The sequence below is a fragment of the Phasianus colchicus genome, chromosome 1 (genome assembly GCF_987193195.1).
Source record: "Phasianus colchicus chromosome 1, bPhaCol1.hap1.1, whole genome shotgun sequence".
Taxonomy (NCBI): Eukaryota; Metazoa; Chordata; class Aves; order Galliformes; family Phasianidae; genus Phasianus; species Phasianus colchicus.
In genome coordinates this window covers 22,822,775-22,874,210 of record NC_143436.1, presented here as the reverse complement: position 1 = coordinate 22,874,210, position 51,436 = coordinate 22,822,775, and the positions used below count along the sequence as shown (strand labels likewise).

Sequence of the window (51,436 nt, the reverse complement as noted above, 5' to 3'; positions counted from 1 at the left end):
TTCAGTATAATGAACTCTTTCCAGCCATTAACCAGCCACTGTACAGCTCAAGAACCTCCACAGTCAAAAAAAAAAAAAAAAAAAAAAAAGGAAAATGTGTTCTTTTCTTTCCTTACTGTTGTACAGTCATGCTGTACATTTCCTTAACAACAGAAATCTTGGTCTGGCTTTGAAATGTCAGCTTGTTTGCAGCGTGACTGACCTTCCACCCTGACCAGCATGGCAGTGCTCAGGAAGACTCATCCTTACTGAGCTGAGGGTAGAACAAGACAAGTACATTTGAAATCCATCCTTTTTACTGGCACTGACAGTGCTAAATATGTTCATATTTGCCCTCTGATAGCTAGCTCGAGATCAGTGCTCTACACCCAGTATGTCACTGAACCACTGTGAAGTATGCAATGCAACTCAGCAACAGTTGCAATTTGTATCCTGGTGGATGCTTTATTTGCTTTTAGTAGATTTTCAATTTTAATTGCTTTAATTCTGTATCCTGCACTGAATAGCCCTACAAAATAGGCGTGAACTTTACCTTGGTTCCTTATGGTGTTGTATTTAGCCTTACAAAATCAGATCCTCACTGCAGCTCTTGGATATGCTGTGTTAATTCTTCTGCTGCCCTCCAGCATGGTCAAAGAGCCAGATCCCATCAAGGATCAGCCTTCATGTGGCGGAAGGATTCAGTCCTAGGGTTTCACTGCTGCTTCAAACTGTCTCTTATGTGTTAGAGCTTCTCTAATCATATTATCTGTGTGGTTTTGCTAGTTAATGCAAATGCTGAAAGGGGAAAAAAGAAAAAGAAAAAAAAAAGCAGCAGTCTTTACGTATTATCATTTTTGAAGGCTTGTTGCTCCACCTCATAAAGCAAAACTGAGAACATGCATATCTTGATCAGCCTGATTTTTTTGTTCAAGGTTATTTATGTCAGCTCCAGGCTAACTGCAGCCTCTGGTGTGGTGACCCAAATGGTTTTTAGAGGAAAAAGAGAACACACTTAACAGACAGAGAAGCTTAACAATATATAAGCAAAATGAAATAGAAAGTATAGCAAACTGTCATGAGAAGATGGATGAAAATCATCAAATTGTTTTTCAAAACTATGTGCAATTGACTGCTGCTTATGTATAATTGATGCACCAGGAAGACAACCTGCAGTCTGCCCAGTTTTTCACCACAGAAGTAAAAAGTCTAAAAATCTTTATGTTTGAATGCATCCTGGTAAGTAAAGCTAATCAAATTTCTATAACAACTAAGGAATATCTAGAATTTAGCATAGGCAGACAAGTTACTCTGATTGGTATTTTTCCATCTACCCTATTGTTACATTCAATTAAGGACTCTTTCCATGCTATATTAAGATGGTACATAAACATGGTATCAGCACATCACATGAATATCTGCCACTTTATTCATGCGTGCCTACAAAGTTGTGCTCCTTGCAAAGAGGCAGAAGTTGCTAGTTTGTTTGATGAGAACTACTCATTTTTTTCTTTCTGTGAGTACTATCTAAAATATTGCTGTAGCACAGTAGTGCCTGAATCCTTGCTCTGGTCTGGTGCCTTGCAAATACCTATGAGAACCCAGAGGCTGTGTCAAGGGAGGAAGCATTAAATTTTGAGGGGAACATCTGCATCTTGCCTCTTAAAACTAACCACCGTGGATAAATGCCTTCTCTGTAGGCTATAAACTGAAATAGAGACATTTATTTAAGTTCCTTTAATTGATTTTTTTTTTTCTATACTTGTTTGCAACAAATGCGTTTTGGAAGATATGTATGTACCACTTTTTTTTTTTTTTTTTTTTGCAGGCACCACAGTGCTTCAAGCCAACCTTCAGTTTTGTTAAAAAATATCTGTCTGTTTCAGACTTGTAATTTTTCATCGGATTAGGTATTTTTTTTTGGATTTTAAGAAGGCTAGAACTGCATGTGTTAGAAATTGTAACTTTGGACCTACTTTTCAGTGTTTGCTCAAACTGCATAACGTGCAATGCTGGCCTGCTCTGTCCAGTCAGGTTTCTTGGCCTCGAATTCTCTTCTATCAATTTAAAAATGCAACCAAGTATCTTCATTTAAAACACTTCCACAATAATTGCAATAAGACCAAGAACTATTTGAGAGCTAGAAGCTGGTGTATAATCATAAGAAATAAGAACACTTTCTTTTCTAGATTCATCATTACAACCGCAGCATTACTCACTTGGGTCAGTTTTGTGGTGCTCTATCACCCACAGTTAATGAGGCTTTCTGGGAAAATACTTGCTACTGCTGTAGCAGCTCTTTTACAGAGGTCATGGCGTGGAGCCAGGGGAGGTTGGTAGACAACTAGGCAACCAGAAAAGAACAAGTGTGTCAGCATGTACAGCTGATTACTGTGAGAATAATTTTCCATAAGCATAGCCTGCACAGTGTTTGTTTCAGAAGGGTTTAATTTTGCTCTCAACTTGCTAGCAACTGAGTTCTTTTTAGCTGTGGTAGAAAGTCATTTGTTCAAATTAGAAGGAATAAGTCAGTATCATTTCTAATAAAATCACATTGCAGTCAGCTTTTGTTTTGATTTCTGTTAGCTACACTGATTGTTTCTAAATTGTCTCCAAACTAGAACATATGAGAAATCTTACCCTAAGTGTGAGAGGAGAGGGCAGCCTTTAGCCACGACATTTTCCTGCTTGTGAATGCCAGCTGGGTTCCTGTGTATAATCATAAGAAATAAGAACACTTTCTTTTCTAGATTTATCATTACAACCACAGCATAACTCACTTGGGTCAGTTTTGTGGTGCTCTATCACCCATAATGTCTAACCAAGTATTCCTGTCCGAAGCAGGTGTGTGTTTGGCTGCTGCACTGTGTCTGTGCTTCTTTCTCTGGCTACATTTGCATGCAAGGTCAAGGTTGAAAGAGTGCATTGCACATATCTCTATTGTGTGGAGGTGTTTTTCACGCTATCTCCTGTTAGCTGGTTGCCTAGGGTATGGTATAAAGTAGACTGACTGGAATAAATGCATGAACCTTCAAAAGAAAAGACAAAATCAATTCATATCTACACTGAAAAATATTTTTGACGAAATAATGACGCACTCAGTTTTTAATATTGTTTTTGAATATATAGAATGTTTGCCAAAATCTCTATAATCACATGTCTTTTATTTCAGAAGTGCTGCAATCCATATCCTGAAGCCTTTTTAATTTTGCAACATGAGCTGTCTTTATCTATTATTTATTGTCTTCATGTATGAGGAGAATCTGAACATCAGACAGAAAGAACACCTTGGCTTTGAGGATGAGTCATAGGAGCAAGATGAAATTTGGTAGGAAGAAATGCTGTGGTTAAGTGTTTCAGCTGAGAAAAGTGAGCATGGTGCAGAGCTGTCAGCATGGAGACTTGGGTGGGCAAATGCAAACCACGTGGACTTCAAAGGGAGAAATTGCTGCTAAAGCCAGGGAGGTGTTATTACAGTTGTAAAGGCCCTGATGTAGCTGATGGGAAATAATGCATATGATTCTGTCTGCCCATTTTCAAGAAGATGAATTTTGTAGCTGAGAATGTGCTCTATCAAATAGTCTTATCATACTCTTTGTAGCTGTTGTAGTTTCCATGGGTATAAATAGGAGGCATTACTTTTGGAGTGATCTACTCATGTATCCACTCTATGGATACATGTAATTATTAGATGATCCACACTGACTGCATGCTTTTATATTAGATGAAAGACTTTATGAAAAATATCAGGGAAGAAATGCCTTCTTGAAAGAAAAGGCAGCATTGGTTCAAAAGAAAATGTTTAGAAATTAATACTGAATACATTTAGACAGAAATGTACAGATTCCTAATTGTGAGGACAGTCTGTACCATTTCTCCAGCAGGGTTAAGTGAGTGCAAAAGAATGAAACCACCTTTTACCTGGAGCTTGAGACATTTATCAAAGGGATTCTATAGACTTGCTTTTAGCACCGTAGGATGGGACTCAATAATTCAGAAAATCTCTTTACATTTTCTGTTCTTATGAGTTTTGCAGGCATCTAAGAAGTAATAATAAATAAAAGCAGTCACTGGATGAATTCACAATCCCCAATCTTAAGTTGTATAAAAGTAATAAAAGATTCGGTGTCTGTTGGAGAGCAGTGGACAGTAGCTGCTAAACAAGTCTGCCCAATATTAATTTAAGTCTTTGTTTAGTCTGCAGTGGTTAAATGGCTCTGAATAGAAAACGGATGACAAAATACATCTAACAAATACTCGACAAAAAGTTTTTTCATTCTATTTAGCACTTTCCAATAACAGACAATCTCTACTGCATTTCGTAAAAGGTAAGAAGATTGTTGCAGCCAGGTTAGCTTAAAAAAATTATAACCTCTCTTTAGTGTTCTGCTCACACTCTGTATCTGCAGGTCAATGGTTAAATGAAGTCTTTCTCAGAGGAATTTTCCACTCTGAGTCATAAGCGTTGGATTGACAACCTTTATAGAAATTTAAATGTAATCCTATTAAACAATACACTTCTGTAAATGCTGAAGGGCAGATTTCTTCTACTGGCTGTGGGGGTAGTAAGCTGCAGTATCTCAGAGGACAGCTGGTAAAGAATTCGTGTAGCTGTGCAAATGGAATAAGGCTGGGGATTGCTAGGCTAGGACTTCCAGCATCTCGTCAGAAAGACAGGATATCTAATGGTACAGAACCCACCAGCCAGAGCAATTATCTGCATGGTGTTTGCCCACAGGAATAGAGCAACTGTTACATCAGTAAAAAAACCGTGGCGTTTGGTTTTTTCAATATCCCATTTGAGTAAGATACTTTTCTTGCAAGCTTCATTTAAAATCAGAGTATCAGTAAAATGCAAATAACTATCACAATACTGCCTGGTGTTTATTTTAAACATACAAAAGTTAGAAAAACCATTTCTTCTAAATTAACTTTGTGGATTCATTAACATTTGCTATATCTCCTGTAGCTATAAATTTGGATTTATGCTGAGTTTACTCTCACGGAACTGCAGAATTTGGCCATATATACCCTTATAACCTCTGGCTAACTTATAAGTGAAAAATGCAAATGTACTAAAAATGATTTAAAAATGCAGACACCCATCTTGTCACAGAAAAATAAGGCACATATATTGGAAAATGCTTTTTCCAATATTAGAAATAATAATTTGGCATATGTAAGGGCCAGCCATCCAACTCAGCATACATACAGAGGAGAAAATTAGGGAGATCACAGATGATGTTGTAATGATTCAGAGGAGGAATGCTGAAAAAATGGGGGATGTGGAGGTGATGGACAGGGTGCTGGAGCAGCAGAGAGCTGAGCACCAGCCATCTGGGGGCATTCAAGTCCTGATGCTCTGCTACACTCCTGTGTATGTGCCCTGGGCACTGTGTGGGCTGGGCTTTTGGTGAGCTCGCTGGACACCTCGGTGGTGGGCAACTCTCAGTGCAGCTCTCAAGGCATTCAGCTATTTGATCATAAAGCTCCATTCCTGGTGTAATCCTTCTGCCCATGGCTGCCCATGCACAAGAAGTCATTTTTTGTTTTCACCCTTCCACTATCACGACCTCTAGATTGCTTCAGATGGGGCACTATTGTTAGCTGCCTGGGGGAGGGCATCTGGCATCTCAAGGTGACTGTGAGCTGTACTTGTGGGCACAAAACCTGTACAGTTCGGAGTGCCACCTATCAGGATAGAGGAGAGCATGAGGAAAAGTGAACTGAGGCTGTACCACCATTAGAAAATACTGCTATTGGAATTCTGTATCTTAAGTGCACACTTCCTAATATCGTCAATCAACAATGACTTTGTTCACAGTTTCCATTTCTGCATGTGATTTGTTCTGTGTTAGTTTAGAGCACTGGCTGCTTACTGTGTGTTGTTGGCTGCTCTGACTTTCCCTTCTACCTCAAAGGCGCAGTCGCTAAGAAAAGCACAAAGTTTGTGTTTTGCTGAACTTCCTCTGCACTGAGTGCAACTGCCTTGCTAAAATTATGCCAAAAGTTATGACAAGCAAATGATCAAAAAACAATGAATGTTCTACACAAGTGAATTGCATTTCAACACGTGCTTCTGAGCAAGCAATGAGAGATTTAAAATATTTGGAAACAGAACCTGCCCATAGCCAACGCAGACCTTAAGTTAATCAGCCATGATAACCTTTACAGAACTAAGACTCCAACTGGACTTCTCTGAATGAAGCTGTACTCTCTGGGTCTGCTATTATTGCCTGAGGACAGTTAGGACTTCCAAGAGGTATGGCTTTTTCTTAGAAAGTTTTGAATAACTTTGCTTTCTCACATGAATTTTTGAAGTTGCTGCTAGTCATACAAGATGAGTTGAATCTAAAACCATGTGGAAAAACATCCTGCTCTTAAAGTGCAGCTGGCATACAATCTCCTCCCATGGTAAACATTTACAATACATCAAATAGATCTGTAGTGGGTGCAAGGTGAATTCAGTAGACCTATGATAATTGAAAGGCATTCAGTACCTGACTGGTTCTCCAGTATGTAATCTCATCTGCAGTGTTATCTTCATATTATATTTTTACTAATGAGTGGTATGGGAACAGTTTTGCATGCCCAAACAGCTATGTTATGGTTCAGCGCTCAACAGTACCTCTCATTTCAGTTTCACTCTGAATTTTCTTCAAATTTTAAAGTTGAAATGATTTTCCATGCTCTCTGGAAGTTGCAGGCTGCAGCTGGCACAAGGAGAGGTTCAGGGAGAGGTTCCAATTGCACCATGCTCACTGTTGGGCCTGGGGAGCCACAGGAACAGCTTCTGCTCTCTGTGTTGTTCTCAACTCAGAAACACAGCAGGAGATAGAAAGCTGGATGGGGTGGCTAGCACCTGAATGAGACAGACTGAAGAACAGACCAAAGGGTCAGCCAGATTCTTGCTTTGCCTAAGGCAGTATTTCTGTAATTATTTTGGTCTATTCAAATGTTTCCTACAAATACATTGTAGGATGTATTTGAGCCAGGGAGCCTAGGCAAAGCCCTATATTTGCCAAGAGCTTTGTGTTGGAGAAGGGATTGTTCTTTCCTTGCACACTGGACGTTTAACTTCTAGACAGTGCATCTTACCCAAATTATGCTGTGATTCTCATTGATGTTCTCAGTTTATAGCAAAAAATCTGGTGTCTTTCCACACTGAGTGAATAACTGGGTTGCAGTCAATATACACATTTACTATGACTTGCTTAATCTCATGAAACTCACAGGTGGCTAATTACTGCCTTGCTAAGTAACATTTTGAGGAACCATTTTTTAATATATGGCCCTCACAATTTTTCATATATTTCAATTTTTGGTATATCTTTATATTTGTTCTTGATTAAATGCTGCCGTTATTTTACAACATGCATCCATTCAGTGCCTTGTAATAACCCCTCTGAAGAGAAGATAATGGGAAGCAGACCTTAAGAAAACAGACCTCATCAAAAATCCCTGGAGATGTTTCTTGAGTCAACATTTCTGAAATGGAGACCTTATCTCCATGAAGGTGAAGTGCAGCATAAAACCCAGATGAACAACTCCCCTAGCAGTATAACCTGTCTGAATAACATCCCTGGCAGTTTAACCTTCAAGAATGGGGAGATCCAAGAGCTGTGTCCAGGAACATGCGGGTGCCAGCTGCATCCAGCCAGACTCCTGTCTCCATCAGGAAAGAGAAGCAGAACCTGTGACAACAGGATGAAGGTCTTAGGCCTCTGAGTGCTGTGGCAGAGTTGGAAGGAAGAGATGAGTCCCACGGGCACTGAGAAATTCATCCTTCTGCTCACTGATGAGGAAACAGTCTCTGAGCTTTTCTTGCAAGGGAAGACACCAACTCTTTGTAGAACTGTCTGATTTTGGAAGGAGAAAGCTCTCATGCTAGGTTTGGCTTTACAGCCTAGCTTCTATTCTGGGACTTAAATTGAGGTTGCAATTAACAACAAATATCTGAGGGCTAACTACTATTTCAGTGATTAAATAGAACAGTTATTGTTACTTTGCACATAGTTAATGTCACTTTGTACATACACTTACAAAGGCAAGAAATGAAAAAGCCTCTGAATGAAAACCAACTAGTGCTATAATATACAGTTCCTCTCACAGGCTCACCACGAAGGATCATGCCAACCTCTTGATGCAGCATGCATAGTCCTATATTAAGCCATTTCAATTACTCTTTATTCAGTTTTAATCTTTAGAACTCACTCTTGAAATCCATATTTAAGAGATTTTTTATTAAGTCATTTGGACTACTAAATTAAATATCATCCACAGGTCTCAGAAAATCTAGATAATTAGACACAAGGGGTGGGACTCATTTGACTGTATGCAGATTGCTCCAGGAGCTATCTGCGTCTGCTCTAATCACATCATGTTCTCTTTATAACCAAAGAGAAATAAGCGCTTCAAGGGTCTGAGTCAGCTGATCTATTTCAGATATTTGGTCTTTTATGAACTGCACTCTATAAGCAACTATTTCTCCTTAGTCACTGAAAAAGAGCCTTGGTGACCAGTTTAGACATCTCCACTGGTGGTGCTGTAGAGTGATAACCCCACTGAGATAAGTGACTGTGATAATGGGCATGCCTTTAAGTAAGTGAGCCCAAGCAACACACAGTTACTATTAGCCCTACAGCTATCTGCATACTAAATCCATACAGGCAGCCTACAATACTCTATCATCAACAACCTTCTTAGTCTTTTCTTTTTTTACCTCCTCAGTAAGTTTCTAACAAGTTTGATCAGTCCTTTAAAAGTGGAAGAAATCAAGGTATTGAAAAGAAAAGGAAAGGGTAGGGAAAGGATAGGGAAGTTAAGGGAAGTGAAAAGGGAAGAGAAGGGAAGGGAATGGGTAAAATGAGAACCCAAAATGGCTGGAGCTGCTTCCACACTGGGCTTGTTCTGCTTGGGGCCAGGGCAGGGGACTTGGGTCTGACTCAGAATTTCCACCTGTGAGCTCTGCTTGCTTCTTTCCATGTGGCCACAACACAAGGGCCATGTTCTTCTCTCTGAGTTTTGGTCGTGGCCACCATTCCAATTCACAGAAGACCGCATAGCATGCCAGATCTTGATATTCTCAGGAGGCATTCCACTCCATTGTTTAGCCAACTGAAATGCTCTATGTATATGGACTCGAATAATTTAGAGTTACTTTTGGGAGAAAGACAATGCAACAGCAAACATAGCCATTATTTCTTTGACAGCTATACTTCAGGTTTTTTTAATAAAGGATTTCATAATTTTTATTTCTGGAAAGTTTGGGGCCAACCTTAACATAGATTTTCAAAAGTCGCTCATAGATACTGCCTGATGTCTCAGAAATCTGTGCAGCATGGTAAGTTATCAAAATATTGTGCTCTTGTTGCATAAATCAGCAGGGCTCTGCTCTACAGTCAAGTATCCAAAATGGTTATTTTCTGGACTCAAGAGGCTTCTCTGCAGAGTTATGGGAACAAAAAAGAGAAATAAATGAGGGAAAAGTGGAAAAGCCTGTTACATCTACCAGAGAAAAACATTTTCATTTCCACCCACAAGATGGTGCCACTTGCTCAATTTAAAGCCCAATTTTCCCTTGAAAACGACATTAAAAAATTACATTTACAAAATTAATCCCAGTGAAAAATGTGAAGGAGTGAAATAGTCCTACCAGTGCCTTTAAAATGGGATTTCATTGGGATTTCAATGACATATGGTCCTTATGCTGGTCCTCTGCACAACTTATATCCTGTTTGGGGATTTGTTTGCCAATCTGAGTGACAGAAATAACCTTCTAGAGCATATTATCCCTGCTAGTTCTTCAGAGTCATGCAACTCACTCTGAGTGGGTTTCTGTTTCATTCTGTGCATCATGAAAATAAATGTTTACCAAATTTAAAAGCATTATAGCTAAGGAAATGTACCAAAGATAGGCAATCTGCACAGATCTGAGTGTACAATGTGAAAAGAATGGGGTTGCCAATGTGTGACTGAGGCACATCTGAGAGTGTTCATTGCTGGGGATGATTAATTGGGTGGAAAGCTACCAGCTTTCCTTTAGGTTGCTGTCTCATTTATCAATCTGGCAATTAGGAAAGAAAAAAAAAACACACACTTTTTTCTTTTAAATTAAACGCATAAAAAGAGTAAAAAAGTAGAACACTCATAACCAGTTAAAAGATCTTTTGGGATGACAGCTGCTTAATATTATTGTCACCTGATGAAAGCTGAAAACCTGAAAGACTGAGAAACAAATGTAGGGTTTTACACAAAAATTCATCTGTAAAAATATCTTCAAATCAAATACTGAAAGGATAGGGGATGGTAAAGGAGGCAGGGAGGCAGACTCTTGGCAGCTCTGTGTCTCCTCACTCAGTTCCCCTGTGGGTGTCCCCCTCTGGCCACCCTCCCACCCACACTGCAACAGCTCTCCTCCAGGTCTGCTCATTTCTCTGTGGGGCACCCAGAGGAGTGAAGGGGAGTAAAACCACATAGAGGGGCTACCTGCATTTATTTGAGTTTTAAATACCCCTAAAATTGTGTCTCATGATAGGAAAAAATTGGGCAGCCTAGATTACATGCATCACTCCTATGACAATGCATGGTGAGAATGTATTTCAGTAAGCATAGAGGAGAGCTTTTGTGTTTTATGATAGCAATCCTTATCAGTATTTAAACCAAGAGGAAGAAAAATCAGCCTTTTTTTCAGATGACTTGCTGAAAGGCAAAACACAGCTACAGGAGCTCCTACATCTCTCATACAGTCTCAAGTATTTTATTTGAGAGTACAGTCCAAAGCTGCTTCCATTCACATGGTTAGGACAGCAGTGCAAATGACTAACATGGTTTCGGTCTTTTTATTGCCCAATTAATTCTTCTTAACTGTAGAAACCTCAATATAAGCAGCTGACAACAAAACACGCACACGCCTCCAAGCCATGGAGCCAGTCATCGTCTCAGGGTAATTCCCCCTCTCAACATCCTGGTGTCTTCTGGCCCTGGTAACCCTGTCATCCATTTGGTAACCTCTAATTCCAGATAAAACAGCCGAAACATGTTACCATCCTGGGTGTCATAGATTACTTCATATTGCGTAAGTATGAGATCTTGTGTGACTCATGGAGTTATGACAGCTCCATACCTGTTTTTTCAGGTTAGCTGCAGGCCAAACAATGTCACCCAGCCCAAGTCACACAGTGTGTTTCTCAGATGCCTGAGTAATCCAGTTCCTTATGAGGGCTGCCCATATGCATGTGCTGCCTCCTGTTGAAAAAGAAAAATTAGTTTAGACATCAGACACAAACTCTTGTGGAAAATGATTCCTTGATTGGCACAAAAATCTGGATTTGAAATTATGTTGCAAGGCCCTTGGTTTTTACTGGCTGTATAAGAAGGAAAGTTATATTTCATTCTTTTTAAGTGCCAAAAGAAAGGAAGAAGAATAGAGAGAAGGGAAACTAAATCTTCAAAATGAGGGTAATATTTTCAAAGAAGATGATATTATTTGAGTTATATTTATTAGCAACCTCAATGCATCACATTTCTAAATTGTCCCCCCTACATTCAACCATATACATTTTTAGAGGAAAAAATGCTCTCATTTTTCTCTCAAATGCTCTCATAGTCTTTAAAGTTATAATAACTCTCCTGTGAAGAAAGGTGCTGATTTCAGTGGCTTTTGTGTTTCGAAGTTAAAACTGAATCATATTTCCTTCTAAAGAAAAACAAAGCACTCTGGTAGGAAGAGGAAGGAGGAAGGAATAGCAAAAGCAGGAAAATATAGCTTCTGTATCTGGGTAGCTTTTGGAGCACATGATCCTGACTGTGCTCTTCAGGCCAGGAAAAACATTTGCCTTTTTGCTCTTATTTTCCTCTCTACAATTCATGGAAAACTTTTTTTTAGAACTAGATGTGACCGTGTGGGACCAGTTTTCAGCTTGCTGAGTTGAACCAAGTGTATAGCAGGGTGAGAGCAGTCTGCCTTGCTAAGATGGGCTCTTACACAGACAGAAGACAGAAATGATTGAGAAAAAGTAATGCGGAGGGGAAAGAAGGTATAGGGGAAGTTTGTGCATTAGAAGGATGGTTATTAAGAATGGCTTGTGTCAGATGTGTGATGGCTGCCCCCACCACCACTGATGGCAGCTCCCAGGGCTGCTGAGCATGACATGCCCTGCAGCACAGCACCTTAGAGACTGTGAGCTCCAAGCAGTGCTGGTTTGCTCTGTTTCAGTGTTTGCTCCGTGTCTTAAGAGTTTGCTGTGTGCTTCAGTGCGGCATCATGGAGTTGTGCAGTGATGATGACTTCTGGGTTTGAAAGTGTCTCTGTTCTGCTGGTTATGTCAACAACTTCTGGGCAAAACTTTGTGAATCTGAGTGTTGATGAGGAAAAGGGATGAAAAATTTCAGGAAAACAAAACAAAACAGAGCAAAACAAAAAGAAATATCTTGGTTTTATCAGTAGCTTACTGATAGCCTCCTCTCTCACCCAAGATCTGTTTTACAGCACTAACTTTAGATAATGAGTGTAACGTATGATGGAGGTTTTGTGAGCAGTAGGTTTCTGACTGTGAGTTCTACATATGGCAAGATAGTTTTTAGATAAGCAAAGATTTATTTCTCACAAAAAAGTGTTTTCTCAGGTGTTGCCTAATTTTCATTTAGCATCCAGAAAATGAATTTTTATTGTGGAAATGAAAAATATTCTTTTTCATCAGACAGTTACAATTCGATCTCATGAGTTTTCTACAGTCCTCTGTTGTCAGATGGTGATAGAACACCTACAGAAATCACAGAGATACAATTTATCCACAGGACCCAGCATCTTTTTTCTGGCTCTACACTAGAAACAGAAGAGAGCTGCTATGCAGAAGTCTGTGGGAAGTCATGGCAGTTCTTAAGCTTTCTCTTCAGTAAGCATACACTGACATTATTTTCTCTTTATTCATTTATCTCCTGCTGTTGTTTAAAAGTACCATCAGCCAGCCTGGCCTGTGAGTCAGCACCCTCCCTGCATGAAGCTGAAAAATAAATTCCATTTCTTCCTCCTTACACTTTAGATATAACTTCATTTCCCTGCTCAGCTAGGAGCGAGGTCTGTTAGTTATTCTCTTCTCATGTGATGAGATTACCAACCTTCTCTGGTATGCCAACAAACACTCATCTAAGTTCAGAAAAATAGTGAAGACACCTCATTTTTTTCTAAAGGAGTGCTGCAATTATGACAGTATCACAGGAAAAGTAGAAAAAGGTCTTTGAGTAAAGCTTCTCAGACCTGGAGACTCTTCAGAGAAATATACTCAGTGAGCCAGCCCAACTTGTCTCTATTTGACAGACATACCAAGAGCTGGGAAGCCACAGACCTGAATTTGTAAGAGTGGCTGCAAAAGAACTTCTCTCTCCAAAATTATGTTCTGAGTATGACAAGCTTACAAACGTTTGCAGATTTTGAGCTTTAAACATACTTTCCATCTCCATATTGTAAACATAACCACCAGCAGAGCAAGATTTCTGCCATCTCAGTGCAAAGGCTTGGTATGCATAGTGCATTGTCTTGCAAGACTACCTAAAACTTAAGATCAGCCAAGCCACTGGATACTTTCAGAGAATGTTAGTGAAGTGCATAATTTTTGCATCCACAGAATTAAATATTTACAGAAATACTGAGGCTTTGTTAGAAATTAAGGTTTCTAAAATGGATTTTCAGGCTTTTTAGAAAACAATGAAATGTAAAATCTTTTTAGCTCTATTTCTTTATATTCTGTATCGGGCTAAGGGAGAACATTTAGTGTTCCTTGGATAGAACCTCTTACCTTGTTACAAAATTGCCTTGTTGTACTGTTAAATCTTGGTTCTCCAGACACAATCAGCTAACTAGCCCAAGTTTTGTTTGGAGTTGACTGATATGCAGTTGCCTTTTAGTGAGTACTATTGGTGATAGGTGGATGGTTGGACTGATGATCCTGAAGGTGTTTTCCAACCTTGGTGATTCTGTGATTCTGTGATTCTGTGATATTCACAGGCCTGGGCTTCATTCTGCCCTAAGGCTGTGTGCATTAGCTGCCCGTTCCAGAACTGCTGTTCACACACAGGCTGTACATACGTTACCATAGATAATCCTACCTGAAAGAGTTTTTATACAGTCTGGCAATCACAGGCAGGCAACGCAACAGCAGTCAGTCTGGTATCCTCCAGGTGAGATGTTAGTGTGAAATTAGCAGCCAGTACAGGAAGAGCCAAAGCTTTCATATTTTCACTGAAACTCTGTAACAACGGGGTGGTGTTCCCCAAAAACCAATCAAGGATGAGTATTTACAAAAAACAGAAGGGAGCACCTCTGCTATGAGGACAGGCTGAGAGAGCTGGGGTTCTTCAGACTGGAGAAGAGAAGGCTCCAAGGAGACCTTATAGCAGCCTTCCAGTACCTGAAGGGGCCTACAGGAAAGCTGGGGAGGCACTCTTTAGAAGGGGAAGAAGCAGCAGGACGAGGGGAAATGGCTGTAAACTGGAAGAGGGTAGATTTAGACTAGATATTAGGTAGAAATGCTTTACTGTGAGAGTGGTGAGACACTGGAACAGGTTGCCCAGTGATGTTGTGGATGTCCCCTCCCTGGAAGCATTTGAGGCCAGGCTGAATGGGGCTTTGAACAACCTGGTCTAGAGGGAGGTGTCCCTGTCTATAAGCAGGGGTTGGAACTTGATGGTCTTAAAGGTTCTTTCCAATCCAAACCATTCTCTGATTCTATGATTCTATGACAAGCATCCTAAAGCAAACTAGTCCTGAGAGAGATAGTTTATTCTGTTTCACGGTTATCTAGTGCTTTACCTTTACTTTATCTAGCAATAAAATCAAAGGCCTGGTATTCATGAAGAAATGCGTACAAAGATGCAAGAGAGAGACCTAATCCTTTAACCTCCAGTACTTGAAGGGTTTATAAAATTATGCATTGGATTAAAAGGCACATAAATATATAATAATTGTAATTCCAAAAGTAACAAAGCTCGTTCGATGTCCAAATGCCCAAAGATAATTAGATGTCTGATTGCCCTGAAATCAGTAATAAACAAGAATTAAGCACTTAAGTTTGAAGATTTGAGCACTAAGTCTTATGAGACCAATCAATGTAACAGCTTTTGGCAAAGCCAGTAGGTGCCTGTTACATCTTTGGGGATGAGTTTCCTGTTGAATTTGTTGGAAACTCTTCAAATAAATTTTGATATTAAATGCATGTTATTCATAGAATTTCTATGTTATTCCAATTATTTAATAAACTGTGAGTGTTTAAGAAGCATTTGTTGTTTATAATGCATTTGTGACATGGAATAGGACCTAGTTTACAATGTACAGCAGGATTTCATATTTTTCTTGTAGTCTTTAAACACGAAAATCAGTAACTACGTAATCACTGAAGAAGCATACATTCTAATTATTCTTCCAGTTACCTGAAAAAAATAAAAACCAACAATCCAAGTCTTGCATTTAAAAGAAGACAGCATTTTATTCAAATGACAATGCATGTTCATACTGTGATTTCCCAAGGCATTTCTTGATTCATATGAAGCCAGATTATATTTATAGGATACATAGGATATATATAAGATATTTAAAATAAGAATGTCATTATTTTTAGGCATATAATAATAGCCTGGGAACAGCTAAGCTCTAAACAAATACCTCTTCATAAAGTGCGGAATTCTTTCTCTAATTTCATCTGTTAAAGGTCTTGGTTTCATTTGTAATTCAAATAAAAGCAAAGAAGCAGTCTCTCTGAATTACTCCCCCAGCAGTCTGTCCCTACAGTTTCCTGCCTCCTGATCAGACCATCCTTCCTTCTGTCCCAGGGAACACATTCTGTCTCTTCTACAGCACAGCAGGGGCTGAGGTCCATCTGCCACCAGCGAGAAGCAGAGCTTGTGGTGGATCCCACTGTGACTCCCAGCACCTGTATTTGGAAAGACCCTGAGAGAGTAAGGCATTGCCCAAATACGTTTCTTAAGTTAATCCAGGCTTCAGGCTTAGTAAAGGCTTTGTATAGCGCAGAGGGAGGCTGGCAGGAGTTAGGCTGCAAATCCTAGCATCGTTCTCTGCCAGAATGAGATCTATATATGTATATACACTCACATCTCCCTTTGTCAAATTACAGGAATCAATAACTGCTGACTCATAGAGATTTTTACAGCTCTCTCATGATCTCCATTCCTCAAATATCAAAGGTAACTGTAATATCAAGTAAAAATAACAGCAGCAAAGAAAGTTTGTTATGGTTGAGTTGTTTGTGCCCACACAAGTGGAGGTAAAAAGAAAAGTAAAAAATCTGAAACCTTTGTGGGATTTATTATTGATTTTTATTAAGTATTAGTATTCCTCTCAAGAAGTACTGTGAAACAGAAACTAATTATTACCAAATTTACTTCTATTATTCTAGGATATTTGTGGTTGTTTCATTGCTCTGCACACACACCTCTAGCTCGTTGCCAGCCTTTTTCCCTCAATGGTTAGAGGGACTTACTCCAGCAGTTCAGAGCACTGCCTGTATGAATTATGATGCCCCAAAGAAGTTTTTTAGTTCTCTCTGTCTCCTGTTTATCCTTCAGGATTCACTTTTCTGTGCAATTCTGAGGAAAATCCTGGAGTAGGTGGTACTTTGGTAGGCTGCCAACCATTTATATGAAATTTGTTGTTCTTTCCCCCTGTAATAAACAAAGAAATTAGATAGATAGTTTTTAGTTACTAATCTGGCTTTTTTTTTCCATGCTGCCACTCTACTTTAAACATGATTATGTGTATATTTTTCATCTATTTCAAAGATTTTATGTATTTGTCATTTGATAGGACAAAGGGAAATGGATTCAAAGTAAAAGAGAGGAGATTTAGATTGGATGTAAGGAAAAAGTTTTTTACAGTAAGGTTTGTGAGGTGCTGGAACAGGTTGCCCATAGAGATGGTGAAAGCCCCATCCTTGAAGACATTTGAGTCAAGGCTGGACAAGGCTCTGGGCAACCTGGTCTAGTTGTGGTCCCCCTGTTAATTGCAGGGGATTTGGAGCAGATAACCTTTAAGGTCAACTCAAATGATTCTATGATTCTATGATTTTATCTCCATAGCCCAAGTACATGTGCACAGCATGTATACATTTGACTCTGACATAATAACTTATGTAATAATATTTAATTGAAAGTTATTCTTCGCATGATACATTTGAACTGATTGAACAAAGTGAATCATTTGCATCATCTGTCTGCCTGTCTGTCTTTCTGTCCATGTAATTATCTGTTCTTCCTCAAAGCAAGTATCAGCCAGGCACACAAGAGGGGCTCAGATCTCAAAGGTCATCACATATCTACCCAGTGATGGAAATAGCCTGCTGATTAAATATAAGAGAGCAACCCAAAGGCTGAGGTGCACAGTGGTCACCCCATGAGCCAGTGCAGCAAGGTTCTGTAAATGACTTGACCTTGGAAAAATTTAAACTGGCGTCACAGTCAGTGATGAGACATGGGTCCATGGGAAGCTTGCCTTTATTATTTACAGGGCTCAGGGAGCTACTTCTTTTCTATTTAATAAAACTAGTTGTGCGAGGTCAGGACCAAGTATGACAACAACAATAACATCTGTAGTTGTTCCAATAGTTCTTTGTACTTGTTTCCTGTATTTATTGCACATTTAATACTCAAATGGCAACACAGTCATGCTTGACAAGATTAGGAAATGTGGAGTTTCCTTCTTTTACACTTCACAGTTCCCACGTGGGGATGTGGACCTCTCTGAGCTCCATCTCCACAATGTTAGAATACCCTAATAACTTTGAGCATTGCACTGTATGTAGGGACTCCCTCTGTACAAGTCTATACATCCAGCAGCTTTTTAACTGGTCCATCAGTGAGCCATTGTGAGGCTGATCCACTGCAAAGCATCTCTGAGGAGCACACATGGGTGCTGTGGGGTGCTGCTATTTCCTGCCTGTGCTGATTGGTGCTCACACCAGTGCTCCTTGGTTGTAAATGTCATGGTCATAGCATGGTGAAGACTGAACACTCTATGCACATTGATGCCAAACAATCTCTATAAAAAAGGCTCTTCCTGAACTGTTTTGCTGGCTCTGTTTTGCAAGCAGCCCTGCTTTTCCCTGCCCCACAGTCACTGTCAGAGCTTGTCACAAGTGAGCGTGCGACTCTCAAAAAATTCATTCTTTGCAAACATTAATCGGGTCATTCCCTTATCAGGCCATTAAAGTTGGTCATACAAAATTATTATGACAAGAGCCAGGCTGCTTACAAGTATTACGTCCAACTTTTTTTTGTGCACTTATTTACTTGCTTTACAACGACACGGCGAGTGTTTAAATAAAAATCTACACATATCTTCAGACCCTCTCAGTTTCTCATTAGTTAAAAACCCACTCATTAGGAAGAGCAAATTCCCCAGACAAACACATCAGCTGTTGTAATTTGTTCTGCCAAAGTTTACTGCTGTTCACTGGTTTCACAGAGGTAAGTGCCATGTTATTTACTCAATTAATACTCTGTAAAGACAAAGTTTTCTCTTCTGGTTATAGTCTACCACTTATGGAGGCTTTCTGAGTTATCTTCTGTAGCACATCACTTCTGAACTATATTTTCTTTCTGTTTTCTCTTGTTAAATAGCTTCTTGGTGATTTACACTCCGTAATGTATAACAGCTATTTTAGATGAGAAAACTCATGTTGGAAAGCTGTCTGTGAATACAATTCACATTCGAAAAGCAGGAGAAATGCTTTGACTTTAAAGGCATTTTATTACACTATTAACTATTTTAATATGTAAAGTGGTGCACTGGGTTACGCATAGAACACTACAGACCAAGAAGGCAGCTAATTATATGTTGGCCATGTATTTAATTCCATATGAAAAAATAAAAATATGCCTTTTTCATTAGAAACAAAATATGAAGTTTAATTGTTTCAAGATAACTCACAGATTTGCATTAAGGCATTCCATCACAACAATCCGTGTATTTTAAACTAAACGCAAAAGCAGTCCCAAAGAGGATGCTGTTAGTTGCATGACAATGACTTCTGTCCATTAATGGTTTGTGTTAAGATATGCTGGGTATTAGCAGAGAGAGATGCTTTTACCCAGACAAGCAGAGTACTGGCATGCAAATAAAGTCTGACTTTAATGCTACCTCAAATACTTCACTTACATTTTCAAATTGCCCTGAGTTTCTGTTTGGCAAAGTGTAATATTTCATTTTGTGTTGTCCAAAAAATAGGACTTACTTATTGCAAGCAGAGATTTACAGTGGAATATACAAATATTTTAAGCATTTGCCAACATATTAGGGATTTTTAGATGATTGAAGAATACATTTTTCCATTCACAAGATTATAAATGCTTAAAACTCCATTAATTCAACTGGAACATTTCCAGATTTACACCCCTCAATTATTTTCAATTGAATTTTCTTGAATTACACCATCTGAGAGCGGAATTTATCTCTGATAAAGCAAAAGTTAATTTAGCTTACAGCTTTTTCTCAGGATTAAGCCAAAGCCTTATTGCAGGAATTCCCCATGTTATCAATTTGACTTATTTTTCTTTTTTATCAGTGACTCTAATAACAACAAACCCTTCAAAATGTGAATGTTTAAGCAGACGGTGAGAAAGAAGTGAAACTATTTTAAACGCTTCACAACAATGTAAACTCATCTATTATTTAGTGTACATTCATAAATTCTTTTAAGCTACTAACATTATGTTCCAGAAGGTAGAGTGTATTCTGTTAGTGCCAATTAATGCTCATGATCTCCATCTAAAAGTACTCAGTAATAAATTTAAAGGAAAATCTATAAACCATTAAGAACTTTCATTCAACATACTGTTGCTAGGCAGTTTTGTTTTCACCCATCAACGGCCACAACCAGAAGAACAGTCTACTGAGCAATGGTGAGGACATTAGTCTTAATTATTCAGGGGATTAAAACTTTAACAGCTCCTACAATCAATATAGCTTCTTCAATATAGTAAGGCAAAACAATACAATTGCTTTATTCCCTGTTATCATTTGCAAGATATTTCAACAGAGAAGAAAAAAATATCCTAAAGTAGCTTATGCAAACTTAGGCTTTTAATATAAGATTTGCAACTTGCCAATTTTAAATATTGAGAATTCTTTCTTTCTAAGATATATTTGTGTCCAGTTTGTAATGCAATAGAAGCAGGCAGAAATTAACAAAGACAATACATCAAGCTTTTTCTTAAAACAGAGACTTGATCAATGCTTCAGACATTAAATAATAGATAACTTCATGTATTAGATATGTAAAATAATACAATATTCTAGATTTTATCTAGTGTCATCCACTTAAAAAATACTCTTTGCTTTACTCAATCTTTAAGCAATTGAAAAATTGTTTGTAGTGCATACATATTTAATCTCCCCCTACAGCTTGGGCAGATTGAAAACATATTCATTTGTCTTTACTTGATATTCAAACTGTCATCTATAATCTGTGATTGATTTAAGATGACAGGGAGTTTTTTAACTAAAACACAGAGCCAGTAACCACGATCTGCATATTATTTTTCCTTCATCAAATGATTTGCTACTAAATCACTTTGAAGATTTTTATGTGAGCATTCAGATACAAGTTGTTTTCCTCTTCAAGAGGAAGTTAACACAATTTGAAGTCCATGTGGCTAAAAAAAAAAAAAGATATTGGCTCCAAAGATGTGATCAGAAGTCATTTGGGACTGTTACAAAGGGGTGATTTGGCAGCACTGTGTAGGTTACTCTGAATGTAATACCTCTATTTATTTCCATGGACACTCAACAGCTAGAAAGAGCACAGCAACACTGTTTGATAGAGCAAATTCTCAGCTACAAAACACTGCTTTTTTCAACATAGTCACCACCAGTAGCTGTGCATTTTGGCCAGTAATGAACGAGAGCCTGCATGCTGTGCTTATAATAATCTGCCACCACCTCAGCGTGCTCACACCCACTGCTTGGCCTCCATAAATGGATGGACATTTACCAGTGAGGCTTTGGTGACAACACACAGATGCAGACTGTTCCTTTAAGTGCCTGTAAGGTCTGGAGGTGACCACAGTGGCCTTAATGCACCCAGGCCTGACTGCGTGGCCTATCCCCATCATGGCTTCAAGTGAAAATGAGACTGAAGAGAACATTCAGAGGTGAGGAGCTGCAGGGGCCACAATGTTCTCGCAGACGCTTGGTCCTGTGCTACTCAGGGCTCCCTCCTTTGGAGAGGCACAACTGTGGAGACTGCAGCTGCAGCTCTCAGGTCAGAAACCTAATTCTGCCTTCATCTGTGCAGGCCAGGAGCCCAAGCCTAAATTTCAAAGCCAAAAAGAACACTCTTGATGGCAAAACCTAAAGGAATGTTTGCATCTCATGGAGGTGCACAAAGGGCTTGGTACAGATACTGGGGAACAAAGAAACCCTGATTTTTCTGCCCTTTGCTAACCTATGCTACTGTTTCTTGCTTTTAAACATGATCTAAACCGCAGTCATTTCACATTCCAAAAATTACAACCAGAAATGAAAAGTTCACCTGGTTATAGTGAGGTATATTGTGGTGTGAAAGCAGTTTAAGGAATGATGTATTGTTCTATGAAACGTGTTCCACAATGAAGGCTACACTGATGACAGCATCTAGCAACCCAAGCAGCACTCAGGCAGTTTTGGTACTAATGCAATGACTTTGCAGATGATAAGATGCGAGTAAAGATGTGTGTCTGCCTCTAATAATGGTAGATAATGGCAGGACAAGGGGAAATGGCTATAAGTGGAAGGAGGAAAGATTTAGGTTGGATGGAGAAGTTCTTTACACAGAGTGGTGAGGTGCTGGAACAGGCTGCCCAGAGAGGTTGTGGATGCCCCATCCCTGGGGGTGTTCAAGGCCAGGCTGAATGGGGCCCTGGGCAACCTGGTCTAGTATTAAATGGGGAAGTTGGTGGCTCTGCCTGTGGCAGGGGGGTTGGAACTTGTTGATCCTTGAGGTTCCTTCCAACCCAAGCCATTCTATGATTCTACGATTCTACAATACTATGATTCTATGATTCTATAAAAAGAACGATGGGTTCTAGGGGAAGAAAATCTTTTAAATACCAATTATTTTAGCTTTCAGTCCCATGCTTCCGTGCAGTTTTTCTCTCAACTGAAGGCATGACACAAGCAGCAAATAACAGAAACAATCAAGCTAAACAGGAAATGCCTAAGCAGATCTTTGGTCTAAATCTGACTGTCTGTAAAACTCTGATATGCACGAAGGAATGTCTTCTGGAGTTTTCCATTTGCCTTGACACGAATAAATCACCGTTTACAAAAGGTCAGTGGTTATAACAAGGATCACAAAGGTCTGAGTCCCTATCTCCTTGCTCTTTGAATTTCTTTTCACACATTTTGCACAAAAATCGAGGGATGCTACTTCACACCTTGTAACCTCATCTCTCTGTTCACCTATGAGAAATGAACTTTAACACAAATTACAAAGAAAAAGATATGTTCCTTTTGGTACCTATATTGCTCCGTAGGGAAGACTGCAAACATTTTAGTGTTAACTGTTATTCTGTTAACGTTTCAACTTTACATCTTACCTGAGAAAGAAAGCTGTAGAAGTAGGATGATGTCAGTTGACAGACTGAAAACTGGTGTGTGAGAGGATACAGTCAACACTCATCATTTCTAAAAAATGATGCTAGTGCATATTTAAGACATTTAGACAATACAGTTTTACACTTTTGAACCATAAACATATTCCCTATAAGTTTGCAGTCTATGTCTACCTTACCACCGCATCAACACAAGAAATTTTCCCACAGCACCAAGCAAGATTTCTGACACATTTTGGATCAGAAGAATAGCAGTAGAGAAGGAGCAAGACAAGGACAGAAAAACACAGAGATTTACACATAAATGTATAGATAAATACGTGATATCTTGTAAATGCACATACATCATACGTCAGTGTATATGCATACAGAGTTTAGAAAAAAAAAAAAAGAGAAAAAATTTTAAGGTTACTACAGTAAAAGCCATTTCAGATTTCCTCATTAACTTGCACCTGGCTAATATAATTTAAAAGCCAATATATTTATTAAAGATGTATAGTTAAATCATAAAGGAAAGGTGATTTTTCCAACTTTTAACAGGGAAGAGTTATATGGCTTAAACTATATTTGAAGTATTTCACAGAGCTTCCTTTTAGACTCTCACATGCATTACTGAGTCTTGAAATGTCAACTACAACACCTTTAAATCCTATCTGAAATATGTCGAAATCTACATAAGATCTCTGCTTCACTGCAACTTCTGCTTGAAACTTCTTTCCACTTGTGCCATTTTTTGTCATTATAGCTCTGGAGAAATTATATCTATTTCTTCAGAAAGAGTACAAAAACTGACATAAATCTCTCAGTAGTTTCTTACCATACACGTGAAGAAAGATAGCAAAATGAAATCTACAGAACATAAATTTTTCACTCAGAGAGTGGTTAGATAGTGGAATGGCCTACAAAGGGAGGTGGTGGAGTCGTTGTCCTTGGCAGTGTTCAAGAGGTGTCTGGATGAGGAGCTATAAGATACGGTTTAGTAGCTTGTGGTAGTAATGGTGATGGGAGAACAGTTGTAGATGATCTTGTAGGTCCTTTCCAACCTTGTGATTCTATGATTCTAGGATTCTATAAATATATGGATTATACAGCCCTGAAATTTCATCGTATGGAGAAGTATAGTGAGAGGATGCGCTTGCCAGCTATTACAAAGTCGCGTTGGCTGGCTATCATATGGCCAACATGTGAATCATAATACAAAACACAAGCGGTAATGTAGTGTGTTATGGTGCAAAGAACCCTGTCATAATTCATACACGTTAGAAAAGAAGAACTTGCCACCTGGATAGCACCATTGCACTGTATTGTAATCCACGTTGTGCAGATAGGTTTCTTCAGGGTGCAGATCTACGTCTTTATAAACTGCAAGCTGTGTATTTTGAAATCAAAGTGTACAATTACGATGTTTGGTTCAGCAGCAGTCAGATATGTGGAAATGGAAATGTACTGGAATTCTGGCCAATAATCATGGTGATAATAAAAGTTGGGCTACATTAAGAAAATCTGCTTGGAAAAAGCAAATTTTTTTGTTTCTTTTTAAGGGAATGTGGAAAGAAGTATGCAGAAAAGTACTCACTTGTTTTATGAAACAGTAAATTTCAAGGCACCTATTAAAGGACATACTGAAAGTCAGCCATAACCTGCCGCATGCTGAAATGCATAGAGAAAGCTGATGCAAATAGAAAAGGCCATGTTATAAAGAGCAGTGAGAGCATGATCCAAACGTTACTGCAATAAAAAACCTCCTCAGCTTCAATGGATTTCTAGTCGGACTCTCAATTCTTTCATTTGTGAGGAATTCATTTTTGTTTTTAGAATATAGAGCAGAAAAGTTGGGAACAGATTCTGCTCTGAAAATATTACAGTGCCTCAGAAAACTGTGTGCATCTTTAGGAAGTTAAATTAACCATAACAATATGTCATTGAATCAGAAAAATGGGAGGATTTGAATCAAGGTTTATAATGAGCCTCAAGAAGGAATCGTTAGTGTCTGCACTCATTAAAAGATTAGAGATTAAAACAGTCCAATTAGTGGCCTTGCTTGAGAATAAAAAGGTCATAGTCCAAAAAATAGCAATGGAAATTGGAATAAAAAGGTATTTTGTTCTTGTTTAGAGGTTCTTTTCTGTGAAACAAGAGATAATTTATTTCCCCATTCTTTTTCAGAATTAAAAGCCTACATGTTCCTTTGAAAAATTGCTTCACTTGGTTTCGAATGACTTTTTGATGCCAAAAAAAAAAGCATCTGTAGTTAAATTCCCTTGTGTCAATAATATCTCAATTAATTGCAGATTAATGCAACTGGATTGGAATTTTTTCACTGGATCTGTTTTTTAGGAATCATCTCCCCTTTAAGGAATTGTGTATACAGGGTTGTCTCTTGTGTGTAATTAAGAGTAGCAGGAAAACTGAGATGCTTTCCAGTTTTAGCCATCTAAAAGACAGGCGTGTTATCTCAGTAGTTATCAACTGTCTTTCTAGGCTAACAGACATAGCAAACTGGATGACTAATTCCACACAGCTCTAAATAAAGAATTCATAGTAATCATGGGAGGTGTTCGTTATTCACTTGAGGAGCCTGAATTACTGTTCTTAAACAAATTCCTGACTTCTAAAAAGCTTCAGTAGGATTACACAGATTCCCCCTCCCTACTTTATCTAGGGATTCAGGTTGTAACCACCTGCACGTCTGCATTTGAGCAAAGCACTGAGGCTTCTCCACTTCACTGAAGATTTGGTCAATGCAGTTAACAGACCCCTGAGAATTACTCAACACATCCTGAGATGAGCAGATTTGTTACCTGTAGTCATATGGTCTTGGGCAACCCGTTCTTAGTGACCCTAGAGCAGGGGCAGGTTGCACCAGGTCACCTCCAAAGATCCTTCCTTCACCTCCCATGTTTCTGAGATTTAAAGCCGTGTCAAGGACAATGACACAGAGCAGCACAGAATTAAAAATTAACTCGAATTTATCTTGCAATATTAAACATTTCCTGGCCTTTCTACACTTCAGTATCTAGTGCCATATCTAAACAAAAAACTGTAGTATATGACAGAAATACCCAGTTATACATACATAACAACACAAGATTAAACAATGCTAGCATTGGGACTGTGGGATAAAGCATCTGAGACTTTTTCCTGTACCTTTTCTTCCACAGAAATTCACTCATGTTGCTCTTCCTACTTCATGTGAAGTATTGCTTCTCAAGAAAAACCTTGCTTATATTATGGGCAGTCCCAATCATGAAAAGGCACCTAAGTGTACTGTGACAGTTTGCTGCATCAAAAGAATACAAATGTAAGAGCGCCTTCCAGGAAAAGAGTGGAGTGAAAATAACCTAGCATCCTTTCCTTACACATGTATTTAGTGCCAGCCAGATGGTCTGTAGCAATGGCCAAGTTCACTGTAGGATGTTGTCATTAATAGGATCTAAAGGATTGTGAGCGTAGTATTAAAATTTAGGTGCTAAATCTATACTTGAGCATGCAAAGCCATCAGCTGGAGACCAAATGAGGAAATAAAGAGAGAATAAATCTCTAGCTTGCTAATGAGAGTTTGCTCCTGGGAGCTCCAGCACTGTGGATTTTTCGCAGTGCTGCTTTTTGTGCACTACTTCTAGCTATCACTTAGTGCAAATTGCCTCTTCCACCTCTTAGGAATATGCTCTTGACCAGTGGACAGAATGACTCAATCCTTTTCAGGGAAAAAGGATGGAAAAATTCAAGGTTAGGGATAGAGGAGAGAAAGACTGTCCTGTAGGAAATGAAAGGACAAAGCAGAGACCAAAGAGAAAGGCGGAGAATATCCGGAGAGCAGTGGGAGATAGAAAAAAGAAGTATCAGACACAAAGGACAGAAGGACTGGGGAAGGAAGGAGAAATGGCAGGGAGACTAATCCTGTATTACATCACTTCTGAAAGCCAGCAGTTTTTCAAACAGTGGAAAAAGTTTTGTCTTTAATAAGTCTGCTGGTGTACTTGGATAGGAATACTTGAAACCCCCTTTTTGCTTTGGCATCCCATTGCAGATTAAAAGTTGGTATCCAAGGAGTACTACAACATCCAACACTTAGAGTGCTGCATTTGAAAATCTGGAAAGCAAGAAATCTAGATATCTCAGCTGTGAGCAAATGGTTTATTAATAGATGGGTAGATGTGAAGATCTTCCATTTTCCAGGAGATAAGTGATTAACTGATTACAACCAAATGAGCAAATACTAGGGGCAAGTGAATCTAGGCTAATTAATGTAGGATAACTTAGGTCTGACTTCACAGTGAAGGAAAAGAATCATTAAAAATGAATGTAAAAATAGGGAAATATCCAGATTTGTGTAATTTCTCTTAAAGGTTGAGGTAGCTGGGCTTGTTCAGCTCGGAGAAGGCTCCAGGAAGAGCTCAGTGGAGCCTTCCAGTACTTGAAGGGAGCTTACAAGCAGGAGGGGGAACTGATATTTTTCATGGCCTGATAGTGATAGGACGAGAGGGAATGGCTTTAAACTAAAAGAATGCAGACTTTGGTTAGATGTCAGGGAGAAATCTTTTATTCAGAGGGTGTTGAGGTGGTGGAACAAGTTGACCAGAGAGGATGCCCCATCTCTGGAGGCGTTTGAGTCCAGGTTAGATGGGATCCTGGGCAACCTGATCTAGTGGTTGGCAACCCTGCAAGGGCAGGAGCGTTGGAACTAGATGATCTTTTAAATCCCCTCCAAGCTAAGTCATTCTACAGTTTTCTGATTGTATGACTCCTCTGCGAAGTGTTTGGACACCAGTACAAAAAATAGGTACTGTACTTCCCAGCAAAGGCATTGGATCACAAACCCTGCACAGAGGAGAGCTGTTACTCTTGAGGAAGAGCCAGGAGCGGGGACAGGTTCTGGAGCAGCCAGCAGGTGAACATCTGCACCATGCAATGCCAAGCATGGATGTGGGTGCCAAGGGCAACAGCAGCCCCAGATAACTTAGTCTATAAGCCAGTGTACTTACCAGCCAGGGGAAACAGCAGACCTAGAAAGGAAAACAATAACACTAATATGCCCCCCTATCTTTAGGTTAGTTCCCTTTTCATCCAAGAAATGTCATGCTTTCTGGCTAGTTCAGATTTGCTTGATATAATTATTTCTTTCACATATTGATATTTAATTTACTTCCAGTATAATAATTACTAAATCATTAAGCCATTAACAGTATCACCCTTCCAGACTGCAGATTGATTATCGTTCTTGCAACCACTCATTTAGAAAATGACAGTTAACTCAGGGGTAGGTAACAAAACTTTTTTTTTTTTGAGATGTGCTGAAAATTGCCATTTCTAAGCTCTTTTGATTAACCCTTTTCACACAGACGTGTCTGGTTTTTGTTTATATTACCCTTAATGTGACCATTAGCATATACAAATAATGAAGATGTCTTTAGCCCATTATAATGAAGTTCTAAGCAAGTCAGAATGGTTCTAGCAGAACTTGCTTCCAAACTGACATTTGAAATGAGTAGCATAACCCTTTCTATACTCTCAGTGCTTGCAGAAGGGGAAGGATGTAAAAAGTCTTTCTGAACATTTGAAATTAGATTTATTTTTTCCAAGATCAGTTTTTGTGGCTTCCTCTTTTTGCAAAGAGTATAACATTAACAAAAGAAAATTGAGCCTAAAGATATCCCTTTGTCATCCTATCTGTCAGACATTGTAAAACGTCATTTCTAATTTTTGTATTTAAGGACACACCACAACAATTTCCCAGTAAACAACGCATCATGGATCTTTGGATCAGGTGGCTGGCAGTCACAGTGCTGCTTACAATGTGTGATGCGCAGCTTCCAAAACAGGCACAGGCTCCCCTGCTTCTGCACAAGCCCTTCGTTGTGGTTTGGAATGCACCCACCGAGCAATGCCGGCTGCGGTACAAGGTGGATTTGGATCTCAGCATCTTTGACATTGCATCAAACACCAACGAGACTCTGAGTGGATCCAATGTGACAATATTCTATCACACTCATTTGGGATATTATCCCTACTACTCAGATAATGGCAACCCCGTGAATGGAGGAGTGCCTCAAAATGAAAGTCTTATCAAGCACCTTAATAAAGCAAAGTCTGACATTGACTATTGCATACCCATGAAGAAATTTCATGGACTTGCAGTCATTGACTGGGAAAACTGGAGACCCCAGTGGGACAGGAACTGGGGCAATAAAAGCATTTATAGAAATAAATCTCTTGAGATGGTTAGGCAACGGCATCCACAGTGGTCAGAGGATAAAATTAGGAAAGTAGCTAAAGAGGAATTTGAAAACGCTGGCAAGAGTTTTATGAACAACACTATCCTTCTGGCTGAACACATGAGGCCAAACGGTTTGTGGGGTTACTATCTTTACCCAGACTGCTACAATTACGATTACAAAGAGCACTGGCAAACATACACAGGAAAATGCCCAGCCATTGAATCTTCTCGCAATGATCTCCTCCTTTGGCTGTGGAAGGAAAGTACGGCTCTCTACCCTTCAATATATCTGGATTATATACTGAAGTCAAGTCCAAACGCACTAAAGTTTGTTCACTATCGGGTTAAAGAGGCAATACGTGTTGCCTCAATTGCTAGAAAAGACTACGTTTTGCCTGTTTTTGTTTACTCCAGACCATTTTATGCCTATACTTTTCATGTTTTAACAGAGGTAAGCACGCAGATGTCTTTAGAAATGTAGAAATTAGAAACAACCTCTTAGAAAAAAAAGTACTCACATAAAAGCATTTATGCATATTTTTCAATTTTTAACTCAGAAAGTAATGAGGCACAGGAACAGGTTGCCCAGAGAAGCTGTGGATGCCCCATCCCTGGAGGCATTCACGGCCTTCCTGGATGAGGCCTTGGGCAACCTGAGCTGGTGGCAAGTAGCCCTGCCCCCAGGAATGGGTTGGAACTAGATCATCTTTAAGGTCCCTTCCAATCCAAGCCATTCTAGTACTCTTCAGCTACTCCTCTACCCAGTGTAGGCAACTGCTATACTCACAGTATGAAACACTGTACCTTTCAATAGTTAATCCTGCAGTGTCTTAATATATTTCTGTAGGATAACGTATATTTTCAATGAGGGTAATTTAGAATGAAAGTACAAAAAAAAAAAAAAAAATCGTTTCCTTAAGGAAATAATTCATCCTGATATTTTAATTTTTCAGGACAGCTTGTAAAATTAACTTGACAATTTTTATGAAGGTTAAAACTAATTTGTATAATGGAAAGACAAACTTATATGAGAAAGGAACCTGAGGGCTTTTTTGTTTCCTTATCCAAGTGAAAATTCATTTAGTCTAGAAATAAAGTAGTCAAATAAACTGGTCTGGCATGGAGTTCTTAACTCCTGTCTGATGAGCACACACTTTTCAGAAGTACAACACATTCACTGATCTTCATGATCCAACACTTAATGTTTAATGTCTTTCCAATAAAGAAACTGAGTTTTTGAGTCAAGCAATGTTCCTTCAACCAATGACAAAGGGCACTAAGTATATAGATGCCACCATAAGAAGGGACAAGTTAAAAAAAGCAGCAGTCAGCCCAGCAGGCTGTGAGATGCACGTGACTTTAGCCTGGCACTGGGAAGGTGGAAAAGCCCCAGCATCCTGAGAGGTGTTTCAGAGTGCCCCCAAGAAGAAAATGGTGCACAGGAGCAATTGTGAATTTGGTTTGCCTTGTTTTTAGCAACTGTTTTCTGTGTGATGTGGAAGATGCAGATCCTAGCTGTCTCAGAAAATATGTACAGGCACGTGAAGCCAGACTGCACTGAAGGCAATGAGTTACTGGGATCAGCACAGGAAGGCTTTCACCCCAAATGCCTTTGCTGAAGAGCTCAAAACAGGCCATGAAATAGATGAGCATTCTGCAAATGCCGACTGTAATAATACATTTTTATAATACAAACCATCCTTTTGACAGATATAAAAATGCCAGGAATGTTACTGAAAGCTATGAAAACAATCATGCTGTTAGCAATTATACATGAGTTCAAAATCTGTGGTGCTATAAAGCTACTGTTTTACCTTACACTTTTCTGAACAGTACGGTGATACTGCAATATTCCTGGTATGTTGCACTCTTTAACTCAGATTTTCAATTGCATATGGGCACTTCCTGCTGGATGCTTGAAAGATCATTTTACAAATCAGCAGCCAGTGACCATCTGTGCACAGACAGAAAAGCATCTTTAGATTGTGCTCTACTCCATACATTCTAACAAGGACAGCACCCAGCGGTGCAGGCAGGGGACAGGGTTTGCAGTATTCCCAGAGAGTACATATTGTCTGCAAAGAACAGCTTGGGGACTGCCTGGAACCTGTGCAGGGTTGCACTTAAGAAAACTCTAAATAGGAATGACTGAGAAAATAAACTTGTTTTCCTTGGCACTGAAGCCACTAAGGCATTTTAAGTATGTTTATTTGTGTTGGTATTTTAGCTTAGGTGGAGCTTGTCATTTGACCCATGACATGCCCCTACGTGAACCTCACAAACTAAGCAACTCCTGAGTTCCAGTAATGGTGGGTGAGAATATAACTACAAATGGAAACAATGTCAAACAGAGGAAAAATGAGGCAGCAGGTTTAGGGACACCTGAGCTCTGACAAGTCTGGGCCATGACAACCACCATCCTGTCCCATCAAGCGAAGCAAGAGTTGTGTTATTGTAGTTCAACAGAAAGAACTACAATACTGGTGTATTGTACTGGTGACCCATTCAAGGCTTGGGCGTAAGGCTTTCTGTACACAGTATGATAAATTCAATAAACATCACAGTGGAAGAAAGCAAAAACTATAGTTGTGAGTCAAAGCCACTAAGATAGAGGCACAGGTCTAGCAGAGCTTCAGAAAGACAAGAGGCACAGGTCCCAAACTGCTGCTATAGTAATGCCTGCTGTACCTTTCCCTCTAGCTGTACACAAAAGTCAGCTGAGCTATGCGTAAGATAGCTGAGAAATTCACCCTGCTTTTCTTCATCAAAGCAGTGTATAAATTATGATTTGAGATCCCAGTCATTATGAAAGGTTTCTGTATCTGCTAGAAATGCATACAAGCAATTTGCTATCTGCAAGGCATTTAGAAACTATTTGCCTTGACAATTGACTATTAGTGTGTGTGGGAGAGAGGAGTTACACATCAGCATCTGTGTTTCTGACCAGAAGACTAAAGTCATGAATAAAGGAGGATGACTACCAAAAAATGATGAAAAATGGACAACTTCTCTCATCACATACAGGTAGTTTTAATAACAGTCTCTGATGCCAAGTTCTGTGTCAGTGTGCAGATACCATTGCCCGCAACCACTCAAAGCTTGCATTGCTATTTCTGAATACAGAAAAAGCATGTCTGAACCGAGATCATTCACAATTGTGAAGAAAGATTACAGATATACTTATTTTCCTTTTCTCAGCATGTAGCTAAGAAAACTGTCCTGCTTCTTCTCAGGCTGCAAAGTGAAATAACTCATCTCCTACTTTTTTAGCATGCAGGGCAGTGACTTGCCTGATCAAAATGTGGAGAAGCCTTGATAGGAACTGTGCTTCTGGGGTCTCTTGGAATGTGTGGGCCTTGCACAGTGCTTCAGGGAGGAACCTCTCGATCATGCTTTCAATTTGCCACTCAGCAGTTATGAGGGTCAGTTATGATTCCATTTTTTGTCCAAGATAAGATATCTAAATGGGAAATAAGAGTTTTATTTTCTGACCAGCTGTGTGGTAGTGGAGGGTGGTGGTGCTGTAGCTGACCAGGGGTCAGAGTACCTACCTACCTGTGAGGAAGGAGCTCTCAGGTCAGGTCTCTTCCCAGCCTACTAGGCTGGATCCAGAACCCTCTCAGTCTATGTCAGACACCAGGGAAGACCAAAAAGAACGAGCATAAAGAAAAGGGAAATAGATAATGTCACCTGGTGTTCATATATTATTCAAAGAAAAGCCATTCTCTGCTGAAGGCTTTTGAAATTCTTCGTATGAATCAGTCTTTCAGCGAGAGACATGGCTATGCCTAGAAATGACAGACAGAAACTTTATTTCCTTCCTTGTGGGCAAGCTATGTAATTATTACTCTGAATTAATCATAAGCTGTAGTCAGGTTCACACTTGTCTCTCTTGTTCTCCTTTGAGCCTTTGTTTAATTGGTGCAAAATAGAATGGCATCAGAAAGAGAAATACTTCCTTCTGTCTTTAACTCCCCAGTGAAAATAATCCCCATGGAGCTGGAGATGACACATTTTTTAAGCACGAAGAAGATAGAAAAGTTTAGCTTACATTTTCATAATTCTCTCTCTTCCAGGGGAAGACTTTTACCACTTGACCTTTGTTTTAAAGAACACAAGAAGAGGAAGGAAATATAAGGAAATATTTGTTTAAATAAATTCCCACATCGTGTGGATTTTTTCATTTTTTTCCCCAGGAAAAATCTAATAGCTATGCAGGTGCTGTGACTGTTCTTCAAGCATCTCTAAGCGAGTGTACCTTCCAATCAAATGACAAATCTTGATCTTCATCTGAAAAAAGTGCTAAGTTTCTCAGCATTGGCAAAGTAGTGATTCTAGGTGTGAACTACAGGTGGAAAGATGAAGTTGCTTCAGGAGTTTCATTTCTGAAATGACAAGCAGCAGTGGAGTTAGTGCTTTTGGATTTAATTATTTTGTGTTCATATGAATCATACATGAAGTGCTGAAATATTTTTGTGGGTCTGAATCTAAAAAAATACTACAAATAACAAAGAAAGCTGTGAAACACGAGGGAGTAAAAACTGGATTTATTGACTTGAGGTCAAGCACCCCAATCCCAAGACGAACTACTTAAAGTCTTTATTTTGGGTTTTTCTCAAGTCTTAGTCCATCCAGCAATGCTAGCTATCTATTGATTACTTATTTTGACTGATCTAAAAAGTGTCATTGATTTGTTCATGAGATCTGAACCATGCTGGTGCTAAATCACTGAACAACCATCTGGCAAACATCTAGCCTTTGTGCTGGGTAATCTTCATAAAATGCTTTCTAGATGAGAACAGCTTTCAAATCTTCATTACCAGGAGCTCAGACTATATTTTATATTGTTTTTACATTTGATATCTTGCTTTTTAAATTCACACAAACACCAGAAGAGGAAAGAAGAAGAAAATCACAATTTCACACTTAAAAATAATACCCGCAGCACTCACCACACTTTTATATAGCTAGCACTGGACTATAGTCTTTTAAGAGTAACATTTTCTAAAAGACTGCTTGCATGATCATCAGCATCATGATCCTCTGACAAGATTAATTATACTCTGTATCAGTTTTGAACCCTACACTAAGAGGCAGCAGGCTAACTCTGCTCTTTCAGACTTTTGCAGGTTTTCCTGTACTGTCTGACCTCCAGTTAATGGTCAAAATCACTTACTCTGACTCTGTAGGAATCTTCAGCATTTCAGCAGAATCTCCTGTTTTCAATGCATTTATTTATGCTTTCTTTTATGTCTTTTAAGCCTTACAAGTTTCAGGAATGAGAACTCCGTGCCATGCACTGGTAAATCAACATGCCCACTTATTGAGAAAAATAAATTGTTTAGTAGCAATTTACAATAATAACACAGTTCTTCCATTCTCTGAGTTTGCATTTCTAATACACCACCATGCTGTGATAATATGTCTGGTCTTTTAAATTGTTTTTTCCCAGGAAGAGATTAAAAGACTGCATTAAAGACCATCTGTAACTTTTAAAATGGAATTCATTATTTCTTTTTCCTGCTGTTTTTTCCAAATCAAGAAAGAGTAGTTTCAGATGTGATTGATCATTCCTTGAAAAGTGGCAATGGAAAAGAACCTTACTCCCTAATTTGTAAGGTCCAGTTGCATTTCTCTAGACATATTATTCACAGTCTTAGGGAATGCATTTAAAATGTATAGAAGATATATTGCTATGTTGTTGGAAAGTGACTCTTGTTCTGCACACAGTCTATGTTCTGGTACAGCTGCATTACAGGTAATTACTACAACTTGACTGTGTATTGGTGCGGGTCTAACAGTGGACATGGCTAAGTCAGTATATACAAGTATGCTTTCCCCAGATTTGCATTCTGAAGAACAGGGAGAGGCTTGTGTTTCAGTGGTATGTTTCCCAGCATAATGACATTCATGCTGCTAGGAACAGCAGCTCTGTGAGTATATTGATATGGCTAAAGCAGCACAAGTTAGGCACCTGTCTAAAGCCTATCAAATGCAGTAAGGCTCCATGGGGGCATCCAATCACATGATCATGCTTAACATCACTTACTAAGTACGGTGCCTATGTATCTATGCTAATCATTCAAAGACTGGTAGATAAAGCACAGCTTTTAATTCCTACCCCACTAGCTTGGTTGGAGGGCCCCTTGGGAATAAACTGTAATGATTTTATTATTTCTTATTCCCTCCTGTGAATAAAACCCTGTGCATGCCTTTGGAGGTACAAATAAAATCTTTCTAATATGAACTGTGATCATAGAATCCTAGAATCACAAATTACCAAGGTTGGAAAAGACCTCTAAGATCATCCAGTCCAACCATCAACCTATCACCCATATTTCCCACTAAACCATGTCCCTCAGTAAAACATCTAAATGTTTCTTGAACACCTCCAGGGCCCTGGGCAGCTCATTCCAGAGCCTGACCACTCTTTTGGAGAAGTATTTCTTAACGTTCAACCTGATTTCCTCTAAGGGGGAAAAAAGTGATGCCAATATCCTAGTCCTTTTTTAGTTTTAGTTATATATCTTTGGTTTTCTGATGTCTGCTTTGGTCTTCTTTCAGATTGATCTGGTTAATACCATTGGTGAAAGCGCGGCTTTGGGAGCAGCTGGAGTTGTTCTCTGGGGCAGTATGCAATATGCCAGCTCAAAGGTAGATTCTGTTGATCTATTAGTATTTAGAAATCATCTCAATTCCTCTTCTGTGCCACCACACCCATCATAGCACTTGACTGTCTTTATTGCACTTGACTGTCTTTATTGATGGTGGTTCAGGATTACTTTCAACTCTTAGTTCTATACTTCAGTTATGCTGAGAAGTCCTGTTGTTGAGAGCACACTGATTCAAACAAGTTATTTGTACCAGCTTTAATAATGACTCTGAACGTGGCCTGGGTTCTGGTTCTCTCCCTTTCACATAATCTTCTCTCTTCCTCCTGAAGCCTCTGGCAAAGCACCACTGACTTCAGCAGGGGAATAAGGGATCCATATAGAAATTTCTAGTTGCAACTTCTGTGCTGTTTTCTGAGAATGATGTAGGTCCCAGTAAACTGAAGGAGTTGGAGAAATCAGGACCAAAGCAGTGGCTCAGTAACTGCTTTAAAACCTATTAGTCACACACACTGGTCCTTGTCAGCAGTTACCAGAAATCTTTACTTAATGAACTAGTGAGTCTCAGGTCAGGATGTAAGCTCTCTTTCTGTTTGCTAGGACTCATTCCCAGTCTAATCCTGTGTGCTGCTACCAAGCTCACAAACAGAGGATATAGTAAAGTTTACTTCCAGGTGTTACCAATGGAGGCATGCAAATCCAACGTGTTTATCTCAACAGATTCTTCAGCTGAGTACAGTTTTGCTCTAGTATCTTCTTAAACACAAGAAACTTAGACCCAATGGTAACTACTGAGTAATGTGTGATGTCTTTTATTCCCTGCAGGAGAGCTGTTCCGCTGTGAAGAGATACATTGATGGACCCTTAGGACATTATGTCATTAATGTGACCTCAGCAGCCAAACTCTGTAGCAAAGTCCTGTGTAAGAAGAATGGAAGATGCATCCGCAAAAACAGTGGCTCTTCTGCGTACCTACATCTGCCACCCAGTGATTTTAAGATTCGAGCCCATCACTCAGGAAGGGGCCCACGATTGCAGGTGACTGGTGAACTCAGCCTGGAGAACATAGAAGTCATGAGGCAGAGGTTCATGTGCCAGTGTTATCAAGGATGGACGGGAATATTCTGTGAACTGCCTGACCAAAGTGTAATGGAGCACTGGCTTCACGTTGTGTTCAGCAGATCAAGAAAACAGAAGCTTTATGTCTTTCTCTTAGGAGCCATGCAGCTTCTTCTCCTTTATACAGCATATTAAACTTTTCTGAGGCATGCAAAGAAATCAGAAATGCTGTCACTTGGACTTTAGCAAGTCTTTTTTATAAAGAGGAAAGATGTTGTTGATTAAATTGCTTTATTCAGTCTTGTTCATGTCTCAGTCCTTCTAAAAGAGCTCCAGGCATTAAACATTTTTCAAGTAGCCCCTTCTTTTTGATCAGTTCATTTGCTTACTTTTTAAGCAGATAAACTTTTTGCTGCTACAGTGGAAATTTTAACTGAATAAAACTGTTGAATAACATGGTACCAGGATTCACCCATGTAAAAACTTAAAAAAGGACTCAGAACCTCTTTGCTCTGGGGTTGGATGATTTAATATAGTTTGACAAGGAAGAGTTTTCATGTAGACCAAGGAGCCCAAACCGTGCTCTGCAGTTCTTACTGAAGTCAAATGGCATTTTGCAGGAGCAGCATCACAGTGCCCAGATTCACATCTATCACAACTTACTGATCCCAATATTTCTGCACAGAATGTGTATTTTGGTGTTTTAAGGCCTGATTTGCATCTTGTTACTTTGAGAAATATCAGTATTTCCAGTGGTAGTTTTGTGCCCTCAGTTACAAAGGTACTGTTTGACTTAAAATCTCTGCAGTTAACAGTCACTGGGTCAAATGGTCATTTCCCATAGCACCAGAGAGCCTTCAGCACATACACATCTTTAGGTCAGGGGGTGTTGAGCATGGAGAGATGCTGGCACACTGCAGCATTCCTGCAAAGGCAGAACTTTCCTCTGAGCCCTTGGGAAACAGGCAGTCTCACATCTTCTCTGCACTGCTGCTTAGTGTCACTGCTCCCCTGGGCTGCTTCCTGTTCTGCTGTTGATATGAGCCTGAGAGATAGCTATAGTGTTTGGGTTGCTCTGTAATGACTTGTGCTAAGAAGCTGCAGGAGAGGCGTGCCACAGAGCTTTTACTTTTCAGCAAGTTCAGTGGATAACAGAAAAATGAAGGTAAAATCTTCCTTGTTTTAGTGTGAGAGAGGATGGATTAAAGTTTAGAAGAAAAAAAGCTACGATGCATTTTACCTTAAGCCAACCAGGTGAATAAGCCTTAGGTCACGTATATGGTCACCTGTAAAAACTTTCCATTTTTGTATACTCTCTCTTTTCCATGTCTGGCAATGCAAAAAACCACCAACCTTTGAATTACAAAGCTTAAATGATCAGTAGGAAAGTCATATAACAAGAAAGAAATAGAGCTACTTCAGCTGAGTATTATGCCCTATAAAATGTGGCTGTATGTTCTGAGCAACTAAAGAAAATGTTGGGATTCATTTTGTTCTGCTCTATTCTGATGGGCCGATGAGTGGGGCTGCAGTCTCAGTTTGACATCAGTATCAGGTGTAGGTGTCACTCACATCTTCCCACTCCCAACCTTTTCTTTCCCTCTCATGTTTGTATCATTGTGTGTTCTCCCCTTACTTCTGTTTGGGTGCCTTCTGTGGTCTGGGATGGGAAGCCATCCAGCTCAGTCTGACTCACATCGTGACTGAGCCCAGGCTAAGGAAGTGGGTAAAACCCAAAGGGAAGTGGTAGTAATGCTGCAAATAGAGTATTGCCACTTAAGACAATATACCACGAGTAATTACCCCTGGTAGGAAGGCGGCAGTATCAGTTGTGGCTCACCCAGCCCATCTTGTGGAGGTCCGCATCACACTGTCAGCTCCTGAAGCAGCTCAGGCACTCGGTGTGGGACATGGGGTAGCACATGGCCCAAGGAAGGTGCACTGGGCAGCTGGGGCACCCAGTGGGCTCACGGAACAGCTGGATCCCCATGACCAGCCCAGATGTGGGTGCCTCACCAGATCCAAAAGTCAGGGCATAAACCTCACCTTGAACAGGGAAATTCAGAGAATGTGAATGTTATATTTCATAATATTAATAATTTTAATCTAATTTATGCTTTCTGAAGTCACATTTTGCCACTTAGTCTTTAAGATGAAAATAGAAGAGAAAGTCTTGATGGCTGAATGAAACCATCCCAGCATTTCTGTGTTTCATTGGCTTTTTTCTAATGCAACACTCTCCTGGGCTCAGAGGATCTATAAAGGCAGGAAGGATAATGCTAGAGGAAAAAACATTAAAGGCCCTCACAGATAAAGGTGACAGAATGAAATCTCAGTTTTGGAAAGCTGTGCCTGAATAAATGTGTATGTATATTTTTTTCTGTGTTAAAATCTCCTTTTTAAAACAAAGTTAGAAAAGAAAAAAAAGACTTAAAAATTGCTTCAGTTTGGCACTGGAGGAAGTTAGTGCGAGTAGTGCGAGCTCAGATTGCACATCGTGTACAATAAGAAAATGTATGAAAAGATTTTGCCTAAGAAACGTCGATACACTTACGGCACTGTGGCAGGCACAGCTCCTCCTGTGTTTACGTTTCAGGAAAAGTAATTTCCTGTCAATCTGTGCCAGAGTGGGAGCATTTGCAAACACAGGTTACTCTAAAAATAAGTTGGAAGTGATGTAGTTTTGTACTCTTCGAAGAATGATACAGCCCGGGAACCACACAGCTTCTCAAAGATGAAAATCCTGTCTTAAAAAATAATCAGAGCAAAACAATGTCACACACTGCTTAATGAGCTTAAAACCATGAGCTTGTTCTCGCTCAGCAGTGGCACCGCACGTTCTCCACATACCACTGCATACAACAATAAGGGGCATTTGGAGGTCAAATTAAGAAAGGGGAAACTTTTTGGGAGCTTCAGAAAGTCAGTGTGAGTTTGGGATTTAACTCTGCTGCTTTTAATAGCTGCAGCACACCTGTATATCCCCTGATAGGGTTGCCAAAAGAGTTCCAATGCAGCATTTCTATGATTCAATGAATATACCTTTTAAAAGGTAATAAGAAAGCAAGGGGCATGTGTGTGTTAATATACACGTGTGTAGGTATGAATGAACACCTGCGTGTGCCTGCTGTGACACAGGTGTCTGTCTGTGTCTGTACATCTGGCTTTGCCCCAGAAGAAGGAGCAGAGCAGTGAGAAGAGGCACGAGGCTTTGTGTTCTGTCTCGTGGGAAGGAGCTGGAGGCTGTTGCGTAACCTTATAGCTTGGCACGTATGGCCCTGCTGAGGTGCAGATTATGTCCATTATGTAACCACGTTTATACAGGAAGCTGACAGCATCTAAAAAGCTAAAAATAAGCAGACCTTTTAATTTCAAGGGACAATATCTTAAACTTCTCACATACGGCGTCTTCTCTTTCAATAACAAAAATGGTCTTTTTAGACCTTTAGCTTTTATTTTAGCATGATATTTTATCACTGGCAGCCTTTTTTCTCCGAGAGAGGCAGAGCTCCTTTCTCATTTTTCCATTACAGCATAGATTCTTCTGGTTTTTATTTAAGGCAATGTCTTCTGTCTGTGAGAAGCAAAGCAGCCCAGAGTATTGGTTCTGCTTTTTCTCCCCAGACAGCCAAGCAGTCTGACATTTTTGGGCAGCTTGTGGAAAAATGACATTTGTTTGCATGATAGTAATAAACTTCCCAGTAGATTAGACAGCAGATTATTCAGAGCATTTTTTACATTGCTCCTTCAAATGCTGGGCTCTGAGACAAAAAAAACCAAAAACAAACAAACAAACAAAAAAACCAACAAAAAAACCAACAACAACAACAAAAAAACCATTTTCTTTAGACGATAATGAAGTTGCTTCTTACTTTTTCTGTGTGTTCATTTGCCCAATATTTCCTTCAGGTAGGAGAGTGTTATGCTATGGAAGCCCTATGGAACCAGAACGTCAGTCCCTGACTGCAGCAGGGGCAGTGACGTGCAAGGAGGGCAGCTCATTTTCCCATACTGACATTTGCCTTCTAGTCCTGCTCCTAATCTGTTTCCCCTTCCCCCTACTCCCGCACTTTATATAGCTGTGTATATCTCACCACATAGAATGAAAGTGAACTGCAAAACATTTGTGAATGCTGGGGGAGTCCATCATTTCTTTTCTGCCCAGCGTTCCTGCAGGACATGGTAAAACAGTTACCTCTGGCCTTCTTCCTGCCTCTCATCACTCTCACCAGGCTGCACCAGGAGTACAAGCTGGTATGGAGGCAAGAGCCAGCATTTGCCACCTTGCTGCTCTGTCACGTGTCTCCAAGCTTGGTGGAACTGAGCAATGCACAAAGGTCCCACAAAGTCATTGAGCCAGTGATGATGGCCACATTGGGTTTAATTTGTATAAGCATGAACTGAAGGCCTGTGAAAACTCCACAGACATGAACTCTTGTTAAGTATCTGCACTGAACTTTGTTTTGTGGAATTTAGACAAGTAACAATTGTTTTCAACTCAGGAGGGAGAAATAACTCAAACTTTTCCTGGGCCCCTGTAGCTTACTGATATATCCTGGTCTGGAGGGAACTTACACGTTGCTGCATTCATACCTGGGCAGCAGTACTCAGCTTTGAGTATGCTTGGTTCAAATCCTGATATTAAATTGACCTAATTGTAGTGAAAGTGGTCATTACCCTGCTTTTGATTGCAAGTACTTGATCTGTGATTTTCCAGAATGCAATCTCCTATTTATCTTGTTGTGCTTCTACAGGGACACAACCTCATCTGATTTAAGATGGTGTATGATCACTGATTTGCAGTAGCTGAAAATCAGACATGAAATATTCATGCGTGCTTTGTGCATCGTCAGATTTTTCTTTTCAGGCTGGCACTAGTTCATTTGTTCCTAGCACCCACCAGCTGCTAGAAAGATGGTCTGCAGTAATTCCTTAAAATAGCAAGTATCTTGAAATATCTAAAAAGCAGCAGGTCATATGGCTGCAGATGATGGATAGGCTGCACTGGGGCATCACCACAGAGTGAGGCTCATTAGATTTGTTCAAAGTCCCCTGCTCAAATCCAACCCCTACACGAGGCTTACCAAGGTTTACATGACTCCTGTCTTCAAATAATTGCAATAATCCCTTGCACTGGCAACACTGAATTGTTGTGTTTCCTCCAACAATAACATTTAGTTCTAACTAAATACTCAGCTGGGGGGGCTGGGAATGAATCAAACGCCTTTTTAAATTCTTGCTGCTGCATTACAGTTATTCTGTAGGAGTGGGAAGAAAGGAATGTCGCCTGAACCTGTGGGTGCTGGGTGCAAGCTGGAATCACTGCTGTGTGTGCGGGGTGTTCTGCACAGCCCAGGGCTCTGATCTTACCCCAGTGTAAATGCAAAGAAACTCTGCCTGCAGGAAACTTGGTGGGAGGAAAAGTAGCTCCCTCCCGTTGTGCAGGGTAACCTTTTGTTTTATTTCTGTAAGAATGATCAGAACATCAAGCACTATTTATTTTTGTCTTTCAGTTATGTCTTACTTTACAATTGAATTAGGAAAATAGACTGAGAGGAAAACTATTTCATAATAGAACCAGTTCAAATTAGCACTCATCTTTTGGTATTTGCAATTAGTGTTAGAAACACAAGGAGAAGGATGACAACATGCCAAGAAGACCACATCTGGTCCATAAACGAGCAGTGTTGCAGGAAACCTGGGTGTCCCAGGAGTTAGAGTTTAAGCTCCCTTCTGACCACAGTCTTCACATCCAGAGGCTGATGTATCCTCAAAGAATGTGAAACTCCTTTGCTTTGCACATGCTATGATCTTTATAATATTTTAATGCACTATCACATGAAGATGATGTGATAGAAATGCGGACCACTCAGGCTATTCTAGGATTCAGGCCATAATATTTATTCTATAACATCAGCATCCAAAATATAGCTCTGAGTGCAAAGGCTACCCTCTTTGGCAAAGGGAGGTACTGAAAACCTTTAGACTTGAAGCAGCGGGGAGCTTAGCCAGGCTGGACCTGGGCCAGAAAAGTCTTTTTGATTATTTCAGTATGTGCCAGAAATGGATCCAGTTACTGGCATCAAGAGGATCATGGAACACAGAGCTAAGCATAAAGACTGATTATATGGACGTTTCAGAGTGCCATTAAATCAAACCATCAAACCAGCTGCCTCTTTGCTAGGGCTATGAGCCTCATTTCCCAGGCTGGAATACTGTCAGGTGTAATTGTCTACAGATGAGAGACATCTATGCAGCACAAAGTGAACAAAAAGTAAATGACATGAGGGCACTTGATCAGTTTTCTTCATATTTGATATTCAGGACTCCATCTGTCTAGCAGACCACCAGAATGCAAATGCTCTCACAGTAGATAATAACAAAGTTCCACTGTGGTGGCAAAATGAGCTGAGATATCAGGGCAGAAAAATCCTGAGCCACACAAAGGCTGGTGGCTTGTTTGCTAAGCTCTGTTCCTCTCAGTCTAACAGTCCCAAACTTTCCCTCTTAACAGATTAAACTTTACTGCAAAATTGCTACTGATGCCTACATTCCAATGTGCCATAGGTGTTTTACAATGCTGACTTAGAGCTTTTGATGCTTTATTCAGCTTATCCCTCAAATGTGCTGTGGGAAATAGTTGTGCTGCAATATTCATACTGGAAGGTGCCCTATCCAGGCTTCAAAACTCTATAAAATATCCCATGGCTATTCACAGTGCTCAGGATTCAGCACCTTCATCAGCATCAGTGAAGTACTGTGCTAAAATGGTTTGAATCTCAGCTACAACCAGTCACCAGTGCCATTGAGTCAGTCAGATAATGAGATCCTGCTCCATTTTTATTAATCATTGTGCTGCATATTCCCTTGCCTTTACTGACCAGAGATACTCTGCAAAATCTCATCTATTTAGCCAAAGGACACACTCAGTGGTCTATTGAGCCCCCACCCTTATTAAGGAAGGAAGAGCTGGCAGCGATGCATCCTCCCATTCTGTCCTCCTCGAGGCTGCTGCAAGCTCTGGAGTTTTCAGGGTCATCTCCCTCATTTCCTTCATCACTGACCTCTGGGCATCTCTGAGCATATCGCTTCCAAATCCAGATCAGGCACAGCAAGCAAGGCTCACTTCTGACAGCATGACTTAAGGCAGGCAAAATTTGTTCCAGCTCATCAGACTTCTGAGTGCATCAGCTTGAGCTTTGTTGATAAAGTCAACAGAAGGATTATTCAGTAAAAACCAGGGAGTGAATTGGATCGCAGCAGCATGAAAATACTTGTTTTATAAGCTATGCATGTCTTTGATAAGGTTGTTTAGTGACTGGTGGCCTGTTGAGACAGCCTGCTGTAGGCCATCAAGGTTGTGCTGAGTCAACATCATCCTGAGTAACAATGTTAACCAGAAAGGAGAAAAGATCACTGTCTTTTGTCATTGTTTCTACTTTTTCTAATTCCTTGATATGAATAGCATAACGTCACTCGTAATGTTTCTGTTACAAGACAAATGCCAAGGTTTGAAAGCACATCTCTCTGCCCTGGATTAACTGGGGTAGAAAGATACGGAGTTTATTTAATTTGATGTACGCTTTTCTTTATCATTAAGTCAGTTCTTTATTTTCAGCAGTCTTTTGTGATCTGGTTCAATTAATACCTTGTATGTCCATCCAGTTCTGGACCATCTGTTTTAAGGCAGTTTCACTAGTCCTAGCGAGAGCTGCGTGCTGTCTAAAGACATATATCTCCCACTTTCTGCTCTCTGCTGGGAATGACTGCTCACTGGGCACTCAGTCAGCTGGACACCAGGACAGGCTGCCTCTGTACTGGCATATTTTACAGAAGAAAATATTATCAGCAGTAGAGTTATAACTGGGTACACTCATCCTGCTTTTTGTCAGTCAGGATAGATACAAATGAAAGCAAAAACAGGAGTATGTTTCAGTGTGTGATGCTATTCTGGACAAGTAAAAGCAGATCTGAAAATCCTGGGTGAAGGAAGAAATATTGAGAAGATCCTGGGCATGGGGCTTCCTTTCTGCATGCTGAAAACAATGGCTGGAGCGCCTGCTTCTGCTGGAGTGTGTGTGTGCCTGTGGTGGCTGAATGCTGCCAGCGGGATGGGGTCAGAAGCCAACCATGTGCTCGCACAGGAATACGAAATGGCAATGGCTTCCTCCTTAACAATGCAGCAGCCACAAATATCTTTCCGTTAAAGTCCCCCACGGCAAATGATTCTTCTGCTTGCCGTGACTTTGCCTGTGAAAATCAACACGTAGAGGCCCTGTGCGGGAAGGCCTCACTGAAACCTGGGACACATCTCCCAGGGCTGTGCCCAGCCCTGCTGCCCACACCTCCCACTGCAAACAAGGACAGGAGTGGAGCAGAAGGGCAGGAGGTGACACAGCGCTCACAGGGCAGACTTAATATTGCAGTTTAAAATTGCATGCTGTGATTCATGGAAAAACAATTGTAGGGTTTTGCTGCCCTCTGGCAGGATTTTCTTGCAGCTCTGATTCTCTGTGAAATACAAGCGCAGTGCTCAGTGATGGTGCTGAGCAGGAAGGTTTCTGCTCACAGAGGGCAGCACCCAGGCACTGCGGAGACCTGAAGGCTTCCCTGTCTTTCCTAGCTGCTTGGAGGCACAGCAGAGCAAACTAGATGCTGCTGGGCAATACTGCTGCAGCTTCCCTTCTGGAAGTGCTCCTGGAAAGCCAGAAGCTTCCCAGGAGAAACTTGCTGTTCCCAGACAGAGGCTGGGTTACAAGGCAGAGCTGCTGTGCTGGCAGGAGTCCCTTGTCCCTTCTCTCCATTTTTCTAGGGCAGCAAGGCTGGCCCTCAGGTTGGTAGTTCTGTTGGTTGCAAGAACAACCCCATAATCTTCCAGCTTTTGTTATTCATCCTTCTAGACAGAAAATTCAGACCTCTAGTGTTGAGAGTCCCTGAATGGCTGTGCTGAATATGGTTTTGTGGTATAGTATATGCTTTCAGAGAGATACTGTGCAAATTAGACTGATTTTCATTAAAGCCATTTTCCAAAAGGCCCATTAATGCCAATATGCCATTTGTGGATACATGAATAGTTGTTTTGAACACCTGGGCTTTCTCTTCACTAAATGCACAGCAAATCTCAAGAGGTGGGATTTCTTTAATGAAATGCTGAATTCTGCTCCATGTTGATCCTGGTGACTGCCTGCATATTCAGCAGAAGGAACAGAAGGAAAAGACATAACTAGGACATCAGATGACTGTCCTCAAACCACCCATGGCATATTAAAAGTACCTAGGTTGCCTTAGAAGTTGATGTGTTTTTTTTGCAGATACCTGAAATTAAGTTATGCTAGACCTATCCTAAAATTGCAAGGAAACAGAAGTGTGGAGATGTCCATGAAAGTACCCCAAGTACGCAGATATATCTGATTGATTTTCTGGTTTGAGATAAAGAAAGGATAACACGTACCTGATAGGAATGCACTTCCTGTTCCCTTTAGTACATGTAACCATCTGGCTGCCCATGTGAAACCCATGATCCTCACCTCCAGTGAGTCACAGTCCCAGAAGAAATGAACAGATAGGCAAGGAAGGAGGAAGAGGTGGGACTCAAATGCAAACCCATGATCATCTCTGATAGTTTGTTTTATGGCTTTGTGGGATGTCCTCAGGGTTTTGAACACAGAGGAAACCTGGGGTTGGAGAGTGCATAAGAGCAAGAAGGTGACATCTGTTCTGATGAGAAAGCAAAGCAGAGGAAGTTGTGACAGTGCTAGCCTCACAGAGAGGCTCAGTCTCTCACTGTACCTGGGACATGTCTTTACCACATAAGTCATTTACTCTGTGAGCAAAGGATCATCACAGAGAATAGATGCAAAGACGCTATTACAGCTTAACAATCTATTACTTTACAGACATACCAAACACTGTAAGCTCTTTGTGTTTTTTATACTCTTGAGTATTAAACTCAGGCTCACTGATCTATCTGAGTCCAGGCATATCAATAATCAGATGATGATTTTTTATTATTTTTTTTTTCCTCATGGGTTTATTGGGATCTCTACTGTTCTCTCTCTTTCTCTCACTTTTTCTCTTTCCCTCCATCCTTCTTATATATACACATTTTGCTCTTTGCCTGGTTTCTTGCTTGACTAACACACACATAAAAAGCAGTGACCATGTGACTAACGATTCTGCTCATGAAAGTGGTCTCAGGTTTTGGCATCAAAGTCCACATTGCACAATGCAGTGCTGTGCAGAGCTATCACAGCTGGTCTGGAAGGCGCTAGCTCAATGCAATAGTGCAGCCAGGCTAATAAATAGCTCAGAGCAAGCTTTCACAGATCTGCTTTATTGCTGTCAGGGGTCTGAACTTGTATCCCTTTATGGTACTGCACAGTGACAATGAAATACGTATGCTTATTTAGAGCTATTTGGAGTATCTCTGGCTGACATTGTACTAGGCAGGTCAGGGGCATTCACAAAGCTATGAAGATGGTGATAGAAGCTAAGGTTTGATTTTATAGTTGCCTTTATTACTTAGAGAGCTTGAAGGATAAGAAACCGTTTCTTTATCCATCTTTTCAACTATAACAGCCCCAGCCACTAAAACTCCCTGGGGCCCACAGGAGTGATGGTAGCATCCTTAGTGATTTCAGTAAGATCTAAACTGATGAGACAAGCTGATGCACAGACTTACTCTGAGGTACTACATCTGAAAATCTATCCCTTTGTTTGAATTAGCTTGTGTCTAATTTGTTTATTCAATGTTTGTTAGCATGGTAGATACAGCTATATATGGAGTAAGTATTGATGCCTCTTCTGTTACGTTTCACAAACTAGAAGATCTGCATAATGTTGTCTTTTAAGTCATAAAGTACTGCCTGAAAATGGGATACTATCAAGCATTATTCACATTTTAGCCCCTGCCATGAGTGTGCATAACACTCATCTGGACTTCGCTTGCTGTGAAACCAGTCTGACCACCAGTTCTGGAGAAGAAACATTTGATGGCTGTCCAGAACACATTGAAAGGCTTGTGCACCCTGAGGTACAACCTAGTGCTGAACCTGAAAATGTTTCATATAACTGGTATCATATTAGCTAAAGTAAGAGGGCAGAACGCTAATATGTTTTATTTTAATGAGCCTGGTTATATTCCTGGTATGCATCACAGGAAATCCCTGTTAATGGTGGCCTCCCCCAGATATTCTGTTTTCAAACATCTGGAGAAAGACAGCTGTGACATTAACTATGACATTCCAGCTAAGAACTTCCATGGATCAGCAGCCTTGGACTGGAGACCTCTGTGAGACTGCAACTGGGATACAGAAGGTGTTTACAGGAAAATGTACAGAAAATTAATTTCTGACACGGAAAAGAATATTTCAGCAGCTGATGTTGAACATTTAGCCAGACTTTCCTTTGAAGAAAGTGCAAAACCTTTTATGGGGAAACAATTGCATTAGGAATAGAAAACAAGGGCTTGTGAGGATATTATTTATATTCTGACTATCACAATTACAATTTCCGTGATCAGAACTGCACTGGTTCCTGCCCAGAGAGTGAAGTTTTGAGGAAAATAAACTTTCCTGGCTCAGAGATAGAAGTGCATTCTTATATCCTTTCACTAGCATTAATAAATGCCTTGGAAACAGTAAAATCTTTCTGGACTTTTCTCAGCTTAGAGCTGATGAATCCATAAGGATCTTCTCCACGACATCCCAAGGTTATGCCCTCTCCATATTTGTGCATAGTTGTCTAGGTTTTAGAGAAAAACCTTTGCAATTTCTATTTGTTGTAAGCTCTTGCTGGAACATTGTGGGCTTCATTTATGTTCTAACCATTCTTGCAGATGGTACATTGAGATGGAAAACCTCCATCTTGAGCCAACTCTGCTAGTTGTCTCCATGGTTAAAGATCTCAATGTTTTGAAGAAAAAAATGCAGTCTAAATTTTTTTTTTTGCTTTAGTTTATCACTATGCTATACTCAAACATGCATTTGAATGGATTAAAGGGATTTCACCAATCTGATGTAGAATTCAGGAGGAAGTTAATACATTAATCCTCTCTGATGTACTTTCTTCTGCTCAGGTAGGCAATCACTAACTAATCCCCAGACAGCTGCCCTTTTATAGAAAAGAAACTGAGGAAAAGATGTTAGCAACCTGTTCACTGTTATAACTTAGAAAATTGCTCAGGTTAGATATTGAAAGCAGGAGCCTTTCTGCATTGCTCCATCTCAAAAACATGTCATCTATTTTCACTCCTACCTTGGGGTAGAAAAATAGTGCACCAGAAGCAATGAATACTGCTCACATCAGCTGAAACACACAAAAATATTTTCAAGACCCATATCTTAATGTAGTTCTTCTTTACTTAATTGTGGATATCTTCTCAGAAATTCCATGAAGATAACAGATTTTTTTGTGAAAAAGCAGCATAAACCCTTCTGTTACAACCCTGGCTTCCTTCTCCTGCTATAGCAGCAGGTCTCAAATTGTGTATTTCAGAGTTTAGTAAATGAGCCGTAATCACTTTTTAAAGGCCATTTTCAGCTTTTCAGCCAAAGTACTTAGCAGCTAAACTGGGAAAGAGAATTTACTCCCTCTATTAGGTCCCACTACTCCTCTAACATTGCTATCACCTGCTACACTACAATTGGAATGCATTTGCCTTTCCTTTCTGAAGGCTTGGCTTTGGGCCTCTTTTTGTGTTGCGAGGCAATGTCCTTGTTATCTGTTGGGGATGGGAGAAATGGGAAAGGATCTCTAAACAAAGGTAGAGCACTGTATATATGAATAGGACCTGGGGAGAGGAGCAAAACCTGCCATTAATATACATTTTGTGGTCATTCACAGGTTTCATTATTCATCTACTAAGTGCAGCAGCTGAATCAAGTTGCAGAGTATGGAAACAATGCAATTCACACCTGGACAAAACAGAGTGATGATGGAAAATACTATTTTGTACCTCTGGCTGTCTATGCTGTCTTTTCTTTGAGCAATTCTTTTGAGTTAGGGAGTTTCCTAATACCTATCTACTTTCTTGGCCTAACTCTAATGGATGTGGATTTTTCAGGATGAGGTGTGCTGCAAAGCTGAAGATTTACTTGTTCATCTGGTTCCTAGCTAGACTTGAAGGATCAAGACAGTTGCTTTGGTAGTTTTATACAGCTCATCCTTCCTTGGCTTTGAAAGAAGATAGAAGGGTGTCAAGAACAGCCTCAGGCTGGTGTTTAACTCATTTATGCCCAGTTTCTGCCATTTTTTTTCCTTTACTTAAGTTTTCTACTTTGATTCTTGATATGATGTGGTCCTCAGTCTCCATTAAATCTGTGGTGGCATCTAGGGATTCACTTGCCTATCAATTGTCTTTCATCTTCAGTGCTTGTGGCACAGCGTTTTACTCATTGCTGATCCTTAATTACTGATCAAATTGGAGATAAAGATCCATTCACCACATGCTCTTCTCTTAGAGCCTGCAATTTAAGTAAAAAGCACAGTAAAAGACATCTTTTTGAAACAAACATAAAGAGCATGAAAACTCACACTGAAATTATTAAGATTTTCCAAGCGCTGCATTTCCTCTTTCATTTAATGTTGCACAGTGCCAGTATTCCCTATCCTGTAGTGTATGCCTATTTAGAGTACCATTTTCTATGATTTTTTATAAGAAGCTGTGAGCTTCTAGGGAAAGTACTATGAACAGTGCATGCCTTTGGAATCACAGCTTTAAAATTGGAGTGGGACTGGAAAACAGCTGATTGACACAGCAGAATGGCTCCTTCCTTCTCCTTATCAGCAAGAACAGAATTGATGGAATGCTTCTGGGAATTCTCATGTTAAGAATCCCACTTTAATTAAAAGATTTTAGTTGTTTTTAGTAACAATGAGATGTCAAATAATTAGTTACATTTTGCATCAAAGTGAATTAAAATGCACTCTTTTCCCAGTGTTTATTCACTTGCTTATTACCAACATCTTAGGCTGTATCTATTTGTAAGAATCAACTTGTATTTAATAATCTTTGTACTCTAGACAGCAAGTCTTGAGCCACAATTAAAAAACAGTTTGTGAAAACCAGTATGAAAAGAAAACACGGTACAGTGGACTGATACATAAATAACCATTGGATTGCTTCAGAAAGGCTGTGAAATGCTGAGTTAGCCTGACAGTGATCTCTTTACACCGTAGCAAGATCTTATTAACACTATTGGAGAAAGTGCTGCCTTGGGAGCTGCAAGTATTGTTATTTGGAGAGAGATTAATTTAACTTTGTAAGGTAAGCCTGTGCCTGAATTAAATGCAATGTGTAAGATCCTCATTTTATCCTATTAAATAGACACTAAGTGCATCAGTTCAGTACCAGCAGAACTGACTGCTTAATGTGTCTTTGTTGACTCCCAGTAAGGATGACCATGAAACATGGAGTTCTTCCTGGCCAGCATAGCTGTGTATAGCAAAACCAAGCAATCCACAGTAAGGAAAGAAGCCAGCAGCTAATAATAGGCAATCAGTAAGACAATATTTATCATCTTGGTCAGAATCCTTTCCAGTTGGAGAAAACACCAGAAAATCAGCTGGAGCCTGACTAGCCCATCAGTTAAGTATAACAGCAGTGCCCAGCAAGGTGTCTGATAATGGAATTCTATTTGTGTTTGTGTGGGCAACTGAAATGAAGAAAGCTGCTGAGATTAGGTGGAGATGCTTTGTATTAGATGATATCAGTCCTAGCCACAGTAAACTTAGAGATTGATGTCTGAGGTGCCAACGTGTCCTGGAGCTTTCAATCACATATCAGATTTTGTCTGGAGAAAAGAACATGTCCTTACAGCTGTGTGAAGTAGGTGTTCTGGGCCAATTTTCTGTTGGCTGATAGTAAACAAAACCCAGCCAGCATCAGAATGGATGGCTGAAGGTAAGTGCTGAGTTATCCTCAGCAAATTCAATTGCTCTGCCCAAACCTTGTGAATATTCAGCATGAGTT

At 39.9% G+C, this 51,436-nt stretch overlaps 1 protein-coding gene and 1 pseudogene across 2 annotated transcripts; both read left to right on the top strand.

The window, feature by feature from the left end:
* Positions 1-18,248: 18,248 nt before the first annotated feature.
* LOC116243730 (hyaluronidase Ccc Hy-1-like) lies at positions 18,249-36,927 on the top strand. 2 transcript variants are annotated; one of them, XM_090136922.1, is made up of 4 exons: positions 18,249-18,453; positions 28,293-29,246; positions 35,360-35,449; positions 36,232-36,927. In XM_090136922.1, the coding sequence occupies exons 2-4, from the start codon at positions 28,329-28,331 to the stop codon at positions 36,658-36,660; spliced, it is 1,437 nt and encodes a 478-aa protein (XP_089993048.1). In that variant the 5' UTR covers positions 18,249-18,453; positions 28,293-28,328; the 3' UTR covers positions 36,661-36,927. The 2 variants fall into 2 exon arrangements, with proteins under 2 accessions (XP_089993048.1, XP_031470989.2); XM_031615129.2 differs by lacking the exon at positions 18,249-18,453 and adding an exon at positions 19,846-19,887.
* Positions 36,928-47,576: 10,649 nt separating this feature from the next.
* Positions 47,577-50,730, top strand: LOC116244197 (hyaluronidase-4-like; annotated as a pseudogene).
* The last annotated feature ends 706 nt before the right edge of the window (positions 50,731-51,436 follow it).

What these genes read in the sequence shown, in the direction of transcription:
- LOC116243730 (XM_031615129.2), top strand. An exon ending in CTTTTCATGTTTTAACAGAG is followed by an intron (nt 29,247 to 35,359) that starts GTAAGCACGCAG and finishes GTCTTCTTTCAG; the next exon opens with ATTGATCTGGTTAATACCAT. An exon ending in TGCAATATGCCAGCTCAAAG is followed by an intron (nt 35,450 to 36,231) that starts GTAGATTCTGTT and finishes TATTCCCTGCAG; the next exon opens with GAGAGCTGTTCCGCTGTGAA.